General features: G+C 40.1%; 1 protein-coding gene and 1 non-coding gene across 2 annotated transcripts; one reads left to right on the top strand and one right to left on the bottom strand.

The window, feature by feature from the left end:
* Window positions 1-3,078: 3,078 nt before the first annotated feature.
* On the bottom strand, window positions 3,079-24,665 carry CALB1 (calbindin 1). The gene is made up of 11 exons (XM_066266509.1): window positions 24,506-24,665; window positions 24,057-24,133; window positions 18,576-18,650; window positions 11,913-11,996; window positions 11,755-11,811; window positions 8,101-8,178; window positions 5,716-5,771; window positions 5,586-5,625; window positions 5,407-5,460; window positions 4,378-4,449; window positions 3,079-4,058 (listed from the first exon to the last, which is right to left on the bottom strand). The coding sequence occupies exons 1-11, from the start codon at window positions 24,582-24,584 to the stop codon at window positions 3,945-3,947; spliced, it is 786 nt and encodes a 261-aa protein (XP_066122606.1). The 5' UTR covers window positions 24,585-24,665; the 3' UTR covers window positions 3,079-3,944.
* A 12,372-nt stretch (window positions 24,666-37,037) lies between these two features.
* On the top strand, window positions 37,038-37,113 carry TRNAA-GGC (transfer RNA alanine (anticodon GGC)). Its single transcript has one exon. It is a non-coding gene; the product is annotated as a tRNA-Ala (tRNA).
* Window positions 37,114-72,089: the final 34,976 nt, after the last annotated feature.

Below are 72,089 nucleotides of genomic sequence, written 5' to 3' on the forward strand. Positions count from 1 at the left end.
GGATGAAGTGAGATGCAAGAAGTAACAACACAGGAAAGTGTAAAACACGCACCTGCAAGGCAAGTTCTCCTGTGCTCCTGAGACGTGATTGTCACTGATGGCGGGGCAACACAAAATAGGAGGGATAACAAACTAACTTTCTAAAGGAAGCTTCTGTCCATACCTTGATATGTTTTTTTCAGCCTTTGCTTTTTAATTTAATTTTTAGTTATATGAAAGTAATTTGTATAATTTACATAGGAAAGTACTACTGTAGTGCCCACTTGAAGATCTTTTCCCATAGTAACCATTTTCAGCTCTTTCAACTGTTTCTCTTTTTTTTCCCTACAGTATATACTCTTCCCCACGACTAATTCTATAACATAACTATATCCCTATTTTTGGTTAATATTGTGTTCACATCTTTATAACTTTATAAATACCTTTTTTGCAAGCTCCTTTTTCTTTGAATAGTTAAGATTGTGTGACGAATCAGATCCTGATTTTTTTTCATAAATATTTTTTTCATAGTTCATTGTTTATCATATTCAATTCATTATTTTTGGATTTAGGTTATTTTTATTTACCAATATAATATATAAACCTGTGAAGAACTTGGGCATAAGTTTAGAATTTAGAATTGCTTCCTCATGATGCATTCTTGTAAGTAATACTGTTCATCAAAGGTTATGAAGCTTTTACAGACCCTTGATGTACATTTCCAACTTGTTACTGCTTAGGTTTGTGTGGGTTTCAGATGCCCTGAGCAGCATGGCAATGCCAGTGTCAACTAGTCCCTACCAATGTGGGGGCTTCTCACTTTCAAACTGTTTACCAGTTTCATGAGTAAAAAATGATAGCTCCTTTAAACATGTGTTTCTTTAACTATTAGTTATTGAAAACTTTCCTATACTTGTGAGTGTCCTGTTTGCCTTTTTACCTATCAGTGCCTTAATGAGGAAGTGTAAAAATTTTTGGTCCAAGTTTGTATACAACTTTTTCTTGGAGTAATCATCTCTTGGCATTTGCTTCATTATTTGAGTTATTACAAATGATGAGAGGGCAGAGTTTGCAAACATGGAGAGGACAGAGAGGGGATGAGATATCAATTGACTGAAACATGTCCCCAAGAAAGAAATGTCTTCAGCAGAGAAACAAACATTCCTGATACGTAGTCACTGTATTTTGTGGCATACCACCTTTGAGCTATAACCATGTCAGTGTTCACCCAAAGAATCACGACTTTGTTGCTCTGGTTAGTACCTTCACTAGGAGTCTTGCTTCTGCTGTGCTGATGGAAGAGTTAATATCCAGAACGTGACAGTGAGGAGTACTGGCAACAACATCACTCGTCCGACAATGTATGAAATCACCTCCAGGAAATGTTCCAGGTGTGGAGTAACAGATATTTCATTATGCTTCTTGTGGAAAACTAAGTGAGTGGGAATTTAAGTGACGTTGAATGATAGCATGTTAGATCTGGAACACCTGGAAGACACTTCTCAACCCCTTGACTGGACAGCTGAGGGAACCACAGGCATGACCTACTGAGGTCAAAGTCAGTTGGGCTCATCTCTCCCCAAGTGGACTGGATTCTTGGGATCCTGATTTAAACCAACCGTAATAGGGTCTTCATGAGATGTGGTTCTATTGCAAACATCTTTCCAGGAGGAAAACCCATTTTTCTTTTGTTCTTGATTGACGTTATTTTGTTCCCTGCGTGTGAAAATAATCAGACTTTATAGATTCATTCTCAAATCAGTCCCTTTAATTTTGTCCTAAGGACTCACATTTCTCAACTGTGGGGTAAATAATCATAGGTTAAGGACAGACTATATGGATTATATGGTTTCGGGGAAGATCCTGGAGACTCTCCCTCTGGCACACTGTCCCCTCCACTGAGGTTACATACCATCAATGGTTTAGCTTTTACTTGATGTGGGATGAAAAAGGACACATCATGAAGTATCACAAAATGAATACATGTGTGTGGCCCCTGCCCAGGGAAAGAATGGCACCAGGAGTGGAAGCTCTGCTGTGTCCCCATGAGGACCCTGCTGTCCCTGAGGCTGAACCGTGCTTCCCCCGACAACAAGGCCTGCTGCTGGGAGCCAACCTCAGTGGCATCTCACTGAGTTCTCCGTTTCTGCTTTTTTCCTGTGTGTAGTGGTTAGAGGTACGTCCTCTTTGTCACAACTTCCCAGTGTGAGTGAGGGATACAGTTGCCTTGTCCATGGGGCCAACAACTGGGAGGGACGCTGGGGTGAGGGCAGGTTCTCAGATTCAGCATTTCTGCCACCTGGTCCAACGTCTACTCCATCTAATGTCCCCCTGAGCAGGCTGTGTCCTCATGCCCATACACACCATCCTCCGCGACCAAACCCCAATCATGGTCTTTGTGATGGGTGCAGAGTCAGTTTCAACATAAACACAAGAGATGAGCTTCACTGTCCTTTTCGTCGTCAGTGACTCACCAGCAGCGGAGCACCGGCTGCCCGCGTTGTCCCATAAATTTCGTTTCTGAGTGGATGTCCTCTCTGTTCGTTCTTGGAGGAAAAGAGACATGTCACTTTTTTACTGTTATTTCTATGAATTGAAAAAAATCATGCTGAATTCATGAATGGGGGCACAGAAGGTAACTCAGGACCACAAACTCACTCAGAGTTGTGGGCATGTGACGACTTTCACAGCCAGAATGTCATAACCACCACCACGTGGCACTCTGCGTAGGACCTTCTAGCGACAGACACCTGGACGGTGATTCAGGGTCAAAGGATGTATGAAGTCTCCATCAGGTGAAATGATTACATTAATATTTCTCTCCAAGTGTTATTTTTAACTCATTTGAAACTATTAGCAGATAGAAATACAATTAATTTAAATGCTTACCTTAACACGAAATAGAGAATTCACAGGATACACAGTTATCAATGTAACACTCAGCAATCAGTGCTATGGACTTTCCATTAGAATTCAGTGATGAAGCAAAAAGAGTTGTTACAACTAGAAAATGTTCCAGAGGCAGCAGAGACACGTGGTGGGAGCGAGCAGTTCTGTGTGGAAAGAAAACCCAGGAAGGACGCACACTGGACACTAGGATATTCAGCACATGTAATTTAATCAGAGATGACACAGAACATGACATACAACTGCGTTTTACTGGAATAATTACCTGCAGCACATGAACACAGCTTAGAAAATGGGAGAGGCCATTCTCTCCGACCATGGGCTCGCTGGAATTGTGGACACAGAATCAGACACACCCGTGCTTCGCCGAGCACGCCTCATCATCACATCACCTTGAACCAGGAGGTGAATGAGGGTTCAAGTAGGAAACGTTGCTGATTCACTACATCTTGTCTCCACAGTGCCACAGTTAACTAACTATGGATGGATATTTTGGTATTTCAGGTGCAAAAGCACATTTCTCCTAATAACTGGAAATGTGGCTAGGAAATTGGGATAGACTTATGATTGTTTGAAATAAATGCTTCGGTGAAAAATCGCACACAACGCAATCAATAAATAGCTCGTATGATATAGAGATGTTCACCTGAAACCTATGTACTCTTATGGATCAATGTCACCCCATTATATTTAATCTCTAAATAAAAGAAAAAAGAAATATTTGCGTGAACTCATCAGATATTAGAATTTTAGAAATTAATTCTGGTGGAATTTTTAGGGAAATCTTGTCCAGCTCTGTGGATGAAAGCAAGAATATGTCAGGTTATTTTTTTTAATAGGTGTACTGACTGGCCTAAATATAGATAATCTCCTTTTCAGTCATGTAGTTACAAAAACTGTACATTACAAACAGTATAGAAACAAGCGGAAAACATTGTGTCACACACCCTGGACAGTTATCTATACGCAATTAAATTTACAGATATAAAAGGAAATACAGCCTAATGCACAGTAATTTTTAGATACGGTGTATCGCTAGTGAGTGGCTGTGGTCGCCTCTAGTTGTCCCCAGCAGAGAGGATGAGAGCAAGGTCCGTCCGGTACAGCTTCCCCCCATCTGACAAGGCCATGATGCTCTTCTTGTAGTAGGGGATGCTGTTACTGTCCAGGTCCTACACAGAACACAGAGGGCATGCAGTCCAGTTACATTGGAAGTGAGGTAGCCGTGGCCAAGGGATGAAATGTGACATGGAAACTGCTCCTTATGTGGAGCCATTGGGAGGAGCTGGGTCCCATTCTTACACATATGTGGGTGACCACAAGGTTGTTTTAAAATTGATCAATTCCCGTTACCAAATCAGGTTAGGAATGGAAATCTACCTCTGCTCCTCTGTACATGTTTAGAGTTTGAAACATGGTGTGTGGTTGGTTGCTCCTGGATGGACCCATGGAAGTCTCTGCCCAGGAAGTAAGTGCACGGTCACCAGTTACCTGCTTGTTCTTCTCGCACAGATCCTTCAGTAGAGCATCGAGTTCGTTTTCATCTATGTATCCGTTGCCATCCTGAGGAAGGAGAAACAGAGCAGGTCCCGCACAGTCATGTGAGGGACAATGCAAACAGCTGGAATGCTCAGAAAGTCCCCTTTGTGTTGAGTTCTAGCCTTTCTGTCAGACCCCCAACATTTGTGCTGCTCCAGATCTTAATTGCCTGTTGTTAACACTACATTTGTAACATACTTTGAACTTTTCAAAGAATTCACATTTAATGTTTCTTTTCATGTTCACATCTCCTGTTAAAGGAAGCAGTCGCTAATGTGTTCATGTGAGTGAGGAAGGACATGGAGGGCTGGGGAAGCCATGTGACCAGCCTGGTGTTGTCACACCGGTTGGTCCAGGAGTAGAGACTTTAAAGCAGGTATCCCCAAACTACAGCCCGTGGGCTGCATGCAGCCCCCTGAGGCCATTTATCTGCCCCCACCCCCCGCCGCACTGCCAGAAGGGGCACCTCTTTCATTGGTGGTCAGTGAGAGGAGCACTGTATGTGGCGGTCCCTCCAATGGTCTGAGGGACAGTGAACTGGTCCCCTGTGTAAAAAGTTTGGGGACCCTTGCTTTAGAGCAAATAAAGGAGGTTAAACGGACCTTGTAAACAGCCTTTGCACACACATGCATACACACATGCGCACACATTCACATGCATACACACGTACACAATCTACTGCAAATTTTCATCCAGATTAACCCTGATCCCACTTGCAGAGTGGCTGTTACAAGTGAGGAAACTGAGGCACAGAGGAGTTGGGCATCTTATTCAGAGCCTCGCAGATGGTAAATCAGTGTAGATTTTCATCAAGGTTACCTAATTTGGGGTACAGCACAACACACTTCCTGTGATAAGAATGAGCTGGCTGGGTGACTTAATAGCTGGTGTCACTTTTAACACAGACCTTGTGTTTGAAGGTTTCTCCCTCAGTCAGCATTTCCCAAATTCTAAAGAACCATATAGAAAAACAGCCTTTACCTGATCATACAATTCAAAAGCTTTATTGAACTCCTTCCCGCACATTTTGACTCCCTGGAGGAAAGAGAAGAGAGCGGAGGTTAGAATGCTGCTCTTAGATTTAATCTTGTTTCTCTCAGCTCTCCCACATTCTAACTGTTAAGGAAAACACTATTGATGGTAAGAAAAAAGAGAAATACCTGAAATTTAAGGAGAAAATTCTCCTGCACTGGTAGTAATCTTTTGAGAGAAAAACATTATGTTAATAGATTAGATTTTTTGACAAGGTTCAGCTTATAATAATAACATTGGCACAGTCCCCAAACTCACCTGGCCATCTCAGTTAATTCCAGCTTCCCATCATTATTTGAATCAAATAATTTCAGCTGGAAGACGGAACGTCATTATTGGAGCCATTGAAGAGTGGTTTATTTCAGGAAGAAGAAGAAAATAAAAAATAAAGCAGTTTCAGTTACCAATTACTTATATAGAGAGCAAGGTTGTAGAAAGTAGCATTTATTAAACTTTCAGTGGAGATTTTTAATTCTATAACTCATGTAGTTGCCAAAAACACAATTTAGAATTCAGAATAGACAGTAGCAATGATCTTGGCTAAGCGTCTAGAATACTCTCATTTCTTTTTCTTGCAAATACGTGCATATATGTATCAAGGTGTGGGGGAGATGCTGTCAATAGTATGAAAATCAGTATTTTTTTCTCTTTTAGAGAATAATGGGGTACAAAAAGAAACAATAGGAAGGTACTATGAATAAATCATTGGAGAACAGAAATTTTGAGTCATTTGGAATTGTTTTAGTTTCCCTTGGATGCTAGGTGCCCTGGAGTGCCTCCAATTGTCCCGCAGCATATGAATGCAGACCACATCCCAGACACCCCTGACGTAAGCACCCACACCCCTGCACCAGGAGGCAGGTAGAAATACTACTATGCTATATTAGAAGAATTATATCAAATATGTACACTAAATATGTGGAAAAGTGCATTACTTTCTTTGTAAAGGAATGTGATTAGGGTCAGAGTGGGGTCTGTTTTAGGGACAGAATGAAAGGTGTGCTGTGGTGGAAGGCAAGACTTGTTCAGGGTCTGATGCTTACACAATTTATAATTCATTGGCCAACAGGTCTAAAATTGTCACTAATATCCGTACCAAGACACTGGACACCAGATCACACAGTTTAGTCCCACAGGGAAATATTTCCCACATATATATTTAAGTCATAATTAGTTCTTGATTAATTTACTTCCCAGATTTGAACTGGTTTATGACACTTAATCAGATATGCCAGGCCAATCCAACAGGGGAAAACTCCCATCTGAGTGGTTTTAAAAAGGATGCTTCAAATTTCTACCTGGAAAGGAAACTTTAAATAGATATCCCATAAGATTGGCACAAAACAGAAAATTGATAAATGTAGGTTATTGTCCTTTTCCCCAAAGTTACTCAGCGCTTTAATCTGCCCTCTGTGACACAGTTATATGCTGATGCTACGATAAATGCGATGAAATGAGGACACTTCCTTACTGTGAAAACTTTTCTAGTTGTTTTGAAACTCGAGATTAGTCCCATTTTATAATAAATATCACTGTATAGTGAATAAGGCAACAGCTAAGCTCTCAAGTTTTTCCCCCCCACACACATAAAAGCAGCCTGACAAGCTAAAGTAAACCTCAGTTATGTCAAATTCAATCAAATCCTTTATAAGACAATTTCTTAGGGTAACTAAAAAGTCTAGCTTCTTACTCAATCTAATACAACATAATTTTTATAATATGCACTTATGTTTTCTGGGTTATTTATTTAAATCCATGAGGTAAGGATCACTGTAACTTTACAGTCCTTAAAGCATGGACATAGAAACATATACTGATCTGAGTAATAAAACTTAGAATTGTCAAGATGTAAACAATTAAAATAATGTTGCCAAAATATTGGTCCCTGGCTTAAGCAGTTCAGGAAAAATCTTTATAGTCCTAACATTACAATGAGTCAAAATTAGCAACATTTACTCACTTGAAATAAATTAAATTCATGGGCACAGGATGATTTTATCAGGAACTTTCATTCCTAAAACATTGTGTTTTAAGCAGTTTTCTTGGCTCTATTTTCAACACTCTACAATAGATCTCACTCATACTATTCACCATAACATCAGAACAAATGTATATTTTAATTTCCTCACCCAAACCACCAGGATAATATTCTCAAACAGCAAAAATCAAAAGGAAAAGGTAGAAATACCTCTTCTTAGTTGCTCAGTGAGTAAGGTAGATGTAAGTTCCCATTAAACTCTAACAAAACTTATGGTGTCCTAACTCATGATAAAAATTGATTCAGAATTCAGAACTTCTATAATAAATGGGTCTTTAGTGATATAATGTATATCTAATGTAACTTACACATGTGTAAGTTATAGAATTTAGTGGCCAAAAGACACTGGCTTCTAATAAAAACAAACGATCTTTCGATAGACGAAACTGCCAGCTCCCCACAAAGGGAATGCTCGTCTGTGAGCTGGAAGTCAGGGCCTGCCACACTGAGCCTGACCGGGTGCTGGCATACTAAAGCCTTCAGTTGCTCTAGTGAGAGGGTGCCTATGTGATGCGCTGCCCACACGGGTTACTGACTTCCACCCCTGCAGCCCTGGGAATGAGCGAGGCTCTGGGCTGCAGCCCTCAGCACCATACCAGTCTTACCATCAGGTCTGTGTACTCGGCCAGCTTTGCGTCATCCACTGTCTTGTTTGCTTTCTCCAGCAGGTCCTTCAGAAAATTCTGTTAAAACAGAGAACATGCAGGTGAGTTTCCTCAGTAACACAGCATGCTACCATTCATGTGCCAAGAGACATAACATCCGTGGGGTGCAAAGAATGTCTCCTTCTGAGGGGCTGTGGAGGCACTTAGGAAGGAGACAAGACCACGTAGCCCTCCTGGCACTCCAGCAGGAACACTGCCCTAGACAGGTACAGTGCCTGCCCTTCCCTGAGTGGCCATCCTGGTCTGAGTGACACTCATGTCTATGATTTTGATGAAAGGGTATCTGGATTGTGCCCTGTGGGGGAACCTGAGCAAAAACCTGCGACCCCAGGTAGCTCAGTGGACGCATCTCCAAGTAACGACACCCTCCCCAGTACTCATATGACTCTGCAGGGACATGAGGCCCCTCACTGTACTCAACCTGTGTGAGCGACTGTCAGTGACCCTGATTTCAAGTGCATCATGTATAGCCGGCCAGAGCTTCTCTCCCCAGAGGGCTGGCATCAGCTCCAGATGTAGTCACAGCACCTTGGGCACTATAAGGGGATGTCATCTCATCCCTGGAGGATATGTGATCGTATTAACACAGAGATGAATACGGGGAGGCTGAAAATAATGACTGTTAATTCACAGGTGGAGGTTAGGAGTGAGTGTAAATTTTTCTTAACAGACGCATAAAAGCTTGTCATAAAAATGACAGGGTAACTGTGAGCAAGTCCCCGTACAGTATTTCATTCTTGTCCAGTACTTTCTGTCCTTGACTCCTTATCTAAGACACTAATGCTGTTGTGGGAAATGGGCAGATCTGTGCACGAACCTGATGGGAAGATGAGGTGTCTTTGGTTCTGCAGAGGTTTTTGTCCCTCCCAAATGCACCAGCTCAGCGAGGCTGATGTAACTTCATTTTTTTCACAAGAGGAGGCTTTCTTTGTGTGTGTGTGTGGGGGGGGCAGGGTGGTAAATTTATTTTTACCTCAAATCCAAAGTGAAGCATGGAAAATTTAAAGTTATCTGTTAGGGGCGAATTTCATTTCTGAGTCCTAGGAGTCTTTTGTCAGAGATTAAGTGGGTTAAATATCCTCATCAGAGACAAAAATGGCGGTCACAAAAATAGCCTGGAAGAAATCTTGGGACTGAGGTTCAGAGTCGGGTCTGAGAGCAAGTGATGCTTTCTTTATTATAGATCTTAAAATTAGCTTTCTTGAAAGATCCATTAAAAAAGAATGTCAACTTATCTGCAAAATTCCCTAGAGAGGCAGACTTCTATTTAGAATCTCTTTCTGAGAATAAAATTTAGAACAAAGAAGGAGACGTTAAGAATATTTGGAGGTCAGGGTTGGAAATGAGCTAAGCTTTTTGCTATGAACTTGAAGTAATTTTCATATGAATTCAATGGGACAAAAATACAATAGCTTAGCTGTCACCATGTGAGCTCTAAGTTGCTAAACTGCAAGTTTCTCAAAGACGTTGTTTTTGGTGATTTTGCATTAAAAATGTTTACATTTGACTCTGGTTGGTTGGCTCAACGCATAGAGAATTGGCCCAGTGTGCACACGTCCTAGGTTTGATCCCTGGTCAAAGCACACATGAGAAGTAACGATCTGTTTCTCTACCCCTCCACCTCCCCCCTTCTTTCCCTCTTCTCCTGCAGCCAGTGGCTCAGTTGGTACAAGCATTGGCCTCAAGCATCGAGGATAGCTTGGTTGATTTGAGTATCAGCCCCAGATCAGGGTTGCTGGGTAGATCTTGGTCAGGGTGCATGGGGGAGTATGTCTTTCTGTGTCCCCTCCTCTCACTTAAAAAAAAAAAGTACATTTCTAAGAAGCTGTAGTTGGACATGTCTTAGCAATTTTGCAGGTCCAAGTCTCATCTCTAAAGCTGTGTGTGCCACGAGCCATGCCCAACATGACCAGGACCTGTGCTTATATTCATATTAATATGTGAACTAATATATTAATTTACAAGATGAAGGCAGCTCGTGGGCCAGAGGCCTGACAGCCTGAGGTGGTGGAAACATTACAGCATTGTGCATTCTGTCTGGGTCCACACGTGGTTCTTTTCCTAGTACCTCTGTGATCTTGAAAATTACCCAGCATCCCTGAACTTCAGTTTCTCTTTTTGTATAATGGTCATAATAACACTTGCCTGGCAAATTTCCTGTAAGGATTCCATGTTGAAATACAGTTCCAGCACCCCATGCCATGCCTGCCACATAGTAGGTGCTCAATAAATATAAAGGTACTTTTTGGAGTCACTGTATTCTGAAGATGGTGGAAATAGGGTCTCCTGGACCGAGAAGTCCTGGGGTCAGTGTAAAGAAATTAAAGAAAGACACTTGCATATTTCTGAGAGGCTAGTAAATTATTGGGTTCCTGGGTGATAGAATGTATGATTCCTTGAATGTCACAAAATCTTTCACGTGCAACATGTCACAGGAGCTTCACAATAAATCCGAGAGGAAGGCATCGTTATCCTCCCCATAGTACAGATGTAAAAATCAGACAGAATGATGCAAGGACTTGTCCAGAGGATGACAGTTTCAGATCTCCTGGCCTTTCCGTGTATTTCCTCCCTCCTCCCCAGCTCCTCTGTGGTCTGGGCGATGTGAACGGATATGTGTTTTCCAAGCTGTGTTTTTCAGCAGTCTGATTAATCATATATGTTACACATCTGAGCACTCTGTTGTGGAGAGGAGGCTGGGCGTTGGAATGTGCAGCCCATGAGGCCATGAGATCAGGTCTAAGCACCAGCCCTGTGTCTGCTTTCTGTGAGGCCACCAGGGCCTCACATCCCTCCTCACCTTTCCCTCCTGGGAATAAAACTGATCCCACAGAGCTGGTGTTAATTTTTCTTTCTCTTGAGATAGAAGTCTATTTATATAGGTGTGTAATTTATAAAATAAACTATCCAATTGCAATGGAAAGCAGTGGTGTAGTCAGCTTACTACCCGTTCTCCTTCTTTTATACAATAATTGTGTGCATCACAGAGAGGGCTCATTTCTTTTTTTTTTTTCTTCTTTTTTTTAGTGAGAGAGGGGTGGTGGGGACAGACAGGGACAGACAGACAGTAAGTGAAAAAGATGAGAAGCATCAGTTCTTCTTTGCGGCACCTTAATTGTTCATTGATTGCTTTCTCATATGTGCCTTGACTGGGGGGCTCCAGCTGAACCAGTGACCTCTGGCTCAAGCCAGCGCCCTTGGGCTTCAAGCCAGAGCTCTTGGGCTTCAAGCCAGCGACCATGCGGTCATGTCTATGATCCTATACTTAAGCCAGCAACCCCATGCTGAAGCTGGTGAACCCTCGCTCAAGCTGGCAACCTTGGGTTTTGAAACAGTCCTCTGTGTCCCAGGCCAACGCTCTATCGGCCGAGCCACCACCTGCTTAGGCAAGCGCTTATTTCTTGTATTGCGGAGAGAATTTCAAGTACCTGCCATCTCTTTTTGGATCTGGTTCCCCATTAACAATGTGAAATGCGCCATTGCTCACCCTCGGTTTTTTTAAAAAAAATTTTTTTATGGGAGGCGTTTAAAAAGCTACCGAGTTCGTGATTGTGTTTGAAAGGAAGAAACTCAGACAGGTTCCTCCTTGCTCACCTTAAGCTCCTCAGTTTCTATGAAGCCACTGTGGTCAGTGTCATACTTCCTCCATGTCTGTAATCGTGAACAAGGAAAAGAACAGGTGAAAACAAGCCCGCCCTCTCCCGGCTCTGAGCAGCGTCCGCCGACTCCGCCCCGTGACCTCTGTCTCTTACCTTCATGAACTCCTCGCAGGACTTCAGCTGCTGGCATCGGAACAGCAGCAGGAAGTTCTCCTCCGTGGGTAGTACGTGAGCCAGCTGCAAAAGATTTAGGAAGTGTGTGAGCGGCCGCGGCACATCTGTGGCGTTTGCGGCTGCCCAGTTTCCCCTGGTGGGCGTGCCACTGGGGGTGGCTTCACTGCCTAGAGACCAGGAGAAGAGATACGTTGGACTCGACTGTCCCTTCCTTATTCGTTGCTCCTAGAGAGCCACCGTGTTCCTGGCAAGGCTCTCCCCGCTGGGCTGTTCTCTGGCCAGGACGGTGGCTGCAGCCGGCCACTCCACCTGCTGGACCTCACACAGTGCAGCCAGTGGCTGGCATCTCCCTCTGCTCTGACACAAGTCCCTCTCGAGGACACAGGATGCGGTGCATGAGTCCTGCACTGCACGGAGCAGGAAAGAAACAGAGGTGTGCACGCAGGCAGGGAACCCCAAGAAGGAGCATATGCCCAAGTTCGAGGAGGAAGATGAGCTCAAGGCAACTCTGAGGCTCTAGCAAGAGGTGGAGAGGACAACTCTGATCAACAGTAATACTGAGGAGTGACAGGGACGTCCGCTGCTTGAACACAGGGATTGGGCTTATTTCATAACCCCCTTTCATGAACCTGTGACATTTCTCCTTAGAACTCATTTCATAACTTCAATGCTCCTTTTTTTTTTTTTTTTTTTTTTTATAGAAAAAAGGGCTCAGCTCCCATTCTAAGATGAATATAATCTATCTCTTGTGTGCAGGGAGGGAGGGAGTGGATGGATGGCCTCCCTGCAACCCGGTTCTATTCTTGGCTCAGCTGCTAATTAGCTGTGGTCCCCACAACTCCCTGGGCCATTTCTACCCTCATCACTAAAAGAAGAAGTTGAAATAGAACCCAGCGTTTCTCAAATGTGGCGGGTACGAAAGCACAGTGGGGATCTGTTGGAATGGCTGCATCATCACAATTGAAGAATGCGCACACACTGCACCTGTAATTTCCAGAAGCTGAAGAGCCCTGCACTGCAGGCATGGACCCTGATCCCTCCCTGGATGTCAGACCGAGAACCTGGGGTCTAGATTAACCTTACAGTCAGCATACAGTCAGAAGTTCTACAAAACTATTGAAAAGAGTCACACTTAAAAAAATTTTTTTTCATCCACTAAAAATTTAAAATTTAATATAAAATGTATCATTCTACCTTATATGCAAATAATTTCAGCTTCTATATGCCTGTATAAAATGTCCTTTAACTTACCTTGTTTTTAGATCTTTGAAATATCTCCAATTAGACCCACTCCATTTATAGTCACTAAGGGACGGGGCCAAACATCTATAAGGATGTTCAGTGTGGCCGAGTTAGACAACATCTGCTTATTTATTCTGAACAAAGGTCCCTACCTGGTTGAGTTTTAACATAAGCATTCATTTAGGAACCAGGAACTAGCCAAAGCCAAGCCTCTGTGTTGTTGGTAGGGGACTTGTGAGATTCACTTCGCAAGGTTTTGGTGGACATTCTCCAGACTGTCCACCCCAGGAGGGCAGATGCTACTCTTGGTGTCTCCACCCCCTGAACGCCCTGTGGGGCTGCCTGACATAGATGCGGTGGATTGGCTGATACTTTTACTGCATGAAAACACCCATTTTCTATGAGTTATAGCGAATAATTTGTTTTACTATGTTTGTTCATTGTCGTTTTCTGTATTGCTTGAGTTTTCATAATTACTGTGTGTTTTTTTGAACAACAAAAAATAATTTTTCTTAAATTCTACTTATCAAAATCCACCAAATACATGAAAAAAAAAGAAATAACAAAAGAATAAGCTAATAAGCAGTGACCAAGGGTAAAATTAGGAAACTTTTAACCATCATTTTTCAAAATTAAAATTCATATAACTCGCATGAAGTTGAGAGATCTCCGAATGTCAAAATGAGATGGCAAAATCATTCCTCAATCTAGTGTAAATGTACATTTCTTTGCCCATGCCATTTAGTCCTACTTGTTTTAATTATTTTTTTAAAAACCCATGATATCTACATGTAACATATGGTATCCTTTGATCTCAGGGACCTATTCATGTCAAACTGAATGTGCACTACCCTGTTTTATAGACATTAGACATTAACTGTAAATGTGTAAGAGATAATAAGACACCAGCCATGAAGAGGTAGCCAGTGACTATGTGAGTCATCTGGGGCTGCTGTGACCACACACACACAACCTTTTCCAGATGGGCTGCTCCACATGGTGGCCCCACATCTCAGACCACATCTGCAGAGGACAGAGTCTCCCATGACAGGTGTTAGCAGGTCTGCCTTTGTCTCAGATCTGCTAGGTCACTACTGACCAGAGAAATGTCCTATTGCTTATCCCAAGAATAATGATTTCTTAGTCCTTGGGCTGCCTGTCTGTTCTTTTATGAACTCCAAAGCATTCATGGGCTGGAGAAGTCCATGGGCTAGAGAAGAGGTGGGTGACGTCAAGGGGATGAGTGGAGGGCAGATAGCTGTGGCCACCCAGAGACTCATCTGTGAAGATGGGTGGCCTGTCACCGAACGTGGGGAAACAAACCTCTCTTCCCACTTGCCTGACTGCCCTACTAGTCTATACACACTTGGAGGACAGGGTCTGTGCTCACTTACTGTTTCCTTACCCAGCACCTGCAAACATTTCAGTCAATAATATTGTACTGACCTGGTTAGCGAAGGCTGCTGATTCTGTTTATGGTCAGCATAAGGGACATCCAGTCCCTTTGCAGACATTACTGAGCTGTGGATGGGGGCAGGGTGGACAGTGACAGACCATCCATAGCTGCTTTCATGTGCTGGGTGTGTTGCTGTGGCCTCTGCTGTCAGGTGTCTTTGGGAAGTGACCTGTGCTGAAGAGAGCTGTGTCCCCAAAGACACAAGGACATGTAAAGGCCCAGCCCTCTTACTCGACACCTGGGACATCTCCCCAGCTTGAGTGCACTGTGAGGTCTGCTGAAGTCTTTGTAAAGCTCTCACAGCCCAGGGCTGCCCTCTGCCCAGCCCTGCTCTCACCACCCGCCCCCATCCTCCCTCGACAGGTACTGACCCCAAGAGCACTTCTGATAAACCCCCTCACTGCTCATCTTCAAGGCAGGCCTGCTTCCCAGGGAGCCCAACCTTGCCATGGGTCTCTACATCCTTCTTCTGTTGGCATGTCCCTTTATGTTTGTAGTCAGCAGAATGTCCTGCTGTGACAGTGGGCTGGGCTGTGCCTATGCCCAGTGCTGGGGGCTCTGTCGCCCTGGGAAGACTCTTACAGGGAGGCACAAAGGTCAAAGCAGGAGGGAGGTAGAGCGAGAGAGCTCAGTACCAGAAGGACGACTTCACTAGAAACAGGGACTGAGTGAGACACATCACAACACACACAGGGCGTGACCCTAATGGTTAAGACAATCCCGGCACGCACGTGCTGACCTCCTCCCACACATATCAGCAAAACATTCGCTTTACATTTGGGAACCAAAGGGACATTTTTTCTAGTCAGTGAGAAGCGGGTCCAGGAAATGCGGAAGGCAGACCATCTCCTATACAGATAAGGCTAACTAAATTTCATAATTTGACAAGTTATATAGAAGTAGAAAAAAGGCTTAGCATTCGGAAGCATATAATAGATTTCCCAATGAATTATTTTTATTTCAAATAACAAGAGCAAATGCATTTATTGAGTTTTGCAGTGTGCCAGGGTTTATCTACTTGCTTGACATGTATTGTCACATTTGATGTAGATACTCAGATGTTACCCCTGTTCACAGCCCAGGAGACAAAGGCTCGCAGGGCAGACAGGCAGCTATCACATAGCTTTTAATTTGAGCCAGATTTGGAGTTTGACGGCCTCACTTTCTTGATTTTGAGATGCTGGTCCCTTACCACCATCACCCTCAGTTAAAACATTCCATCAAAAAGTTTTCTGAATAAACCATTTTAAAAAATCAACCCAGAGTGCAGTTTTAAGTCAGATTTCATTGACCATCATGCCCCCAAGTCCTCAGGTAAAAAAGTAACCTGCCAGAAAAATCACCTTCACTGTGTTTGAACTCACACGCTCACATCCACTGTGGGAGGAGAGAACAGCTAGGAATGCTGGCTTCCCTGGGAGGGCTGTTACAGTTCTGAGACTAAAATAGCTTTTAGATCTATCAATTCAGTGGATGCAGTGACCTGGACAAACAGACACGACAGGAGCGGGGAGGCGGCTAGGTGCCTTCATGCCCAGGGGTCGGGGCAAGCTTGCAGATTCCACATCCCACCAAGGGAAGCACCTATACACTTCATGTGAGCACGGGAGAAGAATTTCCATTATCTGCTAAATCATGCATCTTCCTCACTAATTATTTTAATTGAGTCTGCAACAAAGTTATTAGTCTTATTCAATTTGGAGCATTTTTGACTGTCATGGTATTTGTTAAATTGTCTCAGAATTTCAATAGTCCTGTTTTGTCTTCATGTTGACAAGCCCTTTGTTACTGAATTGTGTTTGTGGGAATTTTAAAATCTATTTAAAGATATGTAATTAGAAACTTCAGAAGAAAACACTCCTTTTATGTGCTTCTGGTATCTCACACATGTTGTTGGAGAGTGTCAAGTCACCCTTATCAGGACAGAACTTTGAAAATTAACCACCATGTTTCCTGATCCTTCCCACAACATATTTCAGTTAGAGCCAATCAGTCTGGCCTGTCCCCACCAGGAGAGCAGACTGCTGCATGAATGTCATTTGGTTTTCTTGGATTAGATTTTAATGAGCCACAAGTCACCTATTAAGTGGGCATAATTATACGCAAGTCCAACCTTTCCCCCTATAAAGGTTGAAGTTATGGTGCATGATGTGAGTGGGTAGGTAAGAACTAATTTTGGACAACATAGGGCTTTCCTTTCTTTCATAGCTGGCTGGGGTTTCTGTGTTTGTGTCCCACGTTATAAATTGGATTTCTCAGCAAGTGACACCCTATGTCAGGTTGAAAAACAGAAGTGATAAACCTGACCTAATACTACTTCCCTGTGACACCAGAGGGCACCTTGTAAGTGTAGGTGCACCCACTCCCCTGACCCACTTTCTACCTGTGATCTATAGATTTCAGTCTCTTTTTACCATTTGTTTTCAGAACCTCTCCTTTCTCTCTTCATCTCAACTTAACCACCCTGGACAGAACCGACATTCACAGGAACCATATCTCACCCCTGTCCTCCCCTCCTCCTGTGCTGCCTCCTCTCCTCTAGGTCCCTGATTCCTCCTCTCTACCTGCCACCCACCCCCAACCCTGAGCCTATGGGAATGAATGCAGATTGATGAAAACATTCTGGAGTTAGATTCAGACCTAGGTTTTCTCACTCCCTGCCAGTGGGAACTCAGACACATCATTTGACCTTTCTGGCTTCAGTTTCCTCATCATGAAACCTGAGGAATTTTGGCTAGTTTTTCCCAATGGTCTCATCTAGCAAAAGTTCCATGTGCTGGCATACCTAAGCCTTCTAGTCCATCCCATTATCTCACTTGTCTCCCTCTGACTTTTCTGTCTCAGCTGCCTTATTATACTCCATGATCCCACATCTGGATCAGCTGGCCTCTTTCTCAACCTGTAAGTCCCATTACTACAAATCCATCTCTTTATATAGTCATGAGTTACACAGAGGCAAAGAGAAAGTGCCGACTCCAGGGAAATACTTTAATTACAAAGATAATAATAGTGTGTCCTTCCTTAACTCCATTTGTAGTATCTACTTAAAAGTGAGTATATTTCACATTACATCACAGCTGTCCTATCACTTGCTTGAAAACCAGGTTAGTTCTCTGCATCAAAGGTAAATCAGGGCTAAGTGTTGTTAACATCCAGATGTCACAATCTAATGCACTAAGAATGTTATATAAAAAGAACATAATTATGATTGTGATTTGGCATATCTTAAAATAGGAGCTTATTAATTTTTCTGAAAGCTGTCCACTCAATTTCTGTAATAGGAATAGAGATAAAAACTAGGTTGAGCAATGTTAAGGAGTCGCTGAGGCACCAGCATTTGGAAGACTGGTGGAAAGTGCGAAAGCTCTGGTGTGGGATCATGGTCTTGCATCCTTGGTTCATAGAATAAGATTTGACACCCACATTTTGAACTGTTAGAGACCTCTAACAGATTATAACATACTCATTAAGGCCCACTGCCAATTTATAATATAATTTCAGAAACTAGGACACCACTTTTGGCCATGACATTGTCATAGGGACTGCAAACATTTCATTTTAGATTGAACAGAGAACTCTGCACTGCTGAGTGATAGGAAAAACCCATGAACCATGCACACAGCAGGTGTGGTGTTGAGAGAGGCGGGTAAGGTCATGGGATGGTTATGCACCTGGGAGCGGGGGACTGGCCTGTGCGAGCAGGTCCCTTCTCTGGTCTGGGCCTCAGTGCTGCATGTTCAATCTAGGCTACAGACTCGGCAAACTCTTAGATTCCTTTCTTTTCCCAACAGTGTTTGATCTTATATTTCTGAACAAAAGATAACCTGTTATTTAAGCAAAATAAGCCTCTCCAAATGGATCTTATCATGTTATATTTGAGTTGGACACAACTACAAAATGAAGCCATTTGTCACAAGTGTGTCTGAAAAATACATGTTTCTTACCTCTACAATTCCTATTTTTCCATCCTCTCTCTGTCCGTACTGATCCACAAATGTTTTCATCTCAGGTGATAACTCCTAAAATTATATAAAAGCAAGTAAGAAGTCTGTAAAAATAAAACCCAAGTTTAAATAAGCTTGTGATGGTGTCAATACTGTATTACAAACAAACGCCAGGATTGGAACCATTTAGAATTCTGTATACTGATTAACTATTTCATGAAAATTAAAGACATAACTGGTATATAGTATTTGCTGGTTTCTAATTAAGGAGTTATAATTATGATAATTTCTGAATCAATCACTATGATTTATCTTCTGTTATTAGTTTTCAAAATATGCTTATTAAAATGTCATCAGAATGATTCAGTTTATAACCGTTAGTGAACTTAAATATAATAATTACTGTTCATGTACTTTTAAACATTGCTTCAGAAGAGATTCTTTAAGATTGCTGTACTAATTTCCTATAGCATTGTCCTTATTCCAACATGTTTCTCTGTGGAAGGTAATAATATATGTTTTTAGTTCGGCCAAACAAAAAAGGTGAGTGTTGAGGAGTGACTCACTTTGTAAGCAAAAACTGCTCCCAGCAAGAAAGTGGCATTCATTGATTAAATAAGTAAAAAATGAAAGATCAGAAAACTTTGTTGCAGATAAAAAAAAAAGACTTGACCAATCAAGGCTTTCATTAGAGACGGACAACACTGGTGGTCTTATTTTAGGGCACTAATTACGTGTGCACCGTTCCAGCATTCCCTTGTCTCCATTTTTCTGAGCTGATGTTCTCTCACCTGTGACCTCTAGTTCAATGAGACATGTGGAAGAGTCACACAATAAGTGTTTTTGTCACTTGGCTTCCCCACCTCTGTCTGTTCTGTGGCGTCTACACTCTCTCTGCATGTGGACAGATTAGAGACCCATGAACTGTGCAGTGGTGATCTGAACACAGAGCTGGTAGTCAGAGGTTGACTGTAAACCTGTAGGGTCCAACACAGCCCGTTGAAAACAGCCCTGTTGCGTTCACTGAAGCCTGTTTAAAATAGGTCAGCCTTTACTAATGTCCTGCTCTCTGTCCTTGCACAGTAAATTAAGGTCTCCATTTGTGTCATAACTAAAGAGATGATGGTATTTAACAGCCATTTGTTCTAGGGATGAACTAGTTAATGTAATTTAAGGCTATATCAAGGCTGAATATCATTACAAGTTTTATAAAATCCTTATGAATCAAAGTAAATATTGTTGGTAGACCTGAGATAGCAGATAGTAATGAAGCAACTTTATTATAATGTAGTCTTTTTTTTATTGTTTTTTTTTATTCATTTTCAGAGAGGAGAGAGAGAGAGAGAGAGAGAGAGAAACAGAGAGAGAGACGGGGGGAGGAGCTGGAAGCATCAACTCCCATATGTGCCTTGACCAGGCAAGCCCAGGGTTTCGAACCGGCGACCTCAGCATTTCCAGGTCGATGCTTTATCCACTGCGCCACCACAGGTCAGGCCCTATAATGTAATCTTTTTAAAAACTCTTCTATTATGGATTCATTTCAACTTGCTGTAAGTAACAGCTGTAAGAAAGTGAAAGTTGCAAGGCTGGGGCTTGCAACTTTCTAAAGTGAAATAAACATCCTTAAAGTAAACAAAAGAAAGCACTCATTCTTAAATCTTGAAATCATATAATACCACTAGCTTAAAGAGCAGATGTGACATTTAGTTTGTCAGCTTTCTGGGTGATAATGTGTCAAAATCAATGTTTTAAATGCTGCAAAACATAATGATAATGCTAATAAGTTAAATCTTTTAAAAAATGAATGCAAATTTAAGAACTAAATATGTTTGGTATAAACAGCTAGAAGGTATATTGGGTTGTTGTACTTCATTAACATTATATTCACTTATAAGTTAATATTAGCAAAATTTTTTAAATTTCACATTATTCATATGATGAGCCAAACAATGTTATCCTAACTCCAGAAATGCAAAGAAAGCTGGCTCATAAGGTCAATCTTTATGTTCTAAAAAAAAAGAGAGAGAGAGAGAGAAGAGTCTGACCAGGCGGTGGTGCAGTAAATAGAGTGTTGGACAGAGGACCCAGGTTTGAAAGCCTGAGGTTGCTGCCTTGAGCACCAGCTCACCAGCTTGAGTGTGGGGTTGCTGGTTTGAGCATGGGATCATAGACATGACCCCATGGTTGCTAGCTTGAGCCCAAAGGTCATAGGCTTGAAGCTCAAGGTCACTGGCTTGAGCCAAGGTCGCTGGCTTGAGCAAGGGGTCACTTGCTCTGCTATAGCCCCTGGTCAAGGCACATATAAGAAAGCAATCAATGAACAATTAAGGAGATGCAATAAAGGATTGATGCTTCTCATCTCTGTCCCTTCCTGTCTGTCTGTTCCTATCTGTCTGTAGTGGAATAATCCATTGCATGGCCTTGGATGGGAACACAGCCAACAAAAAAAGAATGCTTGCCAAGAGAATTGTTTTGTGACTCGAAGGCAGGTCATTGAAACAGGTCTATGTGACTGAAGGCGGTTGCTGAGCTTTTTTCTCAGTAAAACATTCTCATAAGATTTCTGTTCCTTTCAAGGCTATCCCTTGAGATAAAAGAAAGGAATGTTGTGGGAACCATAGAAGCAATAACAGTTAATGCCTTTTGATATTGTATTGTTATTAAGCTATCATGCAGATGTATTCCATGTATCTTTAAGTAAAGGTTATGCTTGATGCTATGTCAATTTCTAAGTAAACAAGCGTTTTGAAATCTTGGGAATAAAAATAGAACACAACGTGAACTCCACACCGTTTGCCTGAGCGAGCGGTGGTCCTTTGCTAGTTCACAATGATTTCATCTACTGATCTCTCTCTCTGCGCCCCTGACTCATAACAACATCTGTCCCTCTCTCTGTCTCTCTCTCTGTCACTGTCACAAAAAAAAGAAAAAGAAGAATGTAAAAGTAGGTTTATTGCAATGAGGCCAGTAGACTAGTGAACTATTTTTCTTGTATGTGAACCTCTCATTCCAGATCTTTATTTAGATTTTAACTATCCAAAGACTATATATACAATCCATAAAAACAGTCAGTAAACAAGGTCCAAGGTAACTTTATACTATCCCGCAACTTGGGCTTAGATGTGGTAGTGTTGAATTACAATCTAATAATTAGAGTTTCCAATATTTTAAAATTGAAGTCCAGGCAGTAGAAAAAATAATAATTAAGCTCTAAAATCTTTAAAATGCTAATGTAAACTCATTATTTACAAAAGGTACAAATATTAAAATGGGAAGAGGAAAAGAAAAATATGAAAAAATGTGTAATTTCTAAATATTTGATTTTCTAGGATAAAAATAAATATCAATACTAAAATTACTTCTAGAAAAATTAAAATATAATCATTTAGCTGCTGGAAGCATCTTACAGTGTTTCAATTTGAAATTTTTTAACAAGTAATATTTTTCCAATTAGATATTTTAAATGTGTATTTTTAAATGACAAAGTGATTTGTTTTTGCTTTATTGGTCAAAGATACATAGAACCCTAATAATAGTATTACAAGAATTTATTTACATGGTAATGTGTAAGGTGAGGGAGGGTGTGGAGAGAAAAAATATATGAGACATTTTCTATTTTATCTGATCCTATTCAATTATACTTTCATATATCTATAGAATATTAAATCTGGGTAGAACAATCCCCAGAGCTTTATCTCATTTTATATAAATTCAGTCAATGATTTTAGCAATTGATAGTTCTGTATGTAATACATGGCATTTCAAAGTCCTCTGGGATTCTTTTAAATATGTTTAACAGAGATGTATCACACATAGAACAAAATGTAACCCTATTAGTAATTTATATACATAATTTTATAATTATATATAACTCAATGACCTGCTAAGGGTCACACACACCTGTATGTATATAATGTGGCAAAAGTAGGTTTACAGTTGTGAGTGCACAAGACACAGTTTATTCTTGTATTATTATTTATTGTTTTATTTTCCATATGAACAACTGTAAACCTACTTTTACCCCATCCTGTATATATAATCTGTTATTTATAATCTTTTTATACTGGTAATCAAAAAAGCCAAAGATTAACATCTAGCCCAAATCCAGCGCTACTTCCAAAAAACAGTCTTACATAAATCCCGATAGATTAATAAAATTCTTAACCTATTTTTCTTTATATATATACAGTCATCTCATCCATAATTTAAAGCTGGATATATTTTATTTTTATGCTGAAAACATCTTTTCTTAACAGGTTGATTTCTGACCAAAAGAAGTAATCAGAATTAGTAAGAATTTTCATTTGTTTAATGAACAGTGGCTTTACTTGACAAATATAACTTATTTTCAAAATGCCATCAATTGCCATCAGAATATCACTTTTTAAAACCACATTCAGTTGTTAAAATTGCTTTAATCTTTTATTGAATTTATTGGGGTGACACTGGCTCGCAAAAACATACAGGTTTCAAGTGTACAACTCAATAAAACATCATCTGCACACTGCACTGTGTGCACACTGCCCTAAGCAAAGCGTCTTTCCATTCCTATTCTCCCTTCTTTGCCAACATCCACCTAATCCCCCCACCTGCCTTTCCCTCTGGCTATCCCCACACTGTTGTCTGTGCATTATATATAAATATATTTGCTTTCTTTTGGCCTAACTTTTGGGTTTCTTTCTTTTGACAGAAATAAACACCTTTTTTTTGGCTAAATTCTTGTTTATTGTCATGTTGCAAATCATTCAATGCCCCCCCCCCCAAGTGAGGAAGGCCAAGACAGGGCATTTTCCCATCTCTTCAACCACATCGACATCACAACAGCAATAGCTGAAATAGAAAAAAGATGCATAATCTGCAGACCTGCTTCCTGACCACCAAGGGGCAGAGATGCCTTTCCACCCCCTTGCTTCTCACACAGTTAAAGAGAAGTTAAAAATGACCTAACCAAACTCAGTCTCGGAGGCACTGACCTGCTAGGTCTCCCACACAGACACTTTCCTCTTATGCCCTATTAAAGCAGTGCGTACAGTGCATACAGAAGCCAGACTTGAATACTAGGTTTCTGATTGCACGGTTCTTCCCGATAGCGAATCTTCCTCTCTTTGACTCTGTCTCTCTCCCTCTCCCTCTGTCTCTCTCTCTCCCTCCCTCTCTCTGGCTCTCTATCTCTCCCTCTCTTCTTTACTCTCTTTGTCTTTCTCTACATCTACTGCTCTCTCTGTCTTTCCCCTGCTCTCCCTCTCTCTCTGTCTCTCCCTTTCTATGTCTCTATCTCCCTCTCTGTCTCCCTTTGTCTCCTTGTCTCTCCTTCTGTCTCTCTGTCTGTCTCTCCTTCTCTTTCCCCTACACAGTTTGGAAAGGTCCTCTTTCTCTCCTTTCTCAGTCCATAGAGGTTTGCATGCCCTGAAACCCACTGGACCACATTGGTTCTTTATGAGAGCATAGACTATATTTTCCTCCTTTGCAACTTGAACCTACCAGCCCGGCCTTCTTCCGCGCCTGCTGGAGCTCCTGGATCAGGTTCTGCAGCTCCTTCCCTTCCAGGTACCCACTTCCTGCAAGGACAGAGGCGCCAGGTGTCAGACATCCCGGTCCTTTCCCCGTTCAACGTCCGGGACGGGTGTCTTTCTGGACACCCCAGAGTCTGTCTCCTGCCCGGCCCTGGATTACCACGGAGGTGGGGATGCTGAGCATGGCCAGGGGACCTTTGGGAGCAGTGTCCCCTAATCCCTGCCCCCACTTTCTTGGAAAGAAAGTTTATGGTGTGGAGTAACGTAGAAGCAACATATTAACTTACAAGTTGACAGTTGTGCCAGCGGGGAGGCAAGCTTGGGGAGCGCGAGGGGGTGGGGAAGTAAAGGGAGGAAATGAGATCGAAGGCTGGAGGTGGGGGGCGGAGGTAGACAGGTAAGAGAGGAGATAGTCACCGTCAGCGTCGAAGTGAAGCCAGATCTCGAAAAACTGTGAGGCTGAGATGAGGGGCGACTGCAGGTGGGACTCTGCCATGGTGCAGCGGAGCGTGAGGGTGTCGGTGCGCGCAGGGGCAGCGGGCCGGACGCTGTCCGCGGTGCTGCTCAGCCCAGCGCAGCGCAGCTCAGCTCGGCGCCTCGTGTCCCCTGCGGCTCCGGCCTTTATCCCCGCCCCGCCCGCCCGCGCCCCGCCCGCCGCCCCGCCCACTCCGGCCCTTCCCGGCTCCTTTCCTCCCCTCCCCTCCCTGGCGCAGCAGGCGGGGGTCCCAGCTGGGACACTCAGCCCCCCGCGTCCGCCTGGCCCAGAAAACATCCCAATCCTGAGCATGGCAGGGAGATAACGCACCTGCACAGGTTCTGAGACTCAGGTGGAGGGAGAGAGCTGCTGAAGGGCGGACCCACGCGAACGGTGCTCCTAGCGAGTGTGTGCGCGCGTGTGGGAGCGTGACCTCTGACACTCAAGTGTTATCTGGTCGAAGTCGGGGAGAAACCCGATAAGTATTAGATTGGTCTGATGAACGAGGACAGCGACGTTGTTGGCATCAGTGGCCACTGTACTTCGTGCTTGTGAGGCCATCGCACACACCTTTCTTAGGCTGGTTTGTGTGAACAAGCTGGGCCAACCAAAACCATGGGATGATGTTCCTTTTACGCTTGAAGTAGAACTATAATTTGGGAGTAATAGAATTAAACCATGTCATCTTAAAATGTTAGAGAAGGAAATGATCTTGTGCTTACCTCCTTGAGTGTGGAAAGAGAGTAAAGCAAAGGAAAACCAGGCATCTAGTCCAAGCTCATAGCTGCGTGGGTTTGTGACCCGCCCAGGTCTTGCAGGCGGCTAAAAACACGTACCCCACCCCCTTCTCTCTGCGCTGAGCAAGTCCTGCTAAAGAGTTTTGCAGAAACTGGAAGTTACCATCAGAGTTGGAAAAACATGTTATGCGTTTTAATATAACAAATGATATATTAAGATGATTTCTTGTTTACATAAATACTTCTAAAGTAGCATTTGGCTTTTAATCTTCTGAGACCTCGAGGTCCACTGAAGATGTTTCTTGTGATTACAGGGGCACACAAGCAACGTGGAAGCACAAAAGGAAGTCCAAATACAGCCAATGCAGATTTCACGTGAATTAAAGTGAACCCACCATGCTCTGATTTTTATTCTCAGACTCATGTTTCTGAGACTACGCCTCTTTCCCGTAGTGAATTTGGAAAACTGCTTCTGTGTATTTTTTTCCTCAGAAACCTATCATTTCAAAGCTGGTCTATGTCAACAGTGTTCTCTTTTCCGTAATAGTTTGCACTGCACAAGTAATTGCTCTTCAGTTACCTTAAGTGATTCTCACATTTAGTCTCTGAGGCTGTTATGCAGAACAATACTTGTATTCTTGTTTTACACAAGAGGCAAATAAAACTGTATTCTTGGACTAAATAAACATTATATTTCCATTCACCCAATAAACATTTATGAGTAGTTATTATGTTAAGGACTCTGCAAGACACTGCAAATAATAAAGTAAAAGACCCAGTGCTTGCTTTCTGAAAGCGTACACTTATTGAGATACAGCCAAATGGACATACAACAAGACACAGTGATATAACGAAAGTTTGCACAAATTACCATGGGTGTGTAAACCTAATCTCTCTGCATGTGTGGACTTAAAGCTAGAGTTATATAACTGCTCAGAGAATAAACACAGCTTCGCATGGTGGGCTCTGTTGGTTCTCAGGAGAAACTGCCATGGGAATGGAAGACCAATAACTTTGCCGGCTCATCAGAACTCCTGGAAAAATAATTCATTGAAAGGCACTGATCTCCACTATACTCACAGCAGGATCTTCAAATGAGAAATATACTGTCTGGACTTGGAAGCCAATGCTTGCGGATAAACCTTGAAGACTGGCTGGGGAAGCATTGACTAGGGAATGATTTTGAGAAGCACTCTGACCCTTTCTAGTCCTTACAATGAACAATGCCTAGACTTGGGTTTAGTAGAGTCAGAAAGGTCAGAGGAAACAAGAAAGAGAGAGAGAGAGAGAGAGAGAAGGAGCAGGAAGCATCAACTCCCATATGTGCCTTGACCAGGCAAGCCCAAGGTATTGAACAGGCGACCTCAGCGTTTCCAGGTCGACGCTTTATCCCACTGCGCCACCACAGGTCAGGCAGTACATGATAATTTTTAAAATTAGAAATAGATATGTATATAAGAAAGCAATCTCTTTCCTGTGTCAAGTCTTTGAAGCTACAGTGACTCCAGAATTTCCATGAAATATTTAGGTGTGGTGACGGCGCGGGGAGGGATGGAAAGAATAGATGACTTGGACCTACGTGCAAATAGCAAGCAGTCTTCTTACTTCTTTCCATGTTTATGTGGAGCAGCTCTTGATTAGGGGGCTCTAAAGCTCCCTTTTTAATCACTTCTTAGTACCTTCACCACCGGAGGAAATAAGCATCAAAAGCTTATGCTTGTACAAGCATACAATTACACTCATATGTTGTTGTTATTTGGTTTTTCAGAAAAGACTATAGTCTTTATATTACTCTGTAGTTTCTTATTTTAAATTCAAGATCATCCATCTAGTATTCACATCAATGTCTAATTTATACCTTCTTTTTTTACAGTCAAATAATATTTTTCGTTGCTTTACCATAATAACTAAAGACATTCAGATTATTTCTAGTTTTTACTGGGACAAATAATACTGCAACAAACACCTCATACACCCATCTTAGATACAAAAGTAGTATTGCTAGTTCAGTAGTATGCATCTTTTATATTATACTACACATTTCCAGGTGATTTCTTCAACAGTATAGCAACTTGTCCTCAAATGACAAAGTCTGATGATGACTTATTCTCATCAACTATGAATGCTATCAACTTTGTATAATCTGATGGTTAAAAAAATAGGTTATTATTTTTCTCTTAAATTGCATTCACTATTAATTCTTAAAGTTTACTTTTTAGTGTTTTAAGGTAGGATTTTTATTCTATATATTTTCAATAGAAGAAATATAATTTCATGGAAAATATTTTTCTTGGAACTATTATTGGTCTACCTCCCAGACTGTCATGTCAAAACAATGTCTCTTTTCAGACTACTTTCAGCCATTTCTAGATTACATTCTACTTTTTTTAGTGCCAGATTTTAAGTAACTTGAAAAAATACTTCTCACTACTGTCTTCCAATCCCTTGATTTTTATAATTATCATCGGATCTTAAGTGTATGGGAATTCTTTCTTTTCTAAGATTCTTGAAGAGTTACAAATGTTTTTAATAGTGAGAAAGATTTTTCCATAAGATTGGAGTTTCTAAAAATAGCATTGCAAGCAAAGTATTTTTATGGCTTGTTTTAGAGGTCTCATTACGCAATGATAAGGTGAATGGGTTCGTGATCCAGTATTGCCATAAAAGTAAAAGCAATTTATTTAAAAAAAAAAATCTCTGAGGGCAATCAAACCCATTCCCCATTTCAAATGCTAAGTTACCGTATCTGCATTTACATTCTGATCACTGTTGCGGTTCAAGTCCCCATGCAGCGGGAGCCTAAACTTCCCAGGTGGTTGAATGTTCACTGAGTCTCCATTCAGAAAAGGCAGCTTTCAGAGATCTCCTACTGAGGGTCCAATTGTGTGGGGAACGGAATGAACCCCTCTTCCCATGTCCTGGTCCCTCACAGAGGTTCCTTAACAGACTAATCAGCTCCTAGGAGGAGTTTGTGGTACCTACTTGTGTGGCCTCCTCCGTGTTATCTTGCCATTTGATGTGATTTTCATGAGGTGTGAAGGACTTGGAAAGATTTAGTCACAGAAACGTCCACTCTGGCCCAGGCAGACAACAATGGGGAAGAAATATATTTCATCCTGGGTGCCACAAGTTTTAGAGAAACTGACCCAATGTAGCCCAGAGGGGACAGTAGAAAGTCTTGGAAACAAAGATAGGTGTCCGGCTGTGGAGTGACACAGGAACATGTGTCTTGGAAAAGAAGCTGCCAGAAAGTATTTGCAAGGCTCGCATGTGGGCGGCGGGCAGACATCATTAGAAGGTCCCAGAGATAACTTTTAGTGTCTTTTAAACTATTTCACCAATTTGAGCTCTTCATACAGATAGGCTGTATGGTTAGTACATTTCTCCCAAAGAACAGCCATTCACTGGCTCACCAGTATTTCCTGAGCACAGGGTATCATTCAGGGGCCACATGGTGACGAGGCAGAGCCTCTCTCCTGAGGGGGCTCAGGTTCAGCTGGAGAGGACATTGAGTGGGGGCTGACACCAGGCAGTGATGGGAGGGACATTTTACTTCATAACTTCTGGGATCCTTCCCAGCTCTTCAGTTCAGTGACTCTGCTTGGCCTGGTGGTTTTTGTTAGAAGTATTTGTATACATTTGCAAAATAGATATCTAGTGAAGAGTATGTGGTTTGAGTAAAAATGGTGTTCTTGGTGACTAACTGGCTAGCTTAGGATAATTCTGAAGTCCTTGGCTTCATTAAACCCATGATCTCACCTCTTGAGTTACAGATGCTAGTGAACACCACCACAAATATTTTCATTTTCATTAACTGTACTTTCACTTTTTTAAAAGATATAGAATCCTCTGATTTATGGAGAGAAAAAGATAGAAAAATGAACTTTTTTTCTTTGACATCAATAGCAAGAGCCATTGATAATAACTCTCATGAATACTGAACTCCATATTTTTTCTCACGTTACTGTCTCTGATACTGGTACGATGCATCTTATAATTCGTGTTCTGCAATATGCATACCTCGTAAATCAATGGCATTTTAACCCTGATGGAAATGGTTAATTCCCTTTAAAAAAAAATGTCAGTGAGTACCCATAGACATGAAGAATGGAATGTAAATCTCTCAGCCTGGAATCTAAAGATGGTGTGTTTCCGCCCTTTTCTCCAAAGCCATCCCCACAGTACCTGGCTCTCCAGGCAGATCCAATGCATATGCATCTTCTCTGGGAAGCCTGCCTTGTCCTGCCTCCATGCTTCCCTGCTGGAGAGCTGCCTGCTATAGGCGGCCAGGCTGCTAGCTCTGGGTCTCTCCCATGAGACATGGCTTCTGTCTGTGCAGTGATTTCGAGTAGCTTGAGCTCCCCTGCCTTCTCTGTCTGGCCTCTCAAATGGATCATGCAGTTATTTATAAAGTGATTTAAAGGCCCAGATAACAGGGATTGTATCTAGGAATTAAATTTGGCTAATAACTGGCAGAAAATTGATCACATCTTGGTTTTAATTGGAATTAATACCAGACTAGACGAAAGCTATTATATGTTAATATCTTTGAATTTATAATTGTACTCCCCCCCAATCGACTTTTGTAAATTTTCGAAGTACGCAAGATGGAAATTTCTCATCAATACATGCAATGAGTTAAAAAAAATTAGGCTTTAAAAAATATAATAAGAAATTGAAAATAGATAGGTAGTTAATCAATGACATGAGTGTGTACAGGTTGAAGGTCAAAGGCACAGAGTTTGGTGTCTGACTTCTCTCCAAGCCCACTCCTTCTGGCACACAGCTCTGGTGTTCTGTGCCCTGTCTGTACTGACTCCTTTTTATCCAGGTGTTTGCACACCTGCTCCCTCTTCTCCATGCCTTCTCTTAGCTAGGGTAACTCCTGACTGTCATATGGAAATACAAGTAAACATTACTTTTTCAGGGAGCCCCACGGCACCCTGGGCATTCCCTGTCGTGGTATCTTTCACTCTTAACTGGTGACATCTCTTCCGTACAAGTTCCAAGTTCTGTGAGGACAAGGACCAAGTCTTTCTTTTTCTTCACGGTTCTGTAAGTGCCTGGCACATAGCACATGATCCATAAATATTTTAAACTGTGAGTTGTTAAATACAAAGATGTATAGCTGTTTAATTACATATCTGAACCTTCAGTGCATTGCATATTTTAAAAATTATGTTCAGCCATTCGAACTTCCAGTTGGTAGGGAGGAATTAAGAGAGGGGGTGGAGAGAAGTTCATGGTGAAAGCACACCAATCATTCCAGATCAGTGTGAAACTCATTAAAGCTAATGGCTGTGGGAGTGTATAGACTCCCGTACACTCTGGGTTATTAAATGCACTGAATTCACCCCTAAATTAAACTCGTTATACCAGCCCTCACATCCCCCAGTGTGCTCTTTATTCACATTCTGGTTAACTCAGCACTCCAAGCCACAGGTTTGCAAATAATCGCCTTCAGTTTGTGGCTTGTTTTTTAAATCTCTTAATACTGTCTTTTGAAGATCAGTATTTTTTTTTTTATTTATTTAAGGGAGAGGAGGGGAGATAGAGAGACACACTCCCACATGTGCCTCAACTGGGATCCACCTGGCAACCTCAGTCTGGGACTGATGCTTGAATTAACAGAACTATCCTCAGTGCCCAGGGCCGACACTCAAACCAATTGAGCCACTGGTGCAGGAGAGGAAGAGATAGAGAAGAGGAAGAGGGAGGCGAGCGAAGCAGATGGTCGCTTCTCTTGTGTGCCCTGACCTGGAATCAAACCTGGGACATCCATATGCCAGGCCGAGGCTCTCTCTATCCACTGAGCCAACTGATCAGGGCCAAAGATCAGAATTTTTGATGAAGTCTATTTTAACAGTATCTTCTTTTATAGGTTATGTATTTGGTGTTGTAGCAAAAATACCTATGCCTAGTGTAATGTCATAAAGATTTTCTTTTTTACTTTTTCCTAAAATTTTTATAGTTTTAGGTTTTATATTTAGGTCTATGATCCACTTTGAGTTAATTTTTAGGTGTGAAACTTTTTGTTTAGCATATGAGTGCCCAAATGTTTAAAATTCTCTCCTTTACCTAGTTTTTTTTTTTTTTTATTGACAATGTATTTTTTCTAGTACTTAAAAATATGACTCCACTGTCTTCTCACTTGCCTTGTTTTGGTGAGAACTGCTTTATCTCTTTTTTTCTGTATGTGAAGTGTCTTTCCCACCCTTGGTTACTTTCATGTTTCTCATTGTCACTGGTTTAAAAAGTCCAGTGATGACGTGCCTTAGGATAACTTGTTTTAAAAGGGACAACTATAAGGTGACGGAAAATTCTTTGACTTTGGGCGATAGGTATACAACATAATCAACGGTTCAAATGCTATAGAAATCTTTACCAGAAGCCTATGTACTCTTATTGATCAGTGTCACCTTGTTAAATTTAATTTTCTAAATAAAAATTTTTTAAAAGGGATAAACTTCTTTGTTTCTTGTGCTTAGTTTTCATTTTCCTTCTTGGGTTTTCAAAGGTTTCTTTCTTTTCTAATTTGAAACATTTTTGATCATTTCTTCATCCCCCTCATGCTTTTGGAAACTCAGTGACATGTATATCAGGTCACTTGAAGTTGTCCCACAGTTTACCGACACCCTATTCAGTTTTTTAAATTATTTTTTCTTTGCACTTTGTTTTGTACAGTTTATTGCTATGTGTGCAAGCTTGCTAATCTTGCCCCAGTGATCTCACATCCAGGGTCACCTTGTCGTGCATTTTTTACCTCTAGTCATTCAGTTGAAGTGTTTGTTTATCTTCAGTGTCTCTACTTAACTTTTTAGGTATACGTAAAGTAAACTTATAACTGTTTCAGTGTCTTTGTCTGCCAATTCTGGTATCTGTCAGTTTCTGGTCAGTTTGATTTATTTCCTTGATATTGATCATGTCTGTGTGTCTCTTTGCATGCCTAGTAATTCTCTTTGGATTCTAGACATTGTTCATTTCACCTTGTTGGATGCTGCCTTTTTCTGAATTCCCACATGCATTGTTGAGCACTGCTGTGGGACACAGACAAGACTATGGGAGCTATTTGGTCTGTTGGGATACTGCTTTACAGACTTTCAGACAAGGCCCGGGGAAGGGTTTGGTTCGAGGCTACATCTTCCCTGGCACTAAGATGAGACTTTCCCGTGGACTCTGTCTCACGAAGGACCAGATTTTCCAGGCTTCCTGGTGAGCACAGGCACGACTCCTCACCTCACCTAGGCTCCTGCTGGGCATGGACTGATCAGCCCTGAGCTGAAGAGTAGACGGACTCTCTGTGGGTTTCTGTCCTCTCTCTGGGCCTCTTTCTCCTCTCCAGGCCTCAGGCCTCAAAACTTGAGCCACCTTGTTCTCCTCGAATTGCTGGCACTGTCCCCTCAACTCAGACACCTGCTGTCCTGCCCCTGGATTCCTCTTACCTGCTCCACGAACTAAACCTCCTCGGGTGGTTACCACAGTGATGGTTGAGCACACCTCCCTGCAACCCTGTCTTGTGACCCCGGTGTTCTGTGCCTAATTTCGGTTTCTGAAAACCATGATTTCAAATCTTTTATACAGTTTTTCTGTTTTCTGTTTGTTTGTTTTTTGTAGGTGTATGTGTGTGTGAATATGGTCCTTATTGTCCCATCTTGGCCAGAAGTGAACATCCTTCAACTCCTTATCCAGTAAGTGCTGGGTGTTCTGGCTAAAGGACATGCATGACCACGGCATTTCCATAAGCCTCATCACATGGTGGCTGAGACCCTTTGGGATTTCCCTTGCCCTCCTTCCTGGGCTCTCTCAGTCCTCTTTCCCAGATGTATGGCTGCTCTGAGTCACTCACTTTTCCTCTAGCATGCTTTGTTTTGTGTATATCCTCTGCCGTTGCCTCTCCTTCTAATCTCCCAGGATAGAGAACTCTCTCTTAAGCCTTTCTTGACCTTTCTTTTGTTTCTCAGAATTGGCTATTCCTTTCTATTTGTGCTTCCGCTACCCTGATCTCACTCAGTTATGAAGTTTATACAGTGCTGCAGTTATTGGATTGCTCTGGCCCTGGTCTGCGAGTCTGTAGAGATAGAAATGAAATCTTCCTTATTTTTTTTGCTCCTTGGTGTCCAACATCATGACTGGGATACAGGGAATGTTCAGTCAATTGTTGGCCACATTAATGGAGAGCTGGAATGGTGAGATTAGCACACCACATGTCAAATAAGGGCTTCAAGGAGGGACAAACCCTCCTTGCCCTGGTTGTTCACCATGAACACACTATGAATCACCTGTAATGCTTTTAAATATTTCTGATGCCCAGAGCCCAAGAACATTAAATCAGAATATCAGACAGTAGATCCCAGACCCTAAGCATATCTTAAAAGTACCCAAATGATACAAATATGCAACCAAGTTTGAGAAATTCTGCTTGTTTAGTTATTTTTTTAAAGCAAGAGACAGAAATAGAGAGACAGAGAGACAAGGGCAGACAGATAGGAAGGGAGAGAGATGAGAAGCATCAACTCATAGTTGCAGCACCTTAGTTGTTCATTGGTTGCTTTCTTATATGTACCTTGACCTGGGGTTGGGGGAGGAGGGTGGCTCCAGATGAGCCAGTATCCCCTTGCTCAAGTCAGCAATCTTGGGCTCAAGCCAGCGACCATAGGGTCATGTTGATGATCCCACACTCAAGCTGGTGAGTCTGCGCTCAAGTTGGTGACCTCAGGGTTTGCAACTTGAGTCCTCAGAGTCCCAGGTCAACACTCTTATCCATTGTGCCACTACCTGGTCTGGCTGTTTAGTACTTTTTAACAGCTTTATTGAAATATAGCAAGAAGTTCACCTATTGTTAGTGCACAATTCAGTGGCTTTCATGAATTTACAGAGTGTAAGACCGTGGCCACAGTACAGTTTTAGAACTTTTCCCTCACCTGCCGAGTTTACCTTAAGCCCATTTGTTATGAATCTCTATTTACTCTCCATCGACCATAGACATCCATCCACAATCTGTTTCTGCCTCTACAGAGTTCATTTTTCTTGATATTTCATATAAATGGAATCATACAATGTGTTGTCCTTTGTATGTGCTTCTAATGCTTTTAGGCTCACCCACGTTGTCATATTTGTCAATGTTTCCTTCCCCTTTGTTGTTGAATAACATCCCGTTACAGGACAGATGTGGCACATTGTACTGATCCAGTTATCAGCCAGCGAGCATTTGGGTTGTTTCTAGTGATTGGTTATTGTGATTACTGCAGCTGCGAACACTCACATTCACTGTGGGCATATGTCTTAATTTCTTTTGTAGATTCTTGGGAATGAAATTGCAAAACCATATAACAGATTTAAATTTTAAGAAACTTCCAAACTGTTTACAAAATAGTTGTATCATGTACATTTATTTCCACAATGAGTGACGATGACAGTTCTTCCACATTCTCCCCAACAATTTTCCTTGTCTGTCTTCCTGATTGTGGCTGCCTGGCTGGTGGGTAGTGGTATCTCATTATAGGTTTCTCTTTCTTTCTTTCTTTCTTTCTTTCTTTCTTTCTTTCTTTCTTTCTTTCTTTCTTTCTTTCTTTCTTTCTTTCTTTCTTTCTTCTTTTTCCCTCCCTCCCTCCCTCCCTCCCTCCCTCCCTTCCTTCTTCTTTCTTTCTTAAGTTCCAAGATTTTACTATTAAAAGATAATGCAAAAAATAAAACAATTTTTTCCCTACCAGCCTAACTTTGTGCAATAATAGAAATATATTAATTCAAGTCCATAAACCCCAAACAAAATTGGCTACATTAAAAAATTATAGGAAAAAGCAGAACTACAACCTAGAAAAGAGAGCTATTGATTCTGCCTTCTATGACAGCTTGCTTTGTTTTGAAATTTGAAATAGTAGATTCCTTCTTCACAAGCAGTCTTCCTTACACCTTTGAATGACCTTATGTGGAACCATTGGTTATACAAGCAAGTTTTGTACAAACTTTTTTTGTGTATAAAAAAGATAAAATAATCCCCAGAAAGGCTTCTAATGGTCCTCTGTGTTTTTTTAATATTGAATTTATTGAGGTGACATTGGTTAAGAAAATTGCATAGGTTTTAGGTGCATAATTCTATAATATATCACCTGTATATTGTATTGTGTGTTCACTTCTGTCAAGTCTCCTCCCATCACCTCTTATCCCCCCTTCACCCCTCTTCTACTCCCCATTTCTCTCTGGTAATCACCATAATGAAGGGAGAGGGGTTGAGGGACTGGGTGAAAAAGGTGAAGGGATTAAGAAAAAAAATCTCATTGTGATTTTAATTTGCATTTCCTTTATGACTAATGACTCTGAATCTTTCAAGTTCTTATTAGTCAAGCATGTGTCCACTTAGGTAAAATCTCTATTTAGCCTTTGCCATTTTGTAAGTTGGGCTGGTTGTCTTCCTGTTGAGTGTTGAGTTCTTTATTTATACTGTGTGTAAGTCTGTCATCAGATAGAAGACGTGCAAATATTTCATTCCTGTCTGCAATTTGCCTTTTTATTTTGTTAGTGATGTCTTTTGAAGTGCAAAAGTTTTAAGTGTTAATGAAGTTTATTATTTTAAATTTTTTTATAGGTTTAGTTTTGGGGTTTTATCTAACAGATATTTGTCTAACCCAAAGTCATAAAATTTTTCTCCAAAGCTATCTTTTAGTTCTTAAATTCTAGGTCTTACATTTAGGTCTCTAATCCTTTTGGTCTGATTTTGTTGTTGTTGTTGTTGAGATACAATCAACATTTAACATGATACTAGTTTCAGGTGTACAACATAATGATTTAAAATTTGCATATGTTGCAAAATTATCACCACAGTAAGTTTAGTTACCATTTATCTCCTTACATAGTTACCACTTTTTTTCTTGTGATGAGAACTATTAAGATCTACTGTCTTAACAACCTTCACATATGCACCATGGTATTACTAACCATAGTCACCAAGACTTATTTATTTCATAACTGGAAGTTTGTACCTTTTGATCCCCTTCACCCATTTTGTCTACACCCCCAATACCTCCCCTCTGTCAATCACCATCAATATGTTTTCTATATCTATGAGCAGGTTTTTAGATTCCACATATACATTATCATACTGTGTTTGTCTTTCTCTGTCTTTTTTCACTTAGCATACTGCCCTTGAGGTCTATTTTTGTTGTTGTAAATGGTAAGATCTCATTTTTTAATGGTTTAATAATTTTCTTTTTGTATGTATGTGTTTTTTTATCCATTCATCTACCTATGGACTTTTGAGTTAATTTTTGTGTATGGTATGAAATAAAGGTCTAAGTTTATTCATTTATGTATGGATATCAATATCACCAGCATTATAAGAAAGGACTTTTTTTTCTATTTAATTGCTTTGACACCTTCGTTGCAAATCATTTGATTGTAAATAAAAGGATATAATTTTTTCAGTTTTGGCTTCATATATCTAGATAATCTGTTCTTAAATGTGTATACATATATGATTATTATGACTATTCTATGTCCCTGGTGTACTGATGCATTTATCACTATAAAATATTCTTCTATCTCTCTTGTAATATTTCTTATTTTGAAACCTACTTGCCTGATGTTAATGCAGCTGCTCCAGCTCTTACACATACTGTTTGCATTTTATATTTTTCTCTCCCTTGCTGTCAATTTATTGATAGTTTTTGAATCTAAGGTACATCTCTTTTTGACAATGTATAGTTGGATTTGCTTTTTAATCCAATCTTAAAATCAGTTTGAGGCCCTGGCCGGTTGGCTCAGTGGTAGAGCGTCGGCCTGGCATGCGGAAGTCCCGGGTTCAATTCCCGGCCAGGGCACACAGGAGACGTGTCCATCTGCTTTTCCACCCCTCCCCCTCTCCTTCCTCTCTGTCTCTCTCTTCCCCTCCCGCAGCCAAGGCTCCATTGGAGCAAAGATGGCCCGGGTGGGGGGATGGCTCCATGACCTCTGCCTCAGGCGCTAGACTGGCTCTGGTCGCAACAGAGCGATGCCCCAGATGGGCAGAGCATCGCTTCCTGGTGGGCATGCCGGGTGGATCCCGGTTGGGTGCATGCGGGAGTCTGTCTGACTGCCTCCCCGTTTCTAGCTTCAGAAAAATACAAAAAAAAAAAAAAAATCAGTTTGAGTTTATGGGAAGTTCATTAAAAAAATCAACTCTTTTTCATGCTACTATGTTATTCACTCAATGAAAACAGGTATCTCTGATTAGGAACCATAGAATAATAGGAAGAGTTTTGTATTGAGAAAGACCTGTTTAAAATCCTCATTTTGTGACTGGCTAGTTTTGTAACTTTGGTCAAGAGTAGTTCTAAAATGTGTAAAGTGGTAATATCTGTCTTGCAGTATTGTAAAATTAAAAAGGAGTCATAGGGACAGCACCACAGAGCTAGCCTGGTCAAGTAGTCAGCAGTTATAATAAGCATCTCCTTGGGTTAGCATATGTGGGTGGTCATATCTGAGGTTCCTATTCTAAGATGCATCTAATCCTGATCTGTTTTCATAGACTGCGGAACTGTCTCCATGCCCTTTGTGGCAACAGATTCTGTGCAATTTATGGGTGCATGATTGTTGGATGGCTGTTGTTAATTTCCACTCATGGTCATTATTTGTTAGCAGGAGGTGCTGATTGAAGGATATCTGATTCCCTCATTCTAGCAACACCAGCACGAATCCAAGTGAAGGTGACTGTGTGGATTTTGGAGGGGCTTGTGATTATTACAGCTGAGCACTGCCTCACTGACTCATAGGGTGCCCCCTCACAATCAAAATACTCAAAAATTAAAAAAAAATTATCTCCTGGGGGGAAATATATATATATTTAAATAGTTAGCTAGATAAACTTTATTTGCTTAGTAAAGCATTTTTTTCTTTATTGAAAAAGTCACTACAGGTTTTTTAAAAATAGCAAATGCCTTATTCCATTAAACTCTGGTTTCATACAAGAATGTTTTTAAAAAGTGAAATATTTTTAATTGATTTTAATTTATTATGTTTTCATAGATTCTAGTGTTGCCCCAAATGCATCCCCCCTTCCCTGTATTCCCTTCAACATCTCCCTTGCCCCCCTCCCAATTGCACCCTCCACCCTTCCCTTCAGGATTATCCTATCCTATCATTCTCTTTCCCTCTGTTCTCTTTTCCTCTGATCCCTTTGATCTCTCCTCTGTCTCAATTCCATTCCTCAGATCACATTGTTCATTGGATTCCTCAAATGAGTGAGGTCATATGATATTTTTCTTTTTCTACCTGGCTTATTTCACTTAACATAATAGTTTCCATGTCCATCCATGTTGCCACAAAAGGTAAGATTTCCTTCTTTTTCATGGCCCCATAGTATTCCATAGTATATATGTACCACAGCTTTTTAATCCACTCATACACTGACAGACACTTGGGCTGTTTCCAGATAGATCTTTGCTATTGTGGACAATGCTGCCATAAACATGAGGGTGCATTTCTCCTTTTGAAACAGTGCTATGGTGTTCTTGGGATATATTCCTAAAAATAGGACAGCTGAGTCAAAAGGCAGTTCGATTTTTAATTTTTTGAGGTATCTCCATACTGTTTTCCACAGTGGCTGCACTAGTCTGCATTCCCACCAACAGTGTAGGAGGGTCCCCTTTTGTACAAATTCTCCTCAGCATTTATTCTGTGTTGTTTTGTTGATGAGCGCCATTCTGACTGGTGTGAGGTGACATCTCATTGTGGTTTTAATTTGCATTTCTCTAATGATTGGTGAGTTGAGCATTTTTTCATATGCCTATTGGTCATCTGTACGTCCTCTTTGGTGAAGTGTCTATTCATTTCTTTTGCTCATTTTTTGATTGGATTTTTTTCTTCCTGGTGTTGAGTTTTACAAGTTCTTTATAAATTTTGGTTATTAACCCCTTATCAGACATACTGGAGAATATATTCTCCCATATTGTGGGATGTCTTTTTATTTTGTTCATGGTGTCTTTTGCTATGCAAAAGCTTTTTAGTTTGATATAGTCCCATTTGTACATCCTGTCCTTTATTTCACTTGCCCATGGAGATAAGTCAGCAAAAATATTGCTGTGAGAGATATCAGAGAATTTACTGCCTATGTTTTCTTCCAAGATGCTAATGGTTTCACAACTTACATTTAAGACTTTTATCCATTTTGAGATTACATTTGTGAATGGTGTAAGTTAGTGATCAAGTTTCATTTTTTTGCAAGTACCTGTCCAATTTTTCCAATACCGTTTGTTAAAGAGACTGTCCTGACTCCATTATATGCTCTTACCTCCTTTGTCAAATATCAGGTGTGATATGTGTCCATAAGGTGTGGGTTTATTTCTGGGTTCTCTGTTCTGTTCCATTGATCTATATGTCTGTTCTTATGCCAGTACCAAGCTGTTCTGAGTATAGTGCTTTGTAGTATAACTTGATATCAGGAAGTGTGATACCTCTCACTTTATTCTTCTTTTTCAAGATTGCTGAGGCTATTTGTGTTCTTTTCTGGTTCCATATAAATTTTTGGAATATTTGTTCTATATCTTTGAAGTCATTGGTATTTTAATTGGTATTGCATTGAATTTATAAATTGCTTCAGGTAATATAGACATTTTAATGATGTTTATTCTTCCTAACCATGAGCATGGTATATGCTTTCACTTGTTTGTATCTTCCTTGATTTCTTTTATCAATGTTTTATAACTTTTTGAGTACAAGTCTTTAATCTCCTTGGTTAAATTTACTCCTAGGTACTTTATTTTTTTGGTTGCAATAGTGAAGGGGATTGTTTCCTTAATTTCTCTTTCTGACATTTCATTGTTGATGTATAAAAATGCCTCTGATATCTGAGTATTAATTTTATATCCTGCCACCTTGCTGAATTCATTTATCAGGTCCAGTAGTATTTTGACTGAGACTTTAGGGTTTTCTATATACAATATCATATCATCTACAAATAATGATAGTTTTACTTCTTTTTTTCCAATTTGGATGCCTTTTATTTCTTCTTCTTGTCTGATTGCTGTGGCTAGGACTTCTAGGACTATGTTGAATAAGAGTGGTGAAAGGAAGCATACCTGCCTTGTTCCTGATCTTAAGGGTATTGTTTTTAATTTTGCCCATTGAGTATGATGTTGGCAGTGGGTTTGTCATAGATGGCCTTTATCATGTTGAGGTGTGTTCCCTGTATTCCCACTTTGCTGACAGTTTTGATCATAAATAGGTGCTAGATTTTATCAAATGCTTTTTCTGCATCTATTGAAATTATCATGTAGTTTTTCTCCTTCCTTTTGTTTATGTGATGAATCACATTGATTGATTTGCAAATATTGACCAGCCTTGCCTTTCCAGAATAAATTCCACTTGATCATGGTGTGTGATTTTTTTCATATATTGCTAGATCTGGTTGGCTAATATTTTGTTGAGGATTTTAGCATCTAGATTCATCAGGGGTATTGGCCTATAATTTTCTTTCTTTGTGTTGTCTTTGCCTGGTTTTGGAATCAGAATTATGCTCGCCTCATAAAAGGAGCTTGGAAGTCTTCCTTCCTCTTGAAATTTTTGAAATAGCTTGAGAAGGATAAGAGTTAGTTCTTCTTTGAATATTTGGTAAAATTCACTTTGAACCCATTGGGCCCTGGGCTTTTGTTTGTTGGGATTTTTTTGATAACTGTTTCGATCTCATTTGTTGTAATCGGTCTGTTTAGGTTTTCTGATTCTTCCCGATTGATTTTTAAAATATTTTATGTTTCAACAAATTTGTCCATTTCATCTAGGTTGTCTAATTTTTTTGGCAGACAGTTCTTCATAGTATTTTCTTACAATTCTTTGTATTTCTGTTGTGTCAGCTGTTATTTTCCCACTCTCATTTCTAATTTTATTTATTTGAGTCCTCTTTTTTTCTTAGTGAGTCTGGCTCAAGGTTCATTGATCTTGTTTACCTTTTCAAAGAACCAGCTACTGGTCTCATTGATCTTCCGTATTGTTTCTTTAGTATGTCATTTATTTCTGCTCTGATCTTTATTATTTTCTTTCTTCTACTACTTCTGGGCTGTATTTGCTGTTTTTTTCTAGTTCTTTTAGATGCAGGGTTAAGTTGTTTATTTGAGCTTTTTCTAGGTTCTTAAGGTATGCCTGTAATGCTATGAACTTCCCTCTCAGTACTGCTTTTGCTGTGCGCCATAAATTTTGAGTTGTTGTATGCTTATTATCATTCATTTCTAGAAATTTTTTTATTTCTTCTTTGTTCTCATTGTTAACCCATTCATTGTTTATAACATGCTATTTAGTTTCCAAGTGTTTGAGTATTTTTCAGTTTTTCTGTTGTGGTTGATTTCTAGTTTCATGCCATTGTGGTCAGAGAAGGTGCTTGATAGGATTTCAATCTTCTTAAATTTGTTGAGACAGCTTTTGTGCCCTAACATGTGGTTTATTCTAGAGAATGTACCAGGAGCATTTGGAAATAATGTATATTCTGCTGCTTTAGGGTGAAAGGTTCTGAAGATATCCACTAAATCGAGTTGATCTAGTGTGTCCTTTAAGTCCGCTGTTTCTTTGCTAATTTTCTTCCTTGAGGACCTATCTAGTGATGTTAGTGGGGTATTGAAATCCTCTAGTATTATAGTATTGCTGTTGATCTCACCCTTTATATCCATCAAAGTCTGCTTTATATATTTAGGCGCTCCTATGTTAGGTGCGTAGATATTTATAATGGTTATATCTTCCTGTTGGATTGCTCCCTTTATCATTATGTGGTGTCCTTCTTTATCTCCTACTATAGCCTTTGTTTTAAAGTCCATTTTGTCTGATATAAAAATATTGCTACCCCAGCTTTATTGTTTGTTTGTTTCCATTTGCATGAAATACTTTTTTCCATCCTTTTATCTTCAGTCTATGTGTATCTTTTGTTTTAAGGTGTGTCTCTTGTAGACAGCATATGTATGGGTCCTGTTTTCTTATCCACATTGCTACCCTATGTCTTTTGATTGGATCATTAATCCATTTATATTTAAGGTTACTATTGATATGTAGTTGTTTATTGCCCCTTTATTCTTTTTTATTTTTTTTATTTTTGCTTCTTTTTTTTTTTTAAATAAATTTTTATTAATGGTAATGGGATGACATTAATAAATCAGGGTACATATATTCAAAGAAAACATGTCTAGGTTATTTTGTCATTAAATTATGTTGCGTACCCCTCGCCCAAAGTCAGATTGTCCTCCGCCACCCTCTATCTAGTTTTCTGTGCCCCTCCCCCTCCCCCTAACTCTCTCCCTCCCTCCCTCCCATGTCCTCCCTCCCCCCACCCCTGGTAACCACCACACTCTTGTCCATGTCTCTTAGTCTCATTTTTATGTTCCACCAATGTACGGAATCATGTAGTTCTTGTTTTTTTCTGATTTACTTATTTCACTCCTTATAATGTTATCAAGATCCCACCATTTTGCTGTAAATGATCTGATGTCATCATTTCTTATGGCTGAGTAGTATTCCATAGTGTATATGTGCCACATCTTCTTTATCCAGTCTTCTATTGAAGGACTTTTTGGTTGTTTCCATGTCTTGGCCACTGTGAACAGTGCTGCAATGAACATGGGGCTACATGTGTCTTCACGTATCAATGTTTCTGAGGTTTTGGGGTATATACCCAGTAGAGGGATTGCTGGGTCATAAGGTAGTTCTATTTGCAGTTTTTTGAGGAACCACCATACTTTCCTCCATAATGGTTGTACTACTTTACAGTCCCACCAACAGTGAATGAGGGTTCCTTTTTCTCCACAGCCTCTCCAACATTTGCTATTACCCATCTTGTTGATAATAGCTAATCTAACAGGGGTGAGGTGGTATCTCATTGTAGTTTTGATTTGCATTTCTCTAATAACTAATGAAGCTGAGCATCTTTTCCTATATCTGTTGGCCATTTGTATCTCTTCCTGGGAGAAGTGTCTGTTCATGTCCTCTTCCCATTTTTTTATGGGATTGTTTGTTTGTTTGTTGTTGAGTTTTATGAGTTCTTTGTAAATTTTGGATATTAGGCCCTTATCTGAGCTGTTGTTTGAAAATATCATTTCCCATTTAGTTGGCTGTCTGTTTATTTTGATATCAGTTTCTCTTGCTGAGCAAAATCTTTTTATTCTGATGTAGTCCCATTCATTTATCTTTGCCTTCACTTCTCTTGCCATTGGAGTCAAGTTCATAAAATGTTCTTTAAAACCCAGGTCCATGATTTTAGTACCTATGTCTTCTTCTATGTACTTTATTGTTTCAGGTCTTATATTTAGGTCTTTGATCCATTTTGAATTAATTTTAGTACACGGGGACAGGCTATAGTCGAGTTTCATTCTTTTGCATGTGGCTTTCCAGTTTTCCCAACACCATTTGTTGAAGAGGCTTTTTTTTGTCCATTGTATGTTGTTGGCCCCTTTATCAAAGATTATTTGACCATATATATGTGGTTTTATTTCTGGGCTTTCTATTCTGTTCCATTGGTCTGAGTGTCTATTTTTCTGCCAATACCATGCTGTTTTGATTATTGTGGCCCTATAATATAGTTTAAAGTCAGGTATTGTAATGCCCCCAGCTTCATTCTTTTTCCTTAGGATTGTTTTGGCTATTCGGGGTTTTTTATAGTTCCATATAAATCTGATGATTTTTTGTTCCATTTCTTTAAAAAATCTCATAGGGATTTTGATGGGAATTGCATTAAATTTGTATATTGCTTTGGGTAATATGGCCATTTTGATTATATTTATTCTTCCTATCCAAGAACAAGGAATATTTTTCCATCTCATTGTATCTTTTTTGATTTCCCTTAATGATGCTTTGTAATTTTTATTATATAGGTCCTTTACATTCTTTGTTAAGTTTATTCCTAGGTATTTTATTTTTTTTGTTGCAATCGTGAAGGGGATTATTTTTTTGAGTTCGTTTTCTAATATTTCATTGTTGGCATATAGAAAGGCTATGGACTCTTGTATGTTAATTTTGTATCCTGCGACCTTACTGTATTGGTTTATTGTTTCTAATAATCTTTTTGTGAAGTCCTTCGGGTTTTCGATGTATAGGATCATATCATCAGCAAAAAGTGATACCTTTACTTCTTCTTTTCCGATATGGATGCCTTTTATTTCTTTGTCTTGTCTGATTGCTCTGGCCAGAACTTCTAGCACCACGTTAAATAAGAGTGGAGAGAGTGGACAACCCTGTCTTGTTCCTGATTTAAGGTAGAAAGTCCTCAGTTTTATGCTGTTTAATATGATGTTGGCTGATGGTTTATCATATATGGCCTTTATCATGTTGAGATATTTTCCTTCTATACCCATTTTGTTGAGAGTCTTAAACATAAAATTGTGTTGTATTTTATCAAAAGCCTTTTCTGCATCTATTGATAAGATCATGTGGTTTTTGTTCTTTGTTTTGTTGATATGGTGTATTACGTTAACCGTTTTGCGTATGTTGAACCATCCTTGAGATTCTGGGATGAATCCCACTTGATCATGATGTATTATTTTTTTAATATGTTGTTGTATTCGGTTTGCCAGTATTTTGTTTAGTATTTTAGCATCTGTATTCATTAGAGATATTCGTCTGTAGTTTTATTTCTTTGTGCCATCCTTGCCAGGTTTTGGTATGAGGGTTATGTTGGCCTCATAAAATGTGTTTGGAAGTATTGCTTCTTCTTCAATTTTTTGGAAGACTTTGAGTAGAATAAGAACCAAGTCTTCTTTGAATGTTTGATAGAATTCACTAGTATAACCGTCTGGGCCTGGACTTTTATTTTTGGGGAGGTTTTTAATAGTTTTTTCTATTTCCTCCCTGCTGATTGGTCTGTTTAGGCTTTCTGCTTCTTCATGACTCAGTCTAGGAAGGTTGTATTGTTCTAGGAATTTATCCATTTCTTCTAGATTGTTGTATTTGGTGGCATATAATTTTTCATAGTATTCTACAATAATTCTTTGTATATCTATGATGTCTGTGGTGATCTCTCCTCTTTCATTTTGGATTTTATTTATTTGAGTCCTGTGCCTTTTTTCCTTGGTGAGTCTTGCCAAGGGTTTGTCAATTTTGTTGATCTTTTCAAAGAACCAGCTCCTTGTTTTATTGATTTTTTCTATAGTTTTTCTGTTCTCTATTTCATTTATTTCTGCTCTGATTTTTATTATCTCCTTTCTTCGTCTGGTTTTGGGTTTTTTTCTTCTTTTTCTAGTTCCTTAAGGTGTGAAGTTAAGTGGTTTACTTCGGCTCTCTCTTGTTTGTTCATATAAGCCTGAAGTGATATGAGCTTTCCTCTTATTACTGCTTTTGCTGCATCCCAGAGATTCTGATATGTTGTATTTACATTTTCATTTGTCTGTATATATCTTTTGATCTCTGCGCTTATTTCTTCTTTGACCCATTCATTTTTTAGAAGTATGTTGTTTAGTTGCCACATTTTTGTGGGTTTTTTCCCCCTCTTTTTTGCAGTTGAATTCTAGTTTCAAGGCTTTATGATCAGAAAATATGCTTGGTACAATTTCAATTTTTCTAAATTTGCTGATATTTTCTTTGTGGCCCAACATATGGTCAATTCTTGAGAATGTTTCATGTACACTAGAGAAAAATGTATACTCTGTCGCTTTGGGATGAAGTGTCCTGTAGATGTCTATCATATCCAGGTGTTCTAGTATTTCATTTAAGGCCACTATATCTTTATTGATTCTCTGTTTGGATGACCGATCTAGAGCCGTCAGCGGTGTATTGAGGTCTCCAAGTATGATTGTATTTTTGTTAGTTTTTGTTTTAAGGTCAATAAGTAGCTGTCTTATATATTTTGGTGCTCCTTGGTTTGGTGCATATATATTAAGGATTGTTATGTCTTCTTGATTCAACTTCCCCTTAATCATTATGAAATGACCATTTTTGTCTCTGAGTACTTTTTCTGTCTTGTAGTCAGCATTATTAGATATGAGTATTGCTACGCCTGCTTTTTTTTGGGTGTTGTTTGCTTAGAGTATTGTTTTCCAGTCTTTCACTTTGAATTTGTTTTTATCCTTCTTGCTTAGATGTGTTTCTTGTAGGCAGCATATAGTTGGATTTTCTTTTTTAATCCATTCTGCTACTCTGTGTCTTTTTATTGGTAAGTTTAATTCATTTACATTTAGTGTAATTATTGACACTTGTGGGTTCCCTACTGCCATTTTATAAATTGCTTTCTGTTAGTTTTGTATCTAGTTTGATTCTTCTCTTTTGTTTTTCTATCATTTGTTTTTGTTTGTTTGTGTTCCATACTTCTTTCCTCTGTTGCTACCTTTTTTAAGTCAAGTGTTTTTGTGGTGGTTTTTTCAAGGGTGGTTACCATTAAGTAATGAAAAGGTTACCTACCATATTCATTGTAGTACCCTATCTTATAAGTATTTCTGCACTTCATCGTCCTTTGCTACTGTTAATCTCCATCCTCTCCCCCCTTTTTTTCCTTTGTTGTCACAGTTTAAGTTTGGTTTTATTGTGTTCTTGGTGGAGCTGTTACTTGTGGTGTTGTTTTCTTTTGTTCTTTGAATGTGGTTGGAAAACCCCCTTTAGTATTTCCTGGAGTGGGGGCTTTCTGTTGATAAATTCTCTCATCTTTTCTGTATTTGTGAATGTTTTTATATCTCCTTCATACTTGAAGGATAGCTTTGATGGGTATAGTATTCTTGGCTGAAAGTTCCTCTCTTTCAGGGCTTTAAATATTGGGGTCCACTCTCTTCTAGCTTGTAGAGTTTCTGCTGAGAAATCTGATGATAATCTAATAGGCCTTCCTTTATATGTTGTACTCTTCTTTTCCCTGGCTGCCTTGAGAATTTTTTCTTTGTCATTGGTTTGTGTCATCTTTATTATGATGTGCCTTGGAGTGGGTTTGTTGGGGTTAAGAAAACTCGGTGTTCTGTTTGCTTCTTGAATTTGAGGCTTTAGTTCTTTCCACAGGCTTGGGAAGTTCTCGTCTATTATTTGTTTGAGTATATTCTCCATTCCATTTTCTTTCTCTTCTCCCTCTGATATACCTATTATTCTTATGTTATTCTTTCTGATGGAGTCAGACAATTCCTGTAGGGCTTTCTCGTTTTTTATTATTTTTGAGTCTCTTTCTTCTTCTCTCTGTTGTGCCTCAAGTTGTTTGTCTTCTATTTCACTAATCCTATCCTCAATCTGGGCTGTTCTGTTAGCTAAGCTTGTACCTCGTTTTTCAGCTCGTGAATTGAATTTTTCATGTCTGTTTGATTTGTTTTAATAGTTTCAATTTCCTTGGTAATATATTCTTTGTGTTCATTGAGTTGTTTTCTGATCTCCCTATATTGCCTTTCTGTGTTTTCTTGTATATCTCGGAGGATTTTTAGGATTTCTATCTTGAATTCTCTGTCATTTAGCTCCAAGGCTTCCAATATGTTAAGTCTTTTCTCCATAGATTTTTCCACATCTATTTGTGTTACCTCTCTTTCTTTTGTATCCATAATATTCGATTTTCTCTTTCTTATTGGCATCTGAGGGTTGTCTTGTTGATAGCACTAATTAGAATTAATAAAGAGTAAAAAGTAAAAAAAAAAAAGGTAAAACACCCCACAAAAAAAAACAGTAATAATTTATTATTTCCCCCTTTTTTTCTTTCTTCTCTTTCCCTCCTCTCCCCTCCTCAGGGAAATATTGTGCCTATAATGGAGGGCCTGATTTGGGGTGAAGAGTTCAAGGGGCAAAAAAGGGGAGTAGGGATCTACTAAATGCAAAAAAAAAAGGAAGAAAATTTTTGACAAGCATAAGATGATTTGTTTGTAAGTGATGGTCAACTAAGAGATATAATGAGAGGGATAAGAAGGAACCAGAAAAAAGGACCAAAAAAAGAATAATAAAGAAGAAAAAAATAAAAATTATAAGTAAAAATCTGTTGTATTAAGTGGAGCGAAGACTAAATACAATGGAGACCTTGGGTTGGGAGGACCCAAAATGCCACAAAAATAAACAAACAAGAAAAAAACAAAAACAAAAGCAAAAAAGGAAAATAAAGCCAAAAAAAACCTTGAGTCCCAAATTAACTAATTTGTTCGTGATTGAGGATTAAATGGGAGGAAAGTAAAACGAGAAAAGAAAAAACGAATAGAAAGGAAAAAATAAGAAAAAGAGAAAAACGAAGGAAGAAATAAAAAAGGAAGAGAAAAAAACAAAATAAAGCAAATAAAAAAAAACAAAAGAGGAGAGAGTGAGAGTTAAGTGTTTTAGAGTATAACCTTAAAGGAAGGTGAGGATGAAGAAGAGAAATAAAATGTAACAGTTATGGGTAGTGTAGTTCAAGAAAAGGGAAGCATAAGATGGGCAGAGAATAGAAGGACCGAGGTGGAGGAAATAAAGGCAATAAGATAGAAGAAACAAACAACAACAAAAAAATTAGTGGAACAAGTTGTAAAGTCTGTGGATTTTTCTTGATTTTGAGAGGTTAACTTCTTCCTTTTTCTTTTCTCTCCCTCTTCCTGGTCGGTGACTCTGTACCCCAGGCTCTGCCCCTGTGTCATACTTAGGTAGGGATTTGCAGTTGATGGGTTTCTATGGCAATGTCATATAATTGGCTTTAGTCTTGCTGGTAGTCAAGGCTTGTTGGCGTTTGCAGGGTCCAACGATGAGAGAGTTTGCTTTCCTGGATTCTCTCTCCTAGTCCCCCCTTCCTGAATTAGCAGCCTGGTGATCCAGCTATAAGGCTGCAACTGCTTCTGCCTGGGGAGTAAGAGGCTCAAAGAGCTGGGAAATCCCCACTCTATCCCCACTCAGTGCAAGGCTTTGGGAAAGGCTCTGGCAGTCAGGGCCTCCAGTGTAATCAGGCGGGGGTGGGAGTCAATTGTTGTCAAGGTGACTGTTCAGCGCCTAGCATTCAGTTGGACCTCTCAACCCAGGCTTTCCACACTTTATAGCCTGTTTAGGCTGGGAAGAAGAGGCACTAGTCTCTGCTTGCGACTAGTGTAGTATAGATCTTATTATCTGCCAAGTTCCTCTTCTATACCCATTTTGTTGAGAGTCTTAAACATAAAATTGTGTTGTATTTTATTGAAAGCCTTTTCTGCGTCTATTGATAAGATCATGTGGATTTTGTTCTTTGTTTTGTTGATATGGTGTATTACATTAACCGTTTTACGAATGTTGAACCATCCTTGAGATTCTGGGATGAATCCCACTTGATCATGATGTATTATTTTTTTAATATGTTGTTGTATTCGATTTGCTAGTATTTTGTTTAGTATTTTAGTATCTGTATTCATTAGAGATATTGGTCTGTAGTTTTCTTTTTTTGTGCCATCCTTGCCTGGTTTTGGTATGAGGGTTATGTTGGCCTCATAAAATGTGTTTGGAAGTATTGCTTCTTCTTCAATTTTTTGGAAGACTTTGAGTAGAATAGGAACCAAGTCTTCTTTGAATGTTTGATAAAATTCGCTGGTATAGCCGTCAGGGCCTGGACTTTTATTTTTGGGGAGGTTTTTAATGGTTTTTTTTATTTCTTCTCTACTGATAGGTCTGTTTAGGCTTTCTGCTTCTTCTTGACTCAGTCTAGGAAGGTTGTATTGTTCTAGGAATTTATCCATTTCTTCTAGGTTGTTGAATTTAGTGGCATAAAGTTTTTCATAGTATTCTACAATAATTCTTTGTATATCTACGGTGTCCGTGGTGATTTCTCCTCTTTCATTTTGGATTTTGTTTATATGAGTTCTTTCTCTTTTTTCCTTGGTAAGTCTTGCCAAGGGTTTGTCAATTTTGTTGATCTTTTCAAAGAACCAGCTCCTTGTTCTATTAATTTTTTCTATAGTTTTTCTGTTCTCTAATTCATTTATTTCTGCTCTGATTTTTATTATCTCCTTTCTTCGGCTGGTTTTGGGTTGTCTTTGTTCTTCTTTTTCTAGTTCCTTAAGGTGGGAAGTTAAGTGGTTCACTTGGGCTCTCTCTTGTTTGTTCATATATCCCTGAAGTGATATGAACTTCCCTCTTATCACTGCTTTTGCTGCATCCCATAGATTCTGATATGTCGTATTGTCATTTTCATTAGTCTGTATATATCTTTTGATCTCTGCACCTATTTCTTCTTTGACCCATTCATTTTTTAAAAGTATGTTGTTTAGTTTCCACATTTTTGTGGGATTTTTTTCCTCTTTTTTGCAGTTGAATTCTAGTTTCAAGGCTTTATGATCAGAAAATATGCTTGGTACAACTTCAATTTTTCTGAATTTGCTGATATTGTTTTTGTGGCCCAACATATGGTCAATTCTTGAGAATGATCCATGTACACTGGAGAAAAATGTATACTCAGTCACTTTGGGATGAAATGTCCTGTAGATGTCTATCATATCCAGGTGCTCTAGTGTTTTGTTTAAGGCCACTATGTCTTTGTTGATTCTCTGTTTGGATGACCGATCTAGAGCCGTCAGCGGTGTATTGAGGTCTCCAAGTATGATGGTATTTTTGTCAGTTTTTGTTTTAAGATCAATAAGTAGCTGTCTTATATATTTTGGTGCTCCTTGGTTTGGTGCATATATATTAAGAATTGTTATGTCTTCTTGATTCAGTGTCCCCTTAGCCATTATGAAATGGCCATTTTTGTCTCTGAGTACTTTTCCTGTCTTGTAGTCAGCATTATCCGATATGAGTATTGCTACACCTGCTTTTTTTTGGATGTTATTTGCTTGGAGTATTGTTTTCCAGCCTTTCACTTTGAATTTGTTTTTATCCTTGTTACTTAGATGAGTTTCCTGTAGGCAGCATACAGTTGGATTTTCTTTTTTAATCCATTCTGCTACTCTGTGCCTTTTTATTGGTTTGTTTAATCCGTTTACATTTAGTGTAATTATTGATACTTGTGAGTTCCCTATTGCCATTTTATATCTTGCTTTCTGTTAGTTTTGTGTCTTGTTTGATCCTTCTCTTTCGTTTTTCTATCTTTTGTTTTTATTTGGTTGTATTCCATACATCTTTCCTCTGTTGCTATCTTCTTTATCTCATGTGCTTCTGTGGTGGTTTTTTCAATGGTGCTTACCTTTGAGTAATGAAAAGGGTCCCTACCCTGTTCATTGTAGCGAACTATTTTGTGAGTACTTTTGCACTCCATTGTCCTTTGCTACTGTTAATCTCCATCTTCTCCCCCTCTTTCTTTTTGTTGTTGTCACAGTTTAAATTTGGTTTTATTGTGTTCTTCTTGGAGCTTTTACTTGTGGCTCTGTTTTTTTTTTGTTCTTTGTATCTGATTGGAGAACCCCCTTTAGTAATTCCTGGAGTGGGGGTTTTCTGATGATAAATTCCCTCATCTTTTCTGTATCTGTGAATGTTTTTATTTCTCCTTCATATTTGAAGGATAGCTTTGATGGGTATAGTATTTGTGGCTGAAAGTTCCTCTCTTTCAGGACTTTAAATATTGGGGTCCACTCTCTTCTAGCTTGTAGAGTTTCTGCTGAGAAATCTGATGATAATCTAATGGGCCTTCCTTTATATGTTGTATTCTTCTTTTCCCTGGCTGCCTTGAGAATTTTTTCTTTGCTGTTGGTTTGTGTCAATTTCATTATGATATGCCTTGGAGTAGGTTTGTTGGGGTTAAGAAAACTTGGAGTTCTGTTTGCTTCTTGAACTTGAGGCTTTAGTTCTTTTCACAGGCTTGGGAAGTTCTCATCTATTATTTGTTTGAGTATGTTCTCCATTCCATTTTTTCTCTCTTCTCCCTCTGATATACCTATTATTCTTATGTTATTCTTTTTGATGGAGTCAGATAATTCTTGTAGGGCTATCTCATTTTTTTTTAATTTTTGAGTCTCTTTCTTCTTCTCTCTGTTGTGCCTCAAGTTGCTTGTCTTCTATTTCACTAATCCTCTCTTCTATCTGACCTGTTCTATTAGCTAAGCTTGTTATTTCGTTTTTCAGCTCGTGAATTGAGTTTTTCATCTCTGTTTGATTTGTTTTTATAGTTCCAATTTCCTTGGACATATATTCTTTGTGTTCATTGAGTTGTTTTCTGAGCTCCCTAAATTGCCTTTCTGTGTTTTCTTGTATATCTCGGAGGATTTTTAGTATTTCTATCTTGAATTCTCTGTCATTTAGCTCCAAGGTTTCCAATATATTAAATTTTTTCTCCATAGATTTTTCCTCATCTAGCTGTGTTACCTCTCTTTCTTTTGTATCCATGATATTCGATTTTCTCTTCCTTAATGGCATCTGAGGGTGGTTTTGTTGATAGTATTAATGAGATTTAATAAAGAATAAAAAGATAAAAAAATAATAAAAAAAATCGAAAAGGGTTGTTTTTTAAAAAAAATTAATAATGAAATAAAGAAAAATAAAATAAAATAAAAATTTTTTAAAAAAGGAAATTATTCCCCCCCTCCTTTTTTCCTCTCCTCTCCTCTCCCCTCTTTCTTGAGAAAATCTTGTGGTGGACTGTGAATTATAACAAACAATGCCTGTGATGGAGGGCCTGAATTGGGGAAAAGTAATAAAGGGGCAAAAAAAAAAAAAAAAAAAAAAAAAAAAAAAGAAAAAAGAAAAAAAAAGAGCGTATGGACCCACAAAAAGCAAATAAGGAAAAAATTTGGGTCAAGAATAAAATGATTTGCTTTTAGGTGTTGGTTGTCTAAGAGTTATGATGAGAGGAATAAGAGGAAAATGGAAAAATGGGGGGACAAATTAAAAAATTACTATTATATTTAGTGGAACAAGAACTAGATAATATGGAGAGCCGGGGATGGGAGCACTGCTAATGAGTTAAAAAGGTGAAGTAAAAACCCCCCAAAATGCCACAAACATAAGTTTGAGTCCCAGATAAGATAATTTGTTTGTTATTGAGGTTTGAATGAGAGGAGATGTAAAGGAGAAAGGAAGAAACTAATATAGAGGGAGAAAAGAAAGAGAGAGAGAGAAAAAAAGAGGGAACCACTAAAAGAAGAAAAAAGAAAGGAGAGAGAGAGAGAGAGTTAAGGGTTTTGGAGTGCAACCCTCATAGAGAGAAAAGAAGAGAAGAGAAAAGATAATGGGAGATGTAACACTTATCGGTAGTGTAGTTCAAGGAGAGGAGAGAGTAAGACCAGTAGAGAGTTAATCAGCCAAATTGGAGGAGGAAAAGAAAGTATCAAGAATGAAGATAAGAGAAACAAACGAACAAATATAATAAAAGGGGATAGGTTATAAAGTCTGCAGATTATTCTTGATTTTAAGAGGTTATCTTCTTGCTTTTTCTTTTCTCTCCCTCTTCCTGGTCGGTGACTCTGTACCCCGGGTTCTGCCCCTTTGGCACGCTCAGGTAGAGGTTTGCAGTTGATAAGTCTCTATGGCAATGTCATGTATTGTGCTTTAGTCTCGTTGGCAGTCGAAGCTCATTAGCATTTATAGGCTCCGCCAGTGAGAGAGTCCGTGTTCCTGGAGCCTCTCTCCTAGTCTTTCCTTCCTCAATTAGTAGCCTGATAATCCAGCTATGGGGTTGCTGCTGCCTCTGCCTGGATAGTAAGAGGCTCAAAGAGCTGGCAACTCCCCACTCTATTTCCACTCAGCACAGGGCTCTGGGTAAGGCTCAGTCAGTCAGAGCTGCTAGCATAATCAGGCGGGCTTTCCGCCCACTCAAAGACCTCTGGCTTTGCCACTCTGTCCGGTAACACAAGCAGGCGCCCACTTCCGGGGCACTTGGAGGAAACTCTCACTCACTGTCTGTGACCAGGATATCCGGCCAGCAGTCTCACGCTCTGAGTGAAACCCCCAACCGCAGGGAAAAGTTGCAGTGTTGGAATTGAGTCTCGCTCCGTCCCTGTGCGCCGCTCTTGCAAGGCGCTGGGGCGGCCCGAGATTCCGCTTTGGCCCACACAAAGGCCCCTGACTCTGCCCCTCTGTGCGATAACATGGGCGTGCACTGCCGAGGCACTCAGAGGAATCGCTCACTCCTTATCTGCGAGCGCAAACCAGGATATGAGGCCGGCCGCGTTTCCCTCTGAGTGAAACACCCTCCAGCACGGAAAATCTCCACCGTTGGAATTAGTTCTCACTCCCTCCCGTGCGTGGCTTTCCCAGGGTGTTGGGGCTGCCCAGAGACTCTGCCCTCGGCCCACAGAAATGCCTCTGTCCCTGCCTCTCCGTGGGGCAACACGGGCACCCACTCTCAGGGCCTAGGAAGAAATTCTCGCCCACTAACTGCGCACCGACCAGGAGACCGTGTAAAATGGCCGCTCCGCTTGTCTTTTTTTGTTTGGGTTTGGCGTGAGTGTTAGCTTGTATTGCCCGGGTTGCCACAGGATCAGATTTTCCTCGGCTTGGATCTTCGTGCCACAGCCTGGTTTGGCCGTTTGTGTCGCGGCCTGGATCTATTCACCCCTTTTGCCCGCCTCAGTTTCTATATTCACAGTTACCAGAGAAAGCTGCCCTGTTTAGGTTAGTGAGGAAGGCGGAGCATTTCTTACTCCCTATTTCCTTCGGGGTTTGGTTATATATTTAGCCAATTTTTCACTCAATCATACCTTTGGGTGTATTGCGAAGCATCTGGAAGCTCCAAGTATAGGTTTTTCTGTTTCTGGTTGAAGATCTTGTTGAGTTTTGGGGGAGATTTATCGGTATCGCTTCCTACCCCGCCATTACTCTGACGTCATCTCCAGTTATGATTTGATTGGACAAAGTCTCTATCCCTTGTTCTTTCTCTTCTTCAGTAACCCCTATGATGTGAATGTTTTATCTCTTCATGTTGTCACAGAGCTCTCTTAGAGTTTCCTCAGACATTTTGATTCTCTTTTCTTTTTGCTGTTCTACTTCTGTGCTTTCATTTATCTTGTCCTCTAACTTGCTGATTAAATCCTAAGCTTCATCCATCCTGCTTTTAATTTCTTCTATTGTGATCTTCATTTCTGATATTGTATTTGTCATTTCTGACTGATTCTTTTTTATTATTTTAATGTCTTTTTTATACTTGCTATCTCTTTATTTAGTTGTTCGTTATGATCATTTATTGCTGTTCTAAGATCTTTGATCATCCTAAATATCATTATTTTAAACTCTGCATCTGGTAATTTGGTAATATCTGAGTCATTCAAGTCCTTTTCTGGGGATTTCTCTTGATTCAATTGGGTTGCATTTCTCTGCCTTCCCATTTTGTCTGTGTATAAGAAGGGTGTGGCCACTGTAGTCCAATGCATGTGGCCTCTGTGTTCTTTAGGTGTGGTCTGTCTGCAGGCCCACCACCCCCTGTGCCGCTGCCTCCAGTGTTCGGGTATGGGTGTTGCTGTCACCACTGGCAGCTGCTGCTGCTGCAGTTTCTGCCTTTCCTCCAAGGGAGGGGCTGTATTCACATCCCCAGGTCTACAAGCCTTGGTTTTCACCCTACCATCATGCCTGGGGCCACAAGCCTCCACACTGTGGGCAGGGGTGAGAACCTTTGCTCAGCCACGGGTCTCCACCTATAGGGTAAATATTTTCATGGAGGATAACAACAGGAACGTTTGAAGGCCCCCATGAAAACAAAGGCAAAATAAGATAATCAGCGAGAAATAAACCAAAAGCAGACAAATAGAACCTTCCTGTCACAAAATGGCCCATCTCTGCTGGCTTGGAGAGAGTGTGTTCTCTGGAAACAGATCATTAAAAATGTTCTTTAGTGTCAGGAAGCATTGGAGAGTTGGATTCTTTTCTATTTTGTTTCGTAGAATAATAGCAGTCTGGTGCAGTCAAAGGCTAAACCAGACTGAGATTTAACATCAGAGTCTTAATTTCATGTAGGAAAAAGCTACTTTTAATTGTTTTTTTAAAAATTGTTTTTTCTTCTTAAAACATCATGTATGTATCCAGGGACACAGTGATGAGCAGTAACCAAATGTGCTGAGTTGAGGCACAGATGGGCCTGGCATTGGTGCCATGGAAATGCAGATTAGCAGAGGGAGGCACCAGCAAGGACTATCTCAGTGGTGAGAAGCATTGTCTAAATGTTAGTAGGCAGGTTTATTGATAAATCTGCACTAAGTATATATATATATATATGCAGGCAGATAGAATTAAAGTGCCATTTTCACTCCATAAAGTGCATTTGTGCCAATGATGCTGAGTTTAAAGTGATTTCCCATGAAACAAATCTTATTTTCTGACATGTGCTGCTCACAAGATTGGAATTGTTTTTTCCGAGAAACACATGTGGCTCTGGAACTTATTAATAACGTTTTTACTTAACAACCATTTCCCAACAGTTAGTGAAGATTTTATGATAAACCACAAACTCTCTATTTCAAGGGGTTTATCCTTTAGTTAGAGGAACAGAGAAGAGAGCAGGGAATTGTCACACAGTATGCTGTGTGTTGTGAAAAGATGATGCTGATCACTATGGGAGGAGTTCCCCAGCCCATCTCTGTGGGAGATGGCATCTCAGCACAGGAAGGAATTATCTGGGCAAAATTCAAGCTGAAGGTGGCACTGGGGACCTGGTGATGGTAGATATAAGGAGTTAGGGACCAGGTGTAGCAGAGGGTACTGTAGGCAGAAGGAACAGCATGCACAAGGACAGAGAGGCAGGGGGTACTGAGTGTGGCTGAGGTTTCAGGTAGAGAGAGGTTGGGGGTGGGCAACGAGGCTGGGTGGTGGGCAGGGCCAGAAGAGGACAAAGGCCTGCCATGCTGGTCAAGAGTTCCCCAAGTCCTGGGCTCGGTTTGCCTACCTCTGGGGCACTGTCAATGTGACATCTTGTGGTGCGATGGTCTCTCCTGACACTGAGCCTGTGGGCAGATGGGGTGCCATGTGACTGCTTTTTTTTTTAAATAAATAAAATTTTATTTTAATGGGGTGACATCAATAAATCAGGGTACATATATTCAAAGAAAACAAGTCCAGGTTATCTTGTCATTCAATTCTGTTGCATACCCATCACCCAAAGTCAGATTGTCCTCTGTCACCTTCTATCTAGTTTTCTTTGTGCCCCTCCCCCACCCTCTCCCCCTCTCCCTCCTTCCCTCCCCCTGCCACCCGTAACCACCACACTCTTGTGCATGTCTCTTAGTCTCATTTTTATGTCCCACCAATGTATGGAATCCTGCAGTTCTTGTTTTTTTCTGATTTACTTATTTCACTCCATATAATGTTATCAAGATCCCACCATTTTGTTGTAAATGATCCGATGTCATCATTTTTTATGGCTGAATAGTATACCGTGGTGTATATATGCCACATCCTTTTTATCCAGTCTTTTATTTATTTATTTATTTATTTATTTATTTATTTATTTATTTATTTATTTATTTTTACAGTGATTAAAACCTTTAAGCAAACTCTTGGCCAATACAGCAAGAATCCATAAAAGAGTAGTGTCCTTAACATGTTCACCAAGTCCAAGTTGGCCCCAACACCATGCCAAATCCCTGAAAAATGCAATCCAGCCTCAGTTCAGTCTGTTAGGAGCTGTCACAGGGAGTAGGAGTCCAGGAAAAGTCCACATCCAGGAAAAGTCCACATCCAGGAAAAGCCCGCATGGCACTGGAGTTGTTGTCACAATTCTATACTTTGCAGCTCACGTCTAAGTCCCCATGACCGCTGCTTCTAACTGGTAATGATTCAAGTAGACTGGAAAAGCCATCTGCAGCATATGTGTAGATGGAGCTTCTGTTCTCCTCTGCCTGGAGAGATGAGACCAGGTTGCTTTTCCCTGGAGCTCTGTGACTGTGGCTTGATAAAGAGAACCTTGGAATACACTAAGCTGGGTGACGAAGGTAGATTCATAATAGAAGTTGGCAAAAGGGAGAAATAAAGCTCTAAATTAGGAGTAGATCCCAGTCTGAAATATGAGTGGGGCATTGAGGTAGGAGGAATAAAGGAAACACTATATATTAAACAAAGCAGCGGAAAATAGGACTATCAACTCCCACAACAGAGATCTTCGAGGGAGAAATAAAACACCTGACTATTCAGGTAAGACATAGTTAAGTGGCCCTTGTGCAAATGAGATCAGTTTACCTGCTTCTTGGAAGAAATACCCTAGGCTCGTCCACAGTGTTGTAGATGGGGCTGACAGCCCTGGGCACCTTCAGCCTTCAGTGGCAAACCCCAGCATTCTGGGCAAGGTTAGGTCATAGGTGGCTGGAGCAGGGCTGGAAGAGACTGAACCCTCCCTTAGAGGAGCAAGGGATAAGCCTACTTTCCAGTGTCTCTGTTTCCTCACAGCAGAGTCATGTAAGTCTGTCAGGCTTTAGCTCAATGACTTTCCTATTCACTATTGAAGCAGGACCCAGATGGCATCCTATGAGACCCGTTTGGGGCGTTGGGGCCTTTAAGGGTGTATCCTAAAAGCTGGTAGTTCCCCTGATATCTATTGGGCTTTTTCTGCCTCTGGGTATCTTAAAAGCCATGCTCAGAAGATCTCACTGAGGGGTTTGAGGATACCCATCTGCCTATATAAATCTTTTCCATATATCTGGAGCTATTTGGAAAAAGACAAAACAGTGTTATTAGCTGGATCAAATAAAGAAAGTAGTAGTTTGCAGGAGAAAAAGATTTGGCTTCTCCTGTTCATCAGCATTCAAAAGAAATTTAAATTTTTTTTAAGTAAAAAGCATGATATGGTAGACCCATAGGAGTTCCAGGATATGACTTCCCCATTTTAAATTTTTTAAAATTGACCTTAAAATATTTGCTGGGTACACTTTAATAATACCTTGACTTTAAAGATTGTAAGAATGACAAAATACAGTAAATGCTTTTCCTCCATATACAGGAGCATGGTCCGTTTAACCAGTTTAGGAAATCCAATAGTAGAACAATGCATACAGACAATGAGCTATAACATGCTTAGCAGCCTCTCCTGTTCTGACAGAGGTTACTATAAATCCAGAATATGTATCCACTGTAACGTGGACATAGGACTGTTTGCCAAATGAAGGTATATGAGTAACATCCATTTGCCAAAGCTGTCCTGGTAGGGGTCCTTGAGGGTTAACTCCAAATGAAGGGACAGATTGTAGAATAGGACCCCTTGGATAGGATTTCTCAATCTGCCGTGCTGCTTCTCGAGAAAGTTGAAACTGTTTACATGGGGCTGCAGCGTTCTGGTGATGAATAGTATGAGACTGAATTGCTCGGGCTGTCATGGTTGCTCCAAATAATTTTCTTTTGGGTAGCTTGATCAACAAGGGCATTCCTAGGCCCTGGCCGGTTGGCTCAGTGGTAGAGCGTCGGCCTGGCATGCAGGAGACCTGGGTTCGATTCCCGGCCAGGGCACACATGTGACTGCTTTTGAGAAAAAGACTGAAAGTTAAAACCAACCAGACATGCAGTCTTGGCAGGTGGGATGTTCTGTACTGGGGGCTGCTGAGGACAATGGGAAGTTCTGCCCTGACACTGAAGTTCAGTGATGTCTTGAATACAGCTACCTCAGACAGCACTCCCCAGTGGGGATGGTGCCCCGAGGCCCCACGCCTGAGCCCCAGTCCCTGTGAGAACAGATTCTGTGTTCGAGGAGCTGCAGGAGCCCAGAGTCGGGCCATATCTTCTGCATGTTATGCTGTGTTCAGCACATGGATAATGCCACGACCAGTTATAAATAAAAATATTTCTAATATTTAGTCCAAATATTATTTTTATGTATACCAAATAATCCTGTGGGGAAAAAAGAAGGCACAGGGCTTTATGTAAAATAAATGTATTTGTTAATTTAAAGCGAAATTATTTGCAGTTGTTTAAGAACATTTGGGCCTGACCAGGTTGTGGCACAGTGGATAGAACATCGGACTGAGATGTAGAGGACCCAGGTTCAAAACCCAAGGTCTCCAGCTTGAACATAAAATTGCTGGCTTGAGCGTGGGATCATAGACATGACCCCATGGTTGCTGGATTGAGCCCAAGGTCGCTGGTTTGAGTAAGGGGTCACTTGCTCTGCTGTAGACCCCTCCCCCCATCAAAGCACATATGAGAAAGCAATCAATGAACAACTAAGGTGCTGCAACGAATAATTGATGCTTCTCATCTCTCTCCTTCCTGTCTGTCCCTATCTCTCTCTCTCTGTCACACACACACACACACACAAAAGAACATTTGGGATGTCAACTAGTGAGACATACATTTTTGCTTACTTGTATTTAATGTCTTTCCACCACATGCCTGTGGGTATCCAAGAGGTTGTCATTATCCTTTGAGAAAATAACTCATTGTTCTAACCTGTTGGCGCTAGGAGACAAGTCAGAGCAGCCCTGAAATAAACACTGGGTTCTGAATTGCATAATTTCCAAATGCTTTTATTATGGGGATAAGTCAATTGCATGTGATTAGGAAGCAAATACATTGTATGACTGGCGTCTCAAAGTGTTATAATGGGAAAAACAATAACTAAATTACACTGCCTTGAAAGGTTAACTAGTGCATCACTTGACCCCTGTGAACTTGAAGCAGGTCTGTATTGCCTGGGGGGTGATAAGGAAACTAACTGGTCAGCTTAATCAGAATGTGCTTATGAAAACTTGTTACTCAGCTGTGGAATTACTCCAAATACATTTTCTTACTCTGGTACTCATCTATGCATATTTCCAGCCAGGCACTTTGGAGGATATTGTTTCCCAAGTGTCATTTTCATTAACATTAGTGGGTGTGAAGTGTAAATAGTGAAGGAAAAATTATTTCCCTTTGCAGTTGTCAAAAATTGCAAAATATGAGACACAACAAAGCAATGGAAAAAATGTTTCTTTTTTTTTTCATTTGCTGAGCACTATCCCTGGAGATCTTTTTGTTTGTTTGCTAATGGTTAGGAGACTAGATTTTTCAATATCCCTTTATTATATTCAACCTGTGAGCCTTATATAAGTATTAGTAATGTTTTATGCAGGCAGAGATGACGTGACCAGAAGTCATAGGCTGGTTAGGAACTTTGCTTAATAAAAGTGTTCTAATCATGTAAAATGTGAGATTCAGTGGGAGGACTGACATGTGATAAGATTTAGAGGGAACAGGATTTATCTACCTGTGTAATGTGCATACACATAGAGACACATGCACACACACCCTGTGTATTATGAATGCAAATCTATATATAGCCATATGTAAACTCTGCATATAAACAGACCCACATATGTGCATAAATATATATGTGTGTGAGCACAGAGCCCTCCTGGGACCCATTCCTGGCTGGCTCTCTCCCACCTCCACCAATCTGTCCTACATTCCCTCCTGCTGGAGAGCTGATGGAAAGGTGAAAGGTGAAGAAAAGAAACTGCAAACTGTCATTCTCAGGAGCCTTTGGGATCTTGCTCCCCGGCAATGTTATCAGTTTGGCTCAGTTATATTCTTAGAAAGCTTCTCTTCAGGTTTGGATGTTTCTTATGTTGACACACTTCAACCCTAGATCTGGTCCTATTTCTGGCCTCAGTTTGACTCTGGCCAGTTATGGGGTTCAGTCTGGGAAAAGAAATGCTCAGATAAAGTCTGAAAGCTCAGGATGGGAAAGCAAGGAAGCTGGAGGTTTGAGGGGGGCCACCCACAGTCCCTACCACAGGGTACTAGCTGCTGCTGGGGCCTTTGGGGGTATCTTGTTCCTTTTATGACAGCAGAACTGTTAGAAGAGAAACTGAGGCATAGTAAACATTTCAAGAGTTTATTTGAGCAAAAGTCCATTTGCATCAGGCCAATGGAAGGTTCTGTGCTCAATGGAAGATTTGCAGGCAGGGGGCAGGACTCAGAGGTCACTCAGGGCTGAAGAGCATTGCTGTGGCAAGTGCACTGCCCATCAGGGGTGGGTGGGCTCCTTCGGACAGTGACCTCATGAGTGCTGGTCCCGCAGTTCTTGACTGACATGTTCGAGATTCTGTTTCCGAGAAAACTGAGCTGTAGTTATTTTCGGTTTGGTGACATGGAGCTTAGCATAAGCAACTCGATTTTGGGCCTGTTGTCTTGTTTTTAACAATATGAAGTTTATGTATACATAGAACTTTGACCCAAAGTTTTTTTTTATTTCCTTAATTTCTCATATTTATAGTGAAAGTACTATATCCTTATCTTGCTATTATTTTAGTCTTACATAGTAAACTACCTTTATGTTTCTCCTTATAAAGTTTTGCCATCAAATAAATGCACATTTTTTCCCTATATTTTCCCCTTTGCATTGCTGTGGATTTTACTTTAAAAGCTCTTAGTAGATAAATCTCTAGATAGCTGCCTGCATTCTCTCTTTTGCAAATCACAGCATTAATTTAAACATGGATCAGATGAATCCCATTGCTATCTCTCCCAGGACCCACCCATCAAGTTAGAGACAAAAGCAACTCTTTAGACTGAGCTTTAAAAGTTAACTTCAACACTTGAGAAGGTAAACTGGAAACTTGTATTTCAGTCATATGTCTTAAAATTTGGACTTCAAAGTCCTTTCTGTTTACTGTAAACTCCCAAACCCAAGTAGCTGTGTAGTGCCACGAACCAGCACAGCTAGTAATTCCAGGTTCTGAGTGGTTCTGGTGCGGAATTAAGAAAATACACTTAAAGAATAAAAGGATGGGCTCAGGAGGCCTCTGCAATGCTGATGGCAAGAACAGAGCACACTCCACACCTGCTTCTTGCTTTATTTATAGGGCAAAGTGGGCCATTAGCAAATTAAAGAGATCTCTGATCACATTTCCAAGGCAACTCAAGAATTTTACCAAGTGCAGAAAACCCCCACCATACATAACATCTTAACTTCTTAAAACAAAGGACAAAAGAAACTTGCCTCCAGTCTTTCTGGGGGACATAGAGGGTAGCATGAGTATAAATAATCCAGCACCATAGTTTAACAGCCTTTAGCAATTTTGCAGAACAAATGAGGTGGGGGTTGGGCAGACTATCAGCTTACTGCCAGTTCCCCACACCTCTGTCCTCCCAAAATCTAAGCTGCAAAAGACCCTGTTGGCTTTTGATCCCCAACAGTGTGGTTGGCTGGCTATGGGATCGGGTCTCTGAGGAACAAAGGTTCAAAGAGTGAAACAAAAGCAGAAACTTTCATGCAGAGAGAAGGTGTGGGGGGGTGCAGCATCACACTCTCAGAGTGAGGCAGTCCTGAGGTCTGACTTTCCATCAGCTCTCCAGCCCAGGACCCCAACCACAGACAACATGTTGTAATTTCTTGTCAATGCTTAGTGTGAAAATATGTTTTACAAAGTGGAAAATGTTACCTCTGTCCCATCAGTTCTTTTATTTTCTAGTTTTATTAATTTTAATTTATTGTGTTCACATGGATTCAAATGTCCCACTGAATATACTTCCCCCACCCCCACCCCCGTGTCCCCCTTTATACCTCCGTTGCTCCCCTCTCCTCAACTCTCTCTCCCCTTCCCTCTAAGATTTGCTGTCCTGCTATCTATATTTCTGTGTTATGTATATAATTTCACTAATCCCTTTACCTTCTCTGATCCCATCCCCTCATCCTCCTTCCCTCTGACTGCTGTCCCTCTGGTCCCTGTGATTTCGCCTCTGCCTCTATTCCGTTCCTCAGTTCAGTTTGTTCGTTAGATTTCACATATAAGTGAGATCATATGATATTTGTCTTTCTCGGCCTGGCTTATTTCATTTGGCATAATAGTCTCCAGGTCTATCCATGCTGTTGCAAAAGGTAAGATTTTCTTCTTTTTCAAGGCCCAGTAGCATTCCATTGATTATTTGTACCACACTTTTTAATCTACTCATCCGCTGATGGACACTTGGGCTGTTTCCAGATCTTGGCTATTGTAAACAATGCTGCCATAAACATGGGACTGCATATCTTCTTTTGAATCAGTGATTTGGTATTCTTAGGATATATTCCTAGAAGTGGGATAGCTGGGTCAAAAGGCAGTTCCTTTTTTAATTTGAGGAAATCCCATATACTTCTCCAAAGTGGCTGCACAAGTCTGCATTCTCACCAGCAGTGCAGGAGGATTCTCTTTTCTTCACACCTTCGCCAGCACTTATTGTCTTGTTTTGTTAATGAGCGCCATTCTGACAGATATGAGGTGGTATCTCATTGTGATTTTAATTTGCATTTCTCTAATAATTAGTAACGTTGAACATTTTTTCATATGTCCTCTTTGGAGCAGTGTCTATCCAGTTCTTTTGCCATTTTTTTTATTGGATTGTTTACCGTCCTGGTTTGAGTTTTAGAAGTTCTTTATAAATTTTGGTTATTAACCCCTTATCAGATGTATTGGAGAATATGTTCCCCCATTGTGTGGGTTGTCTTTTTATTTTGTTCATAGTGTCTTTTGCTGTACAAAAGCTTTTTAGTTTGATGTAGACTCATTTGTTCATCCTGTCCTTTATTTCACTTGCCCTTGGAGATAAATCAGCAAAGATATTGCTATGAGTGATGTCGGAGAGTTTACTGCCTACGTTTTCTTTCAAGATGTTTATGATTTTATACCTTACATTTAAGTATTTTATACATTTTAAGTTTATTTTTGTGAACGGTGTAAGTTAGTGGTCAAGTTTCATTTTTTCTCATGTACCTGTCCAATTTTCCCAACACCATTTATTAAAGAGACTGTCTTTACTCCATTGTATGCTCTTACCTCCTTTGTCAAATATCAATTGGCCATAAAGGCGTGGGTTTATTTCTTGGTTCTCTGTTCTGTTCCATTGATCTGTATGCTTGTTCTTATGCCAGTACCAAGCTGTTCTGAGTATAGTGCTTTGTAGTATAACTTGATATTAGGAAGTATGATATCTCCCTGATATCTCCCACTTTATTCTTCTTTTTCAAGATTGCTGAGGCTATTTGTGTTCTTTTTTGGTTTCATATAAATTTTTGGAATATTTGTTCTATATCTTTGAAGTATGCCATTGGTATTTTAATAGGAATTGCATTGGATTTATAGATTGCTTTGGGTAATACAGACATTTTAATGATATTTATTCTTTCTATCCATGATCACAGTATATGCTTCCTCCTGTTTGTATCTTCCTTGATTTCTTTAATCAATGTTTTATAATTCTCCGAGTACAAGTCTTCTACTTCCTTGGTTAAATTTACTCCTAGGTACTTTATTTATTTTGTTGCAATAGTGAAGGGGATTGTTTCCTTAATTTCTCTTTCAGACAGTTTATTGTCGATGTATAAAAATGCCACTGATTTTTGAATATTGATTTTATATCCTACCACCTTGCCGAATTCATTTATCCTGTCTAGTAGTTTTTTGACTGAGACTTTAGAGTTTTCTACATACAGTATCATGTCATCAGCAAATAGTAATAGTTTTACTTCTTCTTTTCCAATTTGGATGCCTTTTATATCTTCTTGTTGTCTGATTGCTATGGCTAGGACTTCCAGAACTATGTTGAATAATAGTGATGAAAGGGGGCACCCTTGCCTTTTCCCTGATCTGAAGTGATTGCTTTTAATTTTTGCTCATTGAGTATTATGTTGGCTGTGGGTTTGTCATAGATGGCCTTTATCATGTTGAGGTATGTTCCCTGTATTCCCACTTTGCTGAGAGTTTTGATCATAAATGGGTGCTGGATTTTATCAAATGCTTTTTCTGCATTTATTGATATTATCATGTAATTTTATCCTTCCTTTTGTTTATGTGGTTAATCACACTTATTGATTTGTAAATATTGTACCAGCCTTGCCTCCCCAGAATAAATCTCACTTGATTATTATATATGATTTTTTTCATGTATTGCTGGATTCAGTTTGCCAACATTTTGTTGAGAATTTTAGCATCTAAATTCATCAGGGATATTGGCCTATAGTTTTCTTTCTTTGTAGAGTCTTTACCTGGTTTTGGAATGAGGATTATGCTTGCCTCATAAAATGAGCTTGGAAGTCTTCCCTCCTCTGGAATTTTTTGAAATGGCTTGAAATTAGTTCTTCTTTGAATATTTGGTAAAATTAGCCTATGAAGCCATTTGGCCCAGGACTTTTGTTTGTTGGGAGTTTTTGATAACTATTTCAATCTCATTTGTTGTAATCAGTCTGCTTAAGTTTTCTGATTCTTCCTGATTGAGTTTTGGAAGGTTGTATGTTTCTAGGAATTTATCCATTTCATCTAGGTAGCCCAATTTTTTGGAATACAGATTTTCATAGTATTTTTTTTTTTTTTACAATTCTTTGTATTTCTGTGGTGTCAGTTGTTACTTCCCAACTTTCATTTCTAATTTTATTTATTTGAGTCCTCTCTCTCTCTCTCTCTCTCTCTCTCTCTCTCTCTTTTTTTTTTGGTGAGTCTAGTTAAAGGTTCATCGTCTTGTTTGCCTTTTCAAAGAACCAGTTCTTGGTTTCATTGATCTTCTGGGTTGTTTTTTTAGCCTCTATGTCATTTTTTTCTGCTCAGATCTTTAGTATTTCTTTGTTTCTACTTCTTCTGTGCTTTATTTGTTGTTCTTTTTCTAGTACTTTTAGCTGCAGGGTTAAGTTGTTTATTTAAGCTTTTTCTAGCTTCTTAAGGTATGCTGTAGTGCTATGAACTTCCCTCTCAGAACTGCTTTTGCTGTGTCTCATAAATTTTGAGTTGTTATATGTTCATTTTTATGTGTTTCAAGAAAATTTTTTATTTCTTCCTTGAGCTCATTGTTAACCCATTCGGTATTTAGTAACATGCTATTTAGTTTCCAAGTGTTTGAGTATTTTTCAGTTTTTCTGTTTTGGTTGATTTCTAGTTTCATGCCATTGTGGTCAGAGAATATGCTTGATAGGATTTCAATCTTCTTAAATTTGTTGAGCCCACTTTTGTGCCCTAACATGTGGTCTATCCTAGAGAATTTTCCATGAGCACTTAAAAAAATGTATGTTCTGCTGTTTTGGGGTAAAAGATTATGAAGATATCTATCATATCCAGTTGATCTAGTGTGTCATTTAAAGCTGCTATTTCTTTGTTAATTTTCTGTCTAGAGGATTTATCCATTGATGTTAGTGGAGTATTAAAATCTCCTACTATTAAAATATTGCTATTGATCTTGCCCTTTATGTCCATCAAAATCTGCTTTATATATTTAGGTGCTCTTATATTAGGTGCACAGATATTTATAATAGTTATATCCTCCTGTTGGATTGCTCCCTTTATCATTATGTAGTGACCTTCTTTATCCCTTAAGCTTTTGTTTTAAAGTCTTATTTGTCAGATATAAGTATTGCTACCCCAGCTGTTTTTTTCCTTACCATTTGTGTGAAATACTTTTTTCCATCTCTTCTCTCTCAGCCTATGTGTATCTTTTGTTCTGAGTAGAGTCTCTTGTAGACAGCATATGTATGGGTACTGTTTTCTTATCCATTCAGCTACCCTATGTCTTTTGATTGGAGCATTTAATCCATTTACATTGAAGGTTATTATTGATATGTTGTTGTTTATTGCCATTTTATTCCTTAAATCTACAATACTTTTTTTTGTAGATTTTTTTTCTTCCTTTGCTCTGTTTACCACAGGCCCCTTTACATTTCTTGCAGTACTGGTTTGGTTGTAATAAATTTTTCTTTTTTTTTTTTTTTTTGTCTGGGAAGCTTTTTATTTCTTTTTCAATTTTAAATGCTAGCCTTGCTGGATAAAGAAGTCTTGGTTGTAGATTCTTGTTTTGCATCACTTTGAATATTTCTTGCCAATCTCTTCTAGCCTCAAATGTTTCTTTTGGAAAGTTGAATGTCATCCTTATGGGGGCTCCTCTGTAGGTAATTTACTGCTCTTCTCTTATAGCTTTTAGGATTTTTTTTTTGTCTATTAACTTTGGTATTTTAATTATGATGTGTCTTGGTGTAGGCCTCCTTGGTTTTCTTTTTAATGGGACTCTCTGTGCTTCTTTAACTTGTGTGACTTTTTCCTTCATCAATTTAGGGAAGTTTTCAGCTATGATTTCTTCAGATTCTCTATCCTTTGTTCTTTCTCTTCTCCTTCAGGAACTCCTGTGATGTAGATGTTGTTTCTCTTCATGTTGTCACAGAGGTCTCTCAGAGTTTCCTTAGACTTTTTGAGCCTCTTTTCATTTTGCTGCTGCTTCTGTGCTTTAAATCATTTATCTTGTCCTCTAAATCGCTGATTCTATCCTCTGCTTCATCCAGCCTGCTATTGATGCCTTCTAGTGCAGTCTTCATTTCTGATATTGTATTTGTCATTTCTGACGGGTTCTTTTTTATGATTTCAGTGTCCTTTTTGATGCTTGCTATCTCTTTATTTAGGTACTATTTATGACCATCCACTGTTGCTCTAAGATCCTTGAGCATACTAAAAATCATTGTTTTAAACTCTGAATCTGGTAGTTTGGTTACTTCCATCTCATTCAGTTCTTTTTCTGAGGATTTCTCTTGTTGAGTTATTTGGATTGCATTTCTCTGTGTGCCCATTTTGTGTGTATATAGACTCCTCCTTTGGCATGGCTGCTTGTGTAACTAGCTGAGTCTAGGGTTGGTGTTGTCTGCCTCCAGCTACTAGTTCTGTTGGTTCTAGATCTTCTTGGGTTGGCGTCAGCTGTTGTTTGTAATCCACTGTGGGCTACTTGTCTGCAGCTACTGCTCCTTTTGCTGTTTGTGTCAGCATTTTTTGTGCCAGGGTATGTAGGAGGGGCTAATCTGTGTATAAGAATTAGCTTCCTCCTGCTTAGAGCTGGCAGCAGCTCCGTAAAAGCTGCAATGCTGTCTGGGAGCCTCTTCTAGGCTCTGTAAGATTTCCCCCCACTTTTCAGCTGCTCTACCTCCTCTTGCAGCTGCCTGATCTTTCCAGAGTCTTCTGTTGAAAGACTGGCCTCACCTAACCAACCCTCTACAGGTTGCAAGCTTGTTGGGTTAGGGCATCTGGGGTTGGGAATACAACATTAGTGGAACCCCCTACTTCAGGGTTCTCTTGGGCAGTAACTCAGTACAGGAATTATGGCCCCTACTCCAGAGCCTAATCCCTCAGCCCCTGCTGGATACTCAAATTTTATTTCTTCCCAACAAGGTAAGCAGTAGGTTCAGATTGAGTGGGGCTGACTGTCCCTTCTGCAGAAGTTCTTGCAGCTGATGAGACCCTGGTCTCAAAGAGGAAGACTGAGACAGTCTTCTCCTGGGGCTGACTGTACCCCAGAAAGTGGCTAAGTCCCTCAATTAGATCCAACAATAGGCTCACAAGGACCCACACTTTGAATGTCCATGCTCCATCTTCTCTCCCTTCCCCCTTTGGAGTCTAGCCCAGCAGAGTAGGATAACGAGCCCCCAGGCCAGCTGACTGTGAAGCACCCTCCTATCTAATGCACATGAATCACTGTGTCAGTGCTGATCACAGAGAACAGAACTTACCTTAGCTGGGTCAGGTGTGAGGAGCTCTTCCTTAGGATACCACTCTAACAAGGGTTGTTAGGTCCTGAACTGATGCTATCCACATCTGGCCACTGGATATACCATCCCTGGGCCTTCCTGGCAGGAACCTGGTGCAGACCAGTGGAAGACACTGCCTATGACTGGCATTCATTAACCTTGGAGCCACAATTGATCCAGAGTTTGTGGCTGTCTCTGCTGGGCACAGATGCAGTTGGAAATATCAGCTGCACACCTAGGCTGCTTTTATCCACACTTGGCCTGGGGATAGTCTGCTTAAAAGTCCAAGTTCCCCTGAGTCCAGCTTTCTGCACCCTCTGTCTACTGGCTGCTTGTTGGGCTGGTCCCGGTAATTAAGGGATTAGGAAGGGTAGTGGTGCGGCTCGCCCCTTGGCCCCAGGTGTCATTGTATCTAGACTTTTTTCACAAACCTCAGTAGGGTGTGGCCATGGAAGTCCAGTGGGTGTGGCTTCTGAGATCTAGAGTTGTGGTCTGGTAGCCCTACTCAGCAGTATGGGGAAAGGTGTATTTATAGCCTCATTACCAGAAACCTGAGTCACTGTTGTGCCCCCTGCTTTCTGACCTCTCAGAACAACCCTTTGCCCTGACTGGAGCAGGAGAGACTCCTGAAGGTAGGGCAGTTGTTTTCCCTCAGGATGGTGCCACACAAAGGGGATCCTCTTCCTCAAAATGTTGGCCACATTAGTATTGGAGAATGACTCAGCACAGGGGTTTAGGTCACCGTGTTGCTCCCTGGGCCTTCAACTTTACACTCTCCCCATGCAACTCCAGTCCTCTCAGCTGGAGCCCTAGGTAAGTGGCTGTGAACAAGATTTTCTATGTGGGCCCTTTAATATGGAACCTGTATCTCAGAAAGCTCAATCTCTTTCTCGCAGACAGAAACTCCGCTCTTTTCACCACTCAATGCTGTCTGGGAGCCTCTTCTAGGCTCTGATGCTCTAAGCTGGGGCTTCAGGCCTGGGGCTGAGGACCCATACCTCTCAGGGCCCCTCTCCCCACAGTGAGAGTCTCCTGGACCCTCCGCCCTGCTTGTTCCTGGGCACGGGGCAGCCCTTTCTACATCTCCACTCTTCCTACCAGTCTTATTGTGGCTTTTTCTGTGATCCTTGGTTAAAGACTGCTCTTCGTTTAGTCCAAAGTTGGTTTTTTAAGATGATTGTTCTTAAATTAAGTTGTAATCCAATTTGGTTCTGGGAGGTGGCAGTTGGAATGTCTGCCTGCTCTGTTGCCATCTTGGAATCCCCCTGCCCTATCAGTTCTAACTTCTGTGATTCCCAAATTAATGGTGTGGTCTGGAGCAGGCACTTTATACTTCTTTGTTCCCTTGCCCATAAATTGAAGAGCTAAGAAGGGTCTGTCTTTTAATGTGTTGATGGAAATGAGGACTTGTAAGATTTGTAGGAATCGATGGTTCTCGGACCATAACTGAATCCTTCTAGGAGATAGAAATTCTATTCTTTACTTAAAACACATCTTTGTTCTACTTTGACCTTTCTCTAGCCTTATTCCAGTGTTTAGTGACCTTCATTTTTAATGAAATTTTTCTTATAAGTAGAAATTAATCTTTTCCCTCTTGTTCTTGCTCTGCTGGAGGAAAAAAAACACAGACTTTAAAATTGGAGTGTCTTCCCTCACTGCTTAGAAAAGATTAAATGGTTCAGAGTGTTACTAACCCTCTGATATTTCACCAGCCCAGGTTCACACATGACCCTGGCAAGAGCAAAGGGTGGTTCTGTAGCTCAAAACAAACAGTGGGACAGCATTTTAAATCATGTTTGTATAGCTTCTAATCTATGAATGTGGTCCCCATCATCATTAGTACCACTTAGCACATGAATTTCTCCAACCTGTGATATCTTGTGGATGGGAAAATGCTGAGATTCCATTGCTTGATGGGAAATAGGCCTCCAGTGGTTGCCCTGGGCAGCACAGGTTGTTACACTAGGATAGGAGTTGTCAGGGTGAGGAAGAGCTGTTTCCTGATAGACACTCTGCCTCCTGACTCCACCAGGGTGCTGCTGAGCCCCAGGGACACATCTGCTGGTTCCAGAGCTGCTGCTACTTCCAGACAGAACAAGGTACATCCCACCAGTCACTGACCTTCTTGCCTCCTTTTCTACCAGGATATGATGACTTTGGGGCAGAACAATGGCTCTATACATTTTTTAGAATAACTCTGGTGAGGGAGAGATTTTATTTATGATTTCCCAAGTTTCTCCAGTGTCCAGTTTCAGTCTCAGCAAAAATGTAGCTGCTGAGGAAATTGAGTCTGAGACAAAGCCATTCCCAGGCCACTGTGAAGCTGATACTGGGAATAGGAAGTTTCCTTTTCCTACTATGTTGTTATTTTTATCACTATAGAGAACTGAAAGGATTACACTGGGCAACAAAATTCTTGTTGCATCCACAAAAACACTTGTTCTTACCTAATTTGAGTGTGCTGATCTCAAATCTGACATGAGTTTTTCTCTGTAAGCTACAGGGTTTTTTTTTGCAATTCAAGATTTTAGTTTTTCATCTTATTGTAAAATTTTCAACATTTAGTTTAACATAATGAAGTAGGATGTCTTCTTGGGCATCATCTTTGTGAAAATATAATAATTTATATAATGCAGTAAG

The sequence above is a fragment of the Saccopteryx bilineata genome, chromosome 3, assembly GCF_036850765.1.
Source record: "Saccopteryx bilineata isolate mSacBil1 chromosome 3, mSacBil1_pri_phased_curated, whole genome shotgun sequence".
Classification (NCBI taxonomy): Eukaryota; Metazoa; Chordata; class Mammalia; order Chiroptera; family Emballonuridae; genus Saccopteryx; species Saccopteryx bilineata.

What these genes read in the sequence shown, in the direction of transcription:
- CALB1 (XM_066266509.1), bottom strand. Translation starts at nt 24,584, where the DNA reads ATGGCAGAGTCCCACCTGCAGTCGCCCCTCATCTCAGCCTCACAGTTT. An exon ending in GCTTCACTTCGACGCTGACG is followed by an intron (nt 24,134 to 24,505) that starts GTGACTATCTCC and finishes CTGTCCTTGCAG; the next exon opens with GAAGTGGGTACCTGGAAGGG. An exon ending in CGCGGAAGAAGGCCGGGCTG is followed by an intron (nt 18,651 to 24,056) that starts GTAGGTTCAAGT and finishes ATATAATTTTAG; the next exon opens with GAGTTATCACCTGAGATGAA.